Source organism: Pinus tabuliformis, chromosome 7, assembly GCF_031772625.1.
Source record: "Pinus tabuliformis cultivar Carrire ecotype Pingquan chromosome 7, CPIR1, whole genome shotgun sequence".
NCBI lineage: Eukaryota > Viridiplantae > Streptophyta > Pinopsida > Pinales > Pinaceae > Pinus > Pinus tabuliformis.
In genome coordinates, this window is record NC_142293.1 from 1,730,586,818 (window position 1) to 1,730,658,906 (window position 72,089).

Below are 72,089 nucleotides of genomic sequence, written 5' to 3' on the forward strand. Positions count from 1 at the left end.
ATTGTGGGTTCCTATTGGATGTGGAGCAATTTGTGGAGCGAATATTGGGAGAACTAGGAGAAGTCATAACTTCTTCAGTTTTCCACCAAATTGGATGCAAAAAGAGGCTAGATAGCCATTTTTGGACATTTTGGAATGATTGGAGTAGGCTTTAGAAGCATTTGAACATTGTAAACACAAATTTTTACACTTTTGGGCATAATAGAGAGGCCCAAGCCATTGGAAGCTGGACCAAGGAGACGTAGCCCAGGAGGGGTGAAATCCTTTATCATGTGCTTGTTGTAATGTGTTTTTTTTTTATGTTCTGTACATGTTTATGTTGTTTTTTAGTTTCTGGTTATGTTAAATTTCTCATAAAATTAACATAAAAACTCTTCATTTTAATTGCAAAAATTGATGAATCCTTAAGCACAATGAAAGCATTTTGTTAATAATATGAGGAAGATCTTATCACTGCAAACTAATATTCTAAATCAGATCGGTTTGGTATCTGATCACTAGGTTTTATTTGTGAAAGAAGGATTTAATTGTTTGCAATTTTATGTCATGCTTACAAGGTTAAAACTCAAAAGAGGTGAAGCAAACCTAGTTGGAAGCCCTGAAGTTGGGTCAAGGGGAATAAGAGCAAGTTTGCCACAATCACCAACACCAGTTCATCCTCAAGTTGCAGTTGAGACTCCAGAGATCATGTCTCATGAAGGAGAACCTACAAACATGACAGAAGATGAGAAGACTTTCAGAAAGGCTTTCTTTGATATGATAGAGATGGTGAAGGTCCTCTATCAAGAGAGGAATACCAGGATGCAAGGAGAAAGTTCCAAACCTACCAAAGGAGAAGGCTCTTCAGGAGGAGATAATGGAAAAGGAGGTAATGGGAATGGAGACAAACCTCTACCCTCTCCACCATCTTCTTCATCTTCTTCTTCACAAGCATCTTCACCCTCTTCCACTAACACAACCCTTACTCATACTCATCACCATTCTTCACCTTTTTTAAAACTTGATGTTAAATTCGAGTTTCCCATGTATAATGGTGAAGTGAATGTAGAGAATATTGATAATTGGATTCGTCAGTTGGAGGCCTATTGCAGGATTTAAAACCTTCAAGAGGATGACATAAAGATTCAGTTAGCTTCCTTGAGAATGAAGGGTGCAACACTAGTATGGTGGGAATCAAAGACCCAAGAGGAGATTAAAAAACATGGTAAGATCTCAATTTCTTGGAATGATTTCAATGTTGCAATCAAAAGACAATTATACCCTCTAGCTTATATGAAAAAAGTCATCATGAATTGGCAGAATTTAGACAGTTTAAAGGTCAAAATGTGCAAGACTACACCCAAGAATTCAGAAAAAGGTCTTTGATGTTAGGTGTAGATTTGCAATCACAGGGCACACTGCTGAAGTACATAGGGGGTTTACACGGTTACCTTAGGCATACTATCTTAATGTTTAATCCCAGTAATCTAGATGATGTGTGTGTGCAAGCCACTAATCTTGAGGCAAGAGGGAAAAACACCCCAAAAGAAGGTAGTAAAAATCCATTTAAGAGTAAAGAAAAATAAAAGGGTTTCAAGGGAAAGAAAAATGCATCCATTAAAAAGGAAGGAGAGCAGAAAATATGTAAACGTTGTTCTAGAGAGGGTCATGATGAAGCTCATTGTTGGAAACTTCATCTCAAAATGAAACCAAATAAATTCAACAACAAAGGAAAAGAAAAGACAATTGCAATCACTCAAGAAGAGGATTTGGGATTCGAATCGGGTGGTGAAACGAAAATCACAGCCATGGGGTTTCAAGGAAAGGAATCCATTGCCAACACTAGTTCTTCAAACTCACATAATGAAACTCCAAATGAAAAGAGGAGAATAGAATTGTTTCACATAAGGGTGATCTCAAAACATAACAAGATTAATACACTAATTGATAGAGACTCTCAAACCAATATTATCTCAAAAAACGTTGTCAAGAGTTTAAATCTTGAAACTGTTCCACATCATAAATAATAACCACTTGGGTGGGTATGTGACAATGTGCAATTGCAGGTTACGAGAAAGTGTAAGCTAAGATTCGCCATCAATGCAAATTTCAGAGATGAAGTGGAGCTTGATGTTGTATCGTTAGATAACTGTGGCATCATTTTGGGCAGTCCATACCTTTATGATAGAAAAGTTATTTTCCATTAACATGAAAACAAATATCACATATTCAAAAATGGAGTAGAATAAATTGTGAGAACTCACAGCAAAAAAACAAATCTTTCGCTTGTTAATGCAGGGCAAATGAAAAGACTGGGGAATTTGAGCAAGAATTTTGTGCTTCTAATGATCAAACCCAAGGATGATGTTGATAATGAAGCTTTTAAAGGTTGTGATTCGAATTTGAAATCTGAATTGGTTGACGTAGTTAACCAATATGACGAGATGTTTCATGAACCAAAGGGATTACCTCCCAAGAGAGGAATCCAATATGAGATACAGTTGTAGCAAAAGTGTCTTCTTCCTAACATTGGCATGTACAGGATGTCAATGATGGAAAGCACAAAAATTAAGACGCAAATCCAAGGATTGTTGAATAAAAGGATCATTCATCCTACTCCTTTACCGTGTGGTGCACCTCTTGTTTTGGCGCTCGAGAAGAATGGTAAGCATTTCCTTGAATGGGATTCAAGAAGTGGTTTTCATCAAAGTAGAGTTGTTGAAGGAGATATCGGGAAGATGGCATTCAAAACCAGGCAAGGTGTGTTTGAATGGCTTGTTATTCTTTTCGGTCTTTTCCATGCTCCTACTACTTTTACGTATATGAAAAAATATGTGTTGAAGCCATACCTAGAGAGGATAGTCTATTTGGATGACATTTTCATTTTCAAAAAATATCATTATGAACATGTCATGTGTGAGAAAAAAATATTTGATGTCGTATGTCAAGAAACTTTTTTTATGAAGATGTCAAAGTATATGTTAGATAAAACTTCTTTGATGTAATTGAGCCGTGAAATTGGTTCTTCCAAGCGTGTTCAAGTTCCTAAGGGATTTTTGGTAGTCTGCGTGGGACATGGAGAAGATGACCTGAAGCTAGACCTCTCTAAGATTGAAGCCATAATAGTCTGTGGTGGTATTGACTCCATTCCTGCAGAAAAAGGTGAAAGAATCATACATCCCTATGAAGCCGCAGATGCCTTTTATCTGCTTGCAATTTATGTAGGTAGGCTTAAGATAGTGATTTGGATAAGAGGTTTTTTGGGAGCAGCCGAATGTTGGAGGAGAAATTTTGTTAATTTTTCTTCTATTGTAGTTCATTTGCATTCATTGACAGCTGTGCAAAAGGTCTTCCAGTGGGGAGGAAAAAAACAAGAGCCATTTGATACTTTAAAACAAAATATCAGTACAGCTCCAGTACTTGATTTCCCAGACTTGAGACAATCATTTAAGTTCCAGGTTGTTGTATGTGACTATGCCATGGGCGCAGTCTTTTTGCAATGTGGTAAGCCCATTTCTTTTCATTTAGAAATTTTCGATGATAAAGTGTTTAAGTTGCAGCGACAAAGGCACTTCCATTGGATGGGTTTTCTTCTACTATTCCACTCGGTCAAAAGGTATAAGCGACAAGTTTTTTGATGTACTTTCTAGGCCTATATTTTGTATAACTACTTTCCTCAAGCATCATTTTGTTTTACATGAAAGCTATGATCAGAAAAATACATACTTTCAAGATGTATATTCAAGCTTGAGTCAAAGGAATCAAGTGGAGGAATTTATTTACCATTTGCATCATAATGTATTGTATCATCTTGGTAAGAAGGATGTTTCTACTGATAGTAACATGGAAAAGGCCAAAGAGTTCATTGAACGAATCCAAATGGTACATCAAACAGTGCAAGAACAACTTGAAAAGGTTAAAGGCAAGTACACAGAAAGGCACGACAAGAATCGTGGAGATCACAAGTTCCAATTCAGTGATCAATGGATCGAGATTGGAAAGGTGAGGGAACTATACCCTCACTTGCTGGACAATTGAAAGTGATCCTTTTGGGATCCAAAAGACTTCCAATGGGGATGAGTGATCAGGTGCTCAAAATTAGGCTCAAAAACCAAAGTGTCAGAATCTTGATAAACTTAGCTTCAGATCAAATAGCTCTTCATTTTGATTCTAACGGCGCGAACAAAACTCAAATTCAAGCTCATATACAAAAGTTAGAACAAGTCAAATTCCAGGTTTAACTTGGACACATGGCAGGATTGGATGATGTGGCAAGGTCCTTCAACGAATTAGGAGGCGCCAAGTGGCAAGCTGCCATTGTTCCCTACATATCGCAAATCAGATGTCACAGGAAGATTGTGTTAAAAATTTGCCCCACAGCAGTCAGGGTTGTTATGCGATAAATCACAATCACACTTCGCAAAAGACACGCGGAAAGGTGTTAAAGGATTGACCCGGAGTTGTGATGCGATGGATCAGCCCAGAGTTGCGATGCGATGGATCGGCCCACACTTTGTAGAAAGTGGAGTCCTGCATTATATTACCCGTCGGTTCTCCACCAATTGTGAAATGCGATAGGTTCCCGGATGCGATGCGAATATAGGTTCCAATTAATTGTTTCGTTGGGTCCGCCAGATCGCAATCGCATATTGCCCCACTGTGATCACAAACCATAAGACCATTGGTTTCCTCGCCAATTATGATTTGCAATAAGACAGTTGGTGCTGACGGATTATGGCCCACTGCACAGCAAAATTCTCGCTCGGTTAGCGGATTTTTGGAGAAAAATTGTGGGTTCCTATTGGATGTGGGGCAATTTGTGGAGCAAATGTTGGAAGAACTAGGAGAAGTCATAACTTCTTCAGTTTTCCACCAAATTGGATGCAAAAAGAGGCTAGATAGCCATTTTTTGAAATTGTGGACTGATTAGAGCAGGTTTCAGAAGCATTTGATCATTGTAAACACATATTTTTACACTTTTGAGCATAATAGAGAGGCCCAAGCCATTGGAAAGTTAGACCAAGGAGACGTAGCCCAGGACGGGTGAACTCCTTTATAATGTGCTTATTGTAATGTGTTTTTGTTAATGTTCTGTACATGTTTATACTATTGTTCATTTTCTGGTTTACGTTAAATTTCTCATAAAATTAACATAAAAACTCTTCATTTTACTTGCAAAAATTGATGAATCCTTAAGCACAATGAAAGCATTTTGTTAATGATCTAAGGAAGATCTTAGCACTGAAAACTAATATTCTAAATCAAATCATTGTCCTTTAGAGAAATATAGTTTGAACTACCCTCAAGGGCATATTCAAGTCTCAACCCGTAGAACAACATCCTGCTAGCTCTGAAGTATGATACTACAAATTTGATTTCACCTATAAAAGACAAACTTGTAATCTCCTCTTCTTGAGTGATTTCTGCTCTGATACCATGTAGAAATTCCTTGTAAATTCAATCTGCTAATTGTAATTTACTAAAACAATAGACTTGAATCTACTCTACTCATCAACGGAAACAATTAAACGATTGTGAAATCATGAAGCATACAAGAGAAAGAATTCAATCAAAACATTACAAAATGATTTCCTAGGGAAAGCCACATCTAAAAACCACCATTATTTGTATATTTCATTAGTCAGAAAGTATGAGAAGATTGTAATTCTTTGCTCAAGCCTCAACAACCTCTACACTATCTCTATCTGTCTCACTACTTCTTAGCCAAGCCCAAGCCAATACTAAACCAATTTTCTGCTTACCCACGTCCCTATTTCCTTGCGTTGTTTCCTTGGGAATTAGCCCCCTATTACTTCGGGAAATTCCTCAATTGGAATTTCGCAATCCTAATAGGCCTTCCTCTGATTTCTTGCACCACGTGTACAATTCAGTTGATTATACAACTAATAGTACATTATCCCTGAACTCCAATCTCAACTAGGTAACTCTAAGAGCTGACATGCATGAGTTATTTATGAGTGAATCATCAATTTTCTAGTTGATCACTATAGGTAGCACCACACTACACTGTAGGAAACACCACACTACTAAACCTCCCACTAGTTCCTCCAACAATTGGAACTAGTTTAACTGACTTTAACTCAGTTAAACTGAATTAATTAATTACAACTCAAAATAAACTCATCCAGGGATCCCATGATGTAGGAGACACTCTACATGACTCAAGTTAGACCCTCAACTTGAATTAATTGAGCCAACTAAGTCAAATTAACTTATTTAAATAATACAAATTGTCATGAGATGTGGAATTACAATTTTATTCCTAATTTTATTCAAGGACAAAATCAAATCAGGATCTTTCTTGATGTTATTTTCAACATTTCTTGTTGCAATTTTCAACACATTTCATTTGAGAAAATGTGACTATTTCAATAGGAGTAGATGGTTTTGTGTGCATAATAGACAAGGGTTTAGATTTTTAATAAAAGTACTTGTTGGTGGTTGGTGTCATGGTTTGAAGCCAATGAATACACATTGCGACGATATACCTCTAAACAAGTAAGTAGAGTAATAGATTGTTTCGCTTCTGAGCTCATTTTCATACTGAAATCCAATACTACTTCCTTTCTTGTGAGTGAAGATGAAGGTGAGTCCAACCCTAATTTCACTTGTGGAACAAGGTATGACACATTAATGTTTCCCCTATGTGCTTTGTACTTTTGGGATCATTTGAAATTAATTGATGCTTTTGGTATTACTAGGTAAATGCTTATCATTTTAGACCCCTGTTATCCTTGTTTTTTAAAGCTAAAAACCAACGATTTTTTAGAAATTGGGTTTTTGGAGTTGATCGATCCCCAAGATTTGTTTGTTTAGTATCACATTATGCAATCAAAATTATTTTGTAGTTTGAAAATGAGTTTTTCCAAATCTTTTTGTAAAGCCTAATTTGAGCAGTTAGATCCTACATGTTGGAGCTTTCTAGTCATATGCTAACTGATTAGTTTTATTTGTATGAGGAGGCAATGGTACAATGGAAATTTTCATAAATGTATAGGTGTAATAGCTAAGATCTGTATCTTAATCCAATTTTTTCCTAAAAATAGCAAATATTGTTATGAAGCAATCAATAGCGTTTACTTCGGATATTATGGTCACATTATTGTATAGGTAGATCATTATATTTTCTAAATCCATTCAAAGCTTATATTTATACAAAGTAAAATGAATAATAACTTGTATTTGGATTTGTTGCAGAATTTATCATAGAAATTTTTTATTGGTTAGCATTAAATGTTTAACATTACATTTATGGACATTTCAATTTACGTGGGTGCTTCAAAATTTCACTTTATATCTAGCTTGGTTTTCAAATTTGACATTGGATTTCATTTTATGTTTCCAAGCTTTCAAATTCCACATTTGATTTCATTTTATACTAGTGAGAGTCCAAATTCCACATTCAATTCCCAATGTTCAATTTAAATTCATATTCACATTCTATTGCATAGGTCCAACTTGGACAACCAGGTTGCATTTTATTTCGATTTCACAATGAATTAACTAAGAATGACATTAGGAAGACACATAGGAGGCTTGGATAGTGAACAGGTGGGCTTCCACTCAGTGTGAGGTTTGGAGTTTTTCTACTTTCTTATGAAAGCTCATAAGGTGGATTTGATTTTGTTCAATTTTGATTAAGCACATAGTGGAATCTTTGAAGTGAATAAGGTATGTGAAGTTCGCAAACTTGTGACCTGTGATGTAAATTCTTGAATTGTAACAAATTCTTGGCGATCTGTAAGTTTTTGGACTTAAACTAATTCTTGGTGATCTATAAATTCTTGAACTCCAACAAAATCGAGTATATAAAAGATGTACGCAAGCTTAAATTCATTTTCTATGTGTTGTTTGTTTCAATGCAAGTTAATAGCTTAATGATAATAGTAACACTTAAATTCCATCTCAATGTGTTGTCGATTTCATTTAAAGTTAATATATTAATGATATTAGTAATTATTGTGGGTAATATTGAAAAAATCGTGAATATTTATTTATTTGTATAGATTAATGATTTACAAATACATTAATAATGAGATATATTAACCAGTACACCCATTAAACTAATGAGGCACATTAGCTAATAAACTTGTACATTCATCTTAATAGGATACATTAATAATAGATAGATTAAAATTATGGTCATAAATTTATTGATAGTTTGTGTTGATAGTCTCCCATTAGAGTCAATACTTGTGTCAAATGCACCTGAAAACCCAATAAAGTTAATAGCTACCAAGTAAAGTTAATAACTTGTGTTATGTATAGCTTAATTTAGTGGTATGTAGTTCGTGTTATTGGTACTTATATACTTTGCATTATATATTAATGCTTTACAAAACCCAGTATTGCAAAATTCATCATAGTAGTTGCATTTATTATTTGGTTCTTGTACACAATTTTAGAGTCCAGTTCATTACTTGAGCTATGAAACAATTTCAACGGACTAATTTTTTTCCTTGAAAATATAGATTTAACATAAATTGACCAATGCAAAAATTATGCAAGTCGTTGTGCTTGAGTAATCAATTAATTTATGCACTTCACTTCTCAATTCTTTAGTTTCTACTAAAGCAAGAATATAGCATTCGATTTGTATATTGACTATTATTAATTTGGCATTGACCAATGTATATTATATTTGTTTATGCAGTTTTCTCAAAACATAATTTCAGTGTTTAGTGGCAAAGATTAGGCTACCTTGCAACACTTATTTGATTAAATACTTGTAAATGAGATATCTATTATATCATAATCACTTATAATTTATACTTAACTTCAAAATAAATTTATGTGAACTTATTAGCATACATATTAAAATATTAATAAATAAATAAACCAATTAAAAAAAACATTAACACTCTCGATCGGGGTGTGAGCTGTCGGACAGAGCCATTAAGGCAGTCATTATGATAAGGACACAAAGGAATGTTTCCACCACCCCTCACATGCTTGAAGCGAAGGGTGTGGTGGCCTTCAGCATGCTTAAGACAACAGGAATGCAGGAAGGTGACAAAAACATTTGGGCAAGTTTACCAATTGCGGTGAAGGATAGAAGGACGAGGTTTGAAAGAGCAGAGGTACCAAAGGCGAGAGTGGAGCAGAGGCTTCGGAAGGGACGGGGGCTCCATCGGCTCCAAACATTGGCTATCGGGTATGTAAATTGGCTTTTCCTCCACTACACCATGATTCCCTATGTCTAGTTTGATAATTGGGGTATGTATGGGGGAATGGGTTTGTGGGCGAAAGTAATTCAGGCTGGGAGAGATGCATGGTGTCAGGCGTCTACTGGAATAATCCTAGCTCCATGGGTTCCTCCTTGGTGTCAATCCGTTATGGGATTTACCTCTCTCGCATGGGGCTTATCGGGCTTGGTGGGGAGGGTGACAGTCCGGGGGAATACCTCTGTCTTGTCTACATGGAAATCCTGGGGGTCGAGGGCTGGATGTTGTCATTGTCTATGTCTTGGTGAAAGTTTGTTTCTTGGTCTGCTCCGTGGGTGCTGAGGATAATTGGCAGGACTGGCTCCTGAGGGTCAACGCCAATTACCTGAGGAAAGCTAGTAGTGGGGAGGTTGTCATGGGTAGGGGTATTCTGAAGTCAGGGAATCAACATGAATTGAGTGCTGGTCGTGCCAACCTTGGCTGGTGGAGGGGAAGTCGGAGGTAAGCAGAGTTTGGGTTGGGTGCCTCTTGGAGCCCAGGGGTGATATTTTGCACTATAGTGTTGGTTAGGGCAAGGCTAAAATGGTGATGAGTCAGGGGGATGGGGGAATGGTCATACAAAGGTGGGTAAGGGAGGTGCGGGACTTGGAACCCATTGGCTTGGCTACCATGCTACAAGATCTGTAGTTGGCCAGCTGTTGACACCTCGCTCCCAAGGCTAAGGCCGAAGCGTTTTCAAAGAAAGGGGCATGCTAAGGCGTCTGCTGGGGCAAAGCTACCAGGGTGCGGGTCATGGTCATGCTGGGTGGGGGATCCTGCATTTCGGGGGTTATACAAATGAACCAAGGGTGGTGAATTTTGTGAAAAGGCAGAGCCTTTGGGTGTTGGAAATTCAAAACATAATGTTATGGCAATCCTAGTTTCTTGTCCCCATATCAGGTCCACAGAACGGTAATCATTCTCGGACGTGAAGAGCACAGAGGCTAGCTTCAGGCCATCCTCAGGATTTGGCCGACAGGTACTGTGACAGGGCAACACTGGGCAGAATGGCGAAAGGTAAGGGCCAAGGAAAGAGGCCATGGGTGATCGAGGTCGAGGCTAAACCAAGCACCTCGGGTAAACATCGAGGTAGAAAACCTGTGGCCAAACTGATAAGTGAAGTGTTTGTTGCATACAAGGAGGAGATTAAGCGGTTGATAGCAGAATGGGAGGAAGACATAAATCGACAAGCAAGCATGGATGAAGCTGAGCTGGAGGACTAGAAGCTCCTGGTTCTGGATCCGGGCAACACTAGAGGAAGAGGGACTCAATTTAAACAGACCCTGCATCTTTATTGGCTGATGAAATGCCTCCTTGGCAAGGCCATGGAGCAAATCTGGATGACTACTATCTAGGATTTCCCATATTACAGACAAGAGTTTCAGAAGCTGCAATTTCAATTGCAGAAACAAGATGGTTGCCTTAGCCTCATGGAGAGACACTTCCCTTGCATGTTCACGCAGACAAAGCTACCAGGCTCCAGTGCTAAAGACTCGACCCCAGTCGCATCGGCCTCCGCCGAGAAGGATGGATAGAATGCTGACTTTCAGTTATTTTTTATTAGTTTTCATGCAAATAGCTTTTAATTTCCAGTTTATAGTTATACATATATATAGGCAAATAGAATATGGATGTGGACATGACAATCAAACTTATCTAGCTTGGATAGATAGACTCAATATTTTTTGTTACTGGATGACTTATCATGCGGTTAGGTGGTCAACAAACTTGGTTTCCCGTCGGGCAAGTTGAGACCACCTAACCTGGTTCTATGTGGTTGTAACTTGCTTGTTTTATAATGAAAAAAAAAAGATCTACCAAACTTAACAAAAAAAAATCATTAATAATTTAATTAATTGTAAAAAATTATACATCACTTCTTTTTAATTTTTATTATTATATTTTTTATTATATATTAATACTTTATTTTAGATATTAAATTATAAATTTATGGAATTCAAATTAAAATCATAATTATTATTCTAACAAAAAAATAATTATAACACTATCTCATTGAAAATCGCTAAATCGCAATCTAACTTGATGCAACACCTCATAGTGTAAAGCTTAGTATGTACGTCAAGTTATTCCCATAAACACAAACACCCAAAGTGTCAACGCATTAGAAAGGGACAATGTCACTAACATTAGCTAAATAAGCAATGAAAGTTTCAAAAGAGTATGACCACATGTCCCATTTAAAAATCACATGATATAACTTACCATATTTAATTAATGTTTATTACATTTTTATAATGGTAGTTTGATGTCATGAATTTAGTAAAAATATTTTCTTTATTATAATGATTAAAAATAGCATGAATATCAAGTTATTATACAAACATAACATTACCTAATTTCAACACTTCACAAAGGGATAATGTCACGAAGATTAGTTAAATTTTTAGTGAAAGATCCAACCCAAAAAGATATGACCAAAGGTTTATTTATATAACTTTTTCTTTTTAATAATAAAATGAGTAAAATTTGCGCCTAGACGCAGCAAATACAAAGGAAATCTAGTACAATATTTCTTCTTGCAAATGATTCTTCTAGAGGAGACTATTAAAAGTATAAAAAAGGCTAAACTGAAATTTGACTACAATAAAATGCTAATATACATAGACATTACAAAATTGGTCAAGTAACAAAACGCATTTACAATAAGAGGTAAACAATGATAAGGGGAGAGAGTTTTAGCCGGAGGCCTGTTGAGGTCAATCTGCACTTTGTCAATGGGGCAACTCAATGCTATGTTTAAGGAGTTTTGATTTTTGGTAGGCTTGCATCAACTTCAGGTCTTCTAGTTGCTTACGCAATGCATCAATTTCGTCGTCATAGTGGGCAATTTTGTCTTTGAGAGATTAGATCTCCTCCATGAGGGAGATGGAGGTGGTCATCTTCTAGTCTATTTTCTAGTTGATATCTAAATATTATAGTTGTATGGATTCAATTTAATGGGAGCACCTATTATAGCCAGAGGTACCCCTAGGGGACTCAAGTTTACCACTCCAGGTTGACATGATTAAGTAGTAGAAGGGAAGAATCTAGATGTTGGAGAGAATTGAGCACAGGTGGATCAAAGGACATTCAAGCGAGACGATGATAGGACCAGGCTATGTGTCAACAACACAACGGGTGAAGCAATGCGACCACTCCCAGCCTGGAGGAATAGAGAATATACAGTTGAATGCAAGGCTAGGGGTGCACAAGCCATCAGAGAACCAATCACTGTGAAGAGCTAAGAGGAAATAAGAATCCTTACGCTTTTGAGAGAGGTACCTAAGAAAAAAAGGGCTCAACAGAGAAGGACAAACAAACATAGAAGAGCACTCTCGAGCATGAGCAAAGCCACATATTAGGCTACCACAAACCAACTAATAAATATCAAAGACTCCCAAGATTACAAGGTCGTTCAATTTGTGGTGGTCCACACAGATTGAACTCTCCCCGCTTCCAATAAAGTGTGAAGTCAAACTAATGTGCATGTGCATTCGCTCCCGAACCTGAGCAACACTGCCAATTAAACTTCCTTGAACAAAGCACAGAGGAATCAAAACTTCATGGATATGCAAAGAGACATTTCATTCTCGACAGACGGTTGTGCTACCCAATTCACATCTTCTCTCATAGTGAAAATTTTCCCCTCTGCTGATTAAGTCAGAGACAAAAATTCTCTTCAAAATTGCACCAATAAAAAACAATAGCTTCAAGGAGGCCAAACAAACTCAAATGCACAAGCGTTTTGTTCTTTTCCACAAAAATAACCCCACCTTAATTCCGGGGTCAGATATCTCACACACTACATAGATTTTATCACCATTAAATTTCATACTTACCCACCACTCTATGTCCATCAATGATCTGGGTGTGAAGTCATATCGAACTTGGATTTGGTGTTCAGACTCAAGGCTCGCAACAGGTAATGGGATTTGGAAGGATTCCCATGCATGGTCATCCTCCTCTTCGAAAGCCACGACACCATACCTCATTTGCCACCTCTCATAACCCTGTCGAGCGGTGTTGCGATCGAGACTCATGGGGGGGGATTAATCATAAGAGAACTTTGTAGAGACATTAAGACAAAATGGGGAGGGAGAAGACTCATGGAATTTTTTTCCATCTTGTAGAGCCATTTATTTCAGTTTGGCCCAATTTTAGGAGGCAAGCTAAATTAGCTTGTCTATCAACTTCCACATTTTGAGATCTGAGGATATGGAAAAATGACTTAAGTGAGAAATATTTCAAGGCACCAATGATTTGTTGAAAAAGAAGATTGAGGTGGTTTTCTTTCAGAAGAGAACCTTTGTATAGGTGTTGGATCATGAGGAGAGAGTTCCCCATAATGGTGATCTTAGAGATTTCCTTCTCTTTGGCCAAATCAAGTCCAAGTAAAAGATCATACATTCCGACTTAGTTATTGGTTCTTCATCCAAACCGCTGAAAGAAATTAATGATTAGATTTCCATCAAAATTATAAATAACTCGTCCCCCTTACAACCTCATGTAACTTAAATATAATAAATTAATTAATATTTTTTACATTTTATAATAATAATTCTATATATATATATATATAAATAATTTATTAATTAGTTAATAACATTATTAATATCCTTAATAAGATCCATCCAATGTTTCCAGATGCCAAATGGAAGGTGCTCACCTTGTGTGGATGGCCCATTGCAAAGGAGTTGAGAGGCCTATTTTCATGCATTTGAGTATCTAACTTCAGAGGCTCTCACTAAATTAATTATTGCCCACCTACTTACAAATGTACCACCACAACAAAATCCTTGCAACAAATGAATGGATGAGTGCCTTACACATAACAAAGCTAACCATATTAATGCCAACGACTAAATTGGACAAATGTTGCTGTGGTACAATTATAATAAGATTCCTCATCATTTTCCCAGTGCCACAACATAAGCCTTGATAACATATCATTTGATTTTCTACACTTTGTCAAAACACAATTTGATTTTCCACACTTTGTCAACTAAGCTCTTATTGGGTTCATTATAACTCAACTTGCCCCTTTTATGGGTACTTGAATTTTGTTCGGTAAAGATGGATGTGTAGGTGAGTATTGAAATTGAATAACAATATCTAGAATTATTTTTAGGTTTACTATGTGTTATTTTATAGTAATTATATAAAACTAACTTTTAATATTTCAATACATCTTATATAAACTTTATAGTGATTGTGACCTGCCTATTAATATATTGTTTGATTACGTGTAAGGTTGATATTCTTGCCTTCCCATGTGTTTTCCGGTATATGTAGATATCCAAATAATATAAATAATAAAATGCACTTCTTGTTTCTTGCATGTTTTATGTGGTCTTAATATGGGATACATTCATAAAACATGTTAGCTATGTGTATATAAAATATGTGTTTTATTGGGACTATAAAATTCCTTTATCTCTACGTTATTTATTTAAGAGGAAAAAACACTATCTTATTGTACTTGCATTGGCATTTAGTGGTAAGTTTGCATTCCTTTACCCTACCTACTTACTTAGAGGTTTTTTTTGAGTTGCCTCCTTATTACTGGTTTTGTGGTCAACTCTGAGTTGTACATATCTTTGTTGAAATTAAAAAAAATTATAGTTGTACATACTTTTTTTTAAATTTAAAAAAAATTCAAAAAATTCAATTTTACTAGATTAATATATTTATAAGTAGAGCTTCGGCATAAAACAGATATAGAAAGACCTTTGTCGACGCGTTTCGAACCAACCAGTGTGGTTCATCGTCAGGACAAGTTGAAGAAACAGATCCAGCTTGGCATGTTAAATAGTCTTAGCAGAGCCTCCAACGGCTATACTTAGGGACAGTCAAAAAGTCAATTTAATAATATAAAGGAAGTTAGTTATCATAAGTGACCATACCTTAAAATATATATAAAAAATTATATACATGAAATAATTTTAGATGGTGTTTACATTATTATTTAGTTAAAAAGGTATAATATAATATTTAAAAAATTGTAATTTAAATAGGAATTAGTTAAATTGAAGACCTAACTTTTTTATATAAATATAGAAATATATATAAGGTAATTTCAAGATGATATTTAGTTAGAAGAATTAAATAATGGAAAAAATAAATAAATAAAATTAAAATAAATAACAAAAATTAAAAAAAATAATATATCTATCGACGACGATGATGATGGTGGTGGTGGTGGTGGTGGTGGTGGTTAACGTCCGCTGAGACCAAATAATGGTCTATCAGACCTAAAGAAACAAATTATCTATTTTGATTTAAGATTTTATTCCTATGCTCAAAAAGCTTGGAGAGAAGCCTCCCGAGCTCACTATAATTTTGACATTGTAAAAGGCTAGGAAGGTCAGTATTGTAACAAAGATTGTGAAACTGAGATCTAATGTGGTTATACGCGGGGCAGATCCTTTCCGTCCATGGCGTTTTAGGAACTGCCCAACGACCTGTTTCACTATGGAGCTCATGAGAATTCGTTCTAATATATATATATATATATATATATATATATATATATATATATATATATATATATATATTAGTTGCGATTATAAATACTACTATCTATCAGGAACAAATAAAAAGAAAGAGCGACCCAAAATAAAAAGAAGGAGAAGGACCGGAAAAAGTCCAGAGCGAAAAAGATGAAAGGGGGAGAAGAAAAGAAAGATTAAGATGAAAAGACAGGGAATTAAGACAAAAAATTAATATAATTTATTATAAAATTTAAATATAAATTATATATATACAATTTTTTCAGAAAATTATTTTCACTCAATTAAAATAAATTTTCAATAACCTTAATTTCAAATATATCTTTTATTATTATTAAATTTTATTTTAAATTTTAAAATATCGAAAAATAATTTTATCAAAATATTAATCTTTTCAAAATTACAAAACTCATGTTTCATTCTTAACTACCATAGTGTTCATCTTTGTAAAAAAAATGGTTAACCACTTTTGTACTTTCCAAAAAAGTCAGTGATTAGATGGATTAACCTTTTCAACCATATAAAACTCATGATTCATTCTTAACTACAATAGTGTTCATCTTTGTAAAAAAAATGGTTAACCACTTTTGTACGAGTTAGTAATGAGATGGATGTGATCCTTCTGCTCAATAAATTTTATTGTTTTGTATATAATTTAATTTAATATTTAAAGCATACACAATAAATCTATTTTATTATTATAATATTTTTAATGTATCAATTTTATAATTTTAATATTATATATAATTTATTTTTATCATATTTATTATAAAATTTATTTTTTAAAATAATTAAATTTAAATTTAAAATTTAGTTTTAATTAATTTAAAAAAAATATATAAAAAGATTTTTTTAATAAAGATAGTTTGAAACAACTCATGATATGATTAATCCGAAAATTTTGATTAAAATAAAAATATATTTTAAAAAATTTAATATATTATTTATGAAAATTAAAAATTTAATATATTATTTGTAAAAATTAAAATTGTGTAGTGAAGATAATAATTATTTTTTTCAATTATTTACACTCAAAATAATTGTAAAAATAAATTTACATAATTCGAGATTTGCTGGAATTTTAAGTTTGAGTTGTGTAATCCACATATTCCTAATGTTCCAATGATTTTTTAGGGTGTTGAATCAATTCTTGCATTCAAAAATGCATTTAAACAATAAAAAATCGCAGTTTTGCAAAAAATTGTTCAACTAAAAAACAAAAACGTCTCATGGTTAGACTCCGAAAAAATAAAATAAATTAATAAAGTGAAATATTATCACGGGAGGGGCTATTTATCGCTCCAATGAAGAAAGAGAGATCAAATATGCTTGGGGTCTAGGACATTCTTCTAACAATCATGCCAAATTTCTAGCATTATCGCAGGGGCTTGGATTGAAAATTTCAAAAAACATCTCGCAGATAATGGTTTTTGGAGACTCAATGCTAGTTATGCAACATGAGTGCAAGATCAAAGATATCTAGGTGCAAAATTGTTCTCCTATTTTACATAAAAAAAAGTCTGCAAATCCGAAAGTTTGAGGTCATCATCTTCTTCCATATCAAGAGGCATCTTAATGCAATGACATACTCCCTTGCTAACAAAGGAGTCAATCTAGACCAAGGATTAATGTTGCAAGATGATAATAACATCATCGATCAACCTATTCCATGAATTCACCATTTATAAATTTGTTAATTTGTGTCCTGATTGCACTAGGTATCATTAAAGGAGAAAACACTGGATTGGAACTTTGATTTCCTCTTGCAAGTACCTAGGCAATCTTGGCACCCATCCATTCTCTTGCCCTATGGATTTGGTGGCTCCATTCCATTGTTGAGTGTTGGGTCCAGGCGTACAAATGGACAAGTCACAAGTTATCGAATGAAACAAAGGACATGTGGAAGGTTTGTTCTTATGGTATTAAGCTTGGTTGGAGGAAAGGGTTTTGCATTTCTAATTTCGGAGTTCATATAACACGCTTGAGGATCCCAGGTTTAATGAGGCAGGATATTAGTTGCAGAGGTATTAATTCTCTAATTGTGCTTTGGGGAAGGAGAATGTGTAAGGTAGAGGAATGTTTCAATTCGATGATGAGAGGTTTCGAGCTAGTTGACGCAAGCCTACAAGTATATAAAGGTTGGTGGTTGTCTCTAGATTTAATGGAAAATGGAGTTTGTTTGCTCCAAATTTTAGCAACAAGGGTAGATCTCAGAGTAACAGACATAATAGATCACTTGGACACTGCAGAGAAGGAGGATTTTAATCAACAACCGAGCTATTTGTCAACCTCAATGGAGTATATATTAACTCTATTATCAAGGCATGGGGAGATGGTTAAGGTTGACTCCCAAGCCCAATTTGTCCTCTTGCACCATAAAATTGGCATATTGCATACTAAGGTTGAGAGGCTTCAAGTGGCTTATGATACCCTGAGTTTAAAGATGGGCAGAGTGATTTCCTGCTTGAAGGAAGGATTAGTGGGGTGGAAAAGGAATTGGATGTTGAGGTTCATGATCTACAAGCATAATCCTAGTTTGTTCGGTGGTGGCAACTCTTGAAGACACATTGGGCTCAGTTTCTCTTCCCTCACAACCTCGAATTGTTGGTTCTGAAGTTGGTGTCTCTGCTAGGTTGAACACTGAAGGATAGCTTTCTCTAGTTTTAATTCATGTTTTGTAAGTTTGTTTTTGTATTAGGAGTTTTTTGGAGGCAATATAAGCTATGTCAGATTAGTGCAGTAGTATGTAGACAGAGGGCCAAACGTGTTATTCTTTTTTGGTATTGTATGTGCACAATGAATGATGTTTCTGAAGCAAATAGAAAAGGTTATGGCCTTCAAACTAACTGAATTAATAGAAAAATCTCCTACATGTTTTGTTTAAATAAATAAATAAAGTGAAATATTATCAAATAAGTTTATTACTACATGGTTTGGAAAAAAAAAATTATAATTAATTATTTTTTATTTTATAAAAATTGTAGTTATTATTATTATTATTATTTCTAGTTGTGTATGTAAGCTAGGAAGATGGATTATATTAAATCATTTCAAAAAGAAAATAACATAGTAACGTTTTCCATGAGCATTGGTTGCCACTTGGGAAACCATACCAATAACATTGCAAAATTGATATAGTCCATTGAAAAGGTATGAGTTTAAAGTAAAAACATATATAAAATTCTCTTCCTAATTCACTTAAACCTAAGTTGTCCGTTATAGAAGCATTCTATCTCTACCATAATTCAATGACTTGCAAATCATAATTACTAAATATGGTGAAAAAACCATTACTCAATAGTAGAATCCACTTGAATTATTACCATTGGACTGTTGTCTTCTTTTAAGTCAAAGAACTCTGAGTCAACCAATTTCTTGCCCACCTTTGTCACTTGGTATCTAGTTTCTTTACTTGCTTCTAGGTCTCATCTAGACAATGAAGAATTTCATGTTGCTACTATGATCTTTCCACTAGAACTTTCCCCATTATTGTCTTTATCTAACAATAGTTATCCATTGTTTGCATGTAGCTAGTATCCATGGCCTTGGTGGTGTTTGTATCTAGAATTTAGTTACCCACTTGCTCTAGATCATATTCATTGGAGATGAATCTTTGTTCAATTCTAGGTTCTCTCTCTGCATTTCCTATTTCATTTTAAACAAATATAAGAGTGTTGCTATGATAGATTCTAGTAGAATTTTCTGCTGCATTTTGAGCTATGGAGTTGGAGGCTCTCGAACTATTGTGTCTATCTCTTCTATGTCGAGCTCCTCTACCTCTCGGCATGGTGGAAGTCAAAAAGAGGAACAACCCCAAGAAAGAAGAGGAGCAAAAGAGTCCAACAGACCAAGAAGAGGCTAAGTGAATGCCAATAAAGTTGAACAACTTCACTTCATGGAGACATTCATTGCCTGAAGCAAAGGCTTGAAGAGAAAGAGTCATCTGAGAGGTTGAAAGAAGATTGGAGAAGGCACCAAGGGGACCAAGGGGAGAAGGTTGGAAAAGAACATAGTCTCAAGGCCTAATTGGGGCCAACATAGGAAACACATACATGCTTCTAAAAGTGCAGAGGATAGACACAATGAGGAGTTAGAGACTCAACTCCGCGACAAAAAGAGATTATAGACCCCCAAACAACAAATCGACTTGCCACAAAACACGACAAATCCCAAGACAGAAACAAAATACCAAGAGCCCAAGGGAGGAAGAAATGGAAGGTGATAAGGGAGCATAGGAAATCATGAGCCAAAGTAGAAACAAGGTTGATAGAATAAACTAAGAGAGACAATGATCAACTTAAAGGATGAGACTAAAGCAGGGTAAAACAAACCAAAGAACATGAAAGGGCTAATGAGTAGATTTTTTGATGTCAAGATAGGGTGTAAGAGAAAACTAGTGAACCCAAAGAAATAAAAAGGATTGCATGATCAACTTTCTAAAACCAAACTAAGCCATAATCTGAAAGGAAACATCAAAACAAGGAGTGAGGATAGAGTGAAGCACATGCCTTCTATCATGGACACATCCAGAAGGGGGAGGACATCCTCATCGTTATCTTGGGAGGCGAAACTATAGTTCACTTTAATCTTCTCGATACCGCCTTTCCAAATGAGAAGACCATTCTCTATCATTAAACCATGGTATTTCTGGTACATTCTTGTGCACTAACCTCTCTTAGAGCTCAACATGATTGGATAATGCTTATTAGTGTTTTGATGAATACACATGAATGCCATACAAATCTCGATGGTGTCATATACCTTATGCATTCTATGTTCCTCATGCATTCTATGTTCACACCAAGTGAAGGTGATATTCCTCCTTAAGAGTTCAATCATCTACTAACCTTAAACAAAATTAATTCTTAGCATTAACACCTTTCCTGGGTCTAATATTTCATTTTAGCTTATAATGAAAATCACATTTTAAAGATGTTTAAATTGGAAATATAAAACAATTGAAGAGACTAATATAAAATCATTTTACTTGATTTTTAAAAATAACATAAAAATTAAATAGAAATTAAAGCCTATTAAAATAACATTAAAAAATTAAAGCATATTTAGGGCCTGAAGTATGTCTTAAAATTGTTTTTGCTTGGTTAAGAGCTCGTCTTTTTTGCCTCTTATTGGTTAAGAGCTCGTTTTACTTGAATAACAGGTATGAGTCAGCCTACATTTGAAATTAGTAGCTAGAAATGACTATCCTCACTACTGGTTTGACAATTAAATTATAATAAATTTTCCCACCCATAAAAAACTATTAAAAATAAATTAAAAAAATAAGTAAATACAATTAAAACATATTGTATGAAGGTAAATTTTGAAATACATGCAAAAGCCTCATGTTGCTGAAGTCAAAAGAGCACATGGTACATTTAAAATTTCGAATGTATACATGTCATTCATTACAGCAAATCATGGATTCTTGAGGTAGTTGTGGTGCGGTGGGTCAGAGGAAAGTTGCATTGGTCGAAAATTTAGGCCCGAGTCATCCCTGAACGACAAATTAGCTGAGAGCAGCCGATCTGCCATAACGATTTAAGGCCGTAGCAAAGTCAATTTCTCAGTGAACCATGAATGAAAAGTGAGCTCATGATAATTTACATGAGTTAAGCATATAACCTCATGGAGTTGGTGTGCAGGTCAACATTTTTCATTTTCTTTTATGATATAAATAGGGTGAGAGGGGAAGGGCAGACTCAACTTCCAAGCGATCCATCTGCATATTCATCTTGAATTGGCCATTTTTGTCTGCTCAAATTCATAAATGGAGATCAATAGAAACAGAGATCAGTAGGCCAAACGTAGACTCTGATCATGGCAGAAGGTGAGGAGTGCAATGGGGGATATGGGTCTCTCCTGGATTGGTTGGACATTGGTGATGAGAGCTCATCAATGGATCCATTCATTAATGGGGACAGCTGCCCTATTGCAGACCAAGAGCATGAGGATTTCTGGGAAGCTGCGCTGCCTACCATGGACATCCATTCTGAAACCCAGTTCGTTATGGAACCATCTTTCAGCAGCAATGATTCGGTTGCCCCAGCTGCTCAAAAGGGCGATGCAGAGAGCTTTTGGGTAGAACCTCCCGTGGTATGTTTCTGTATGGATATGACTGTTGATTTTTTGTTCAATTCTGTTTTTGTGACAGTGTATGCAATGTGTATACCCCCATTGAAAAATTGTTTTGTTTGCAGGTTTTGGGTGTATCAGATTGAAATATTTCAATGTTATGTTTCTGTTACTCTATTCTGTGTGTATGTCTATTTTTTGAAAATCTAAGTTAGATGTGCAGCAGCTATGCCATTGAATTTCATATGCTTGTAGTTCCGGGGAGCACTAGGCAATATATTCCAAGTGAATCTATTAGTCCCATGAATGCTAGAAGTGTTGTTAGGATAATATGAAGCAACCCACGAAGCTGTAACACAAAGACTGGACTCCAAAATTAGAGGCTAACATGACAGGTGAGAAGGGTAACTATTTTGCCAAAATGGCCAGGGGAAGATGCATCAGGTCTTTTCCCTTTGAAATTCGGGAGGTGCAAATTGTCCGGGACTTGTACCTGCCCTTATCCCTCTGTAAGTCATGAGGGGTGTGTATCTGTTTTTTTCCTTTGAAATTCATAAGGGAAGCCCATTTTGCTGAAATTCCCTGGGACTTGCACCCATCATTGTTCCTCTGTAAGTCATGAGGGGTGTGTATCTGTTTTTTTCCTTTGAAATTCATAAGGGAAGTCCATTTTTGCTGAAATTGCCTGGGACTTGCACCCATTCTTGTCCCTCTGAATTTGTACCCACCTGGGAATTGTACCCTGGCTCTTTGCTTTGAGGTTCACGTCATATGTGTGGGGCAGAATTTCTCACCACTGAACGAGTGCTTCTTTGGCAGATTTTGGATAGTTTGGTTTAAATGTCTTAAAATCTATGAGATCTGATTTTGGATCCCAGGATTAAGTAACCTGTTCAGTGTTTGGAGCCCTCCATTATGTATATCACTGAACTAATGCCTCTTTGGTTTGGTTTAGATGTGCTAAAATCTATGAGATTTGTTTTGGAGCCCAATATTACATAACCTGCTCAGTGGAGGCCTCCATTATGTATATGCAAATCTCCAGTTTTAATAATGATATTTTACTTACTACTATAATCAGAATCCAGATATCTACATATATTAGGAGGCTCCCAGACTTTCTGAACTGCTTTTGTCATTCCTTCGAGGTTCGAATTCGAGTCTTTAATGCCACTACGTCCACCACGTGCTGTCTCAACTACTAGACCACAGTCCATTGAACATCCTCTTTTTCCTGTAATCCTGCATTCGGAACTTTAAGAAAGAAGGGAGGGGATACCCCAATTCATGAATTTTTTTCACTGAAAATTCAAGTTTTAACAGTCAAGAGCTTTGTTGGGTCCAACTAAATTCATATGAAGTTAATGCCATTTCAGCGGGGAAATCTTTACTCACATCCATCTTCATGCAAATTCTAGCACAGGGGACAATCACCTTTCCTGAAAGAGGACCATTGGATAAGACACCAACTCTCTGAACTGTTTAGGAAATTTCTTTTACTATTTTTCATATGAGAGGCTCATGCTATGGAATAGGCTCTGAAGCAGACAATTATAACATTTTAGTTGGGAGATCTTTACTCACATCCATCTCCATGCAAATTCTAGCACAGGAGACAATTGCCTTTCCTGGAAGTGGACCATTGGAGAAGACACCAACTCTCTGAAATGCTTATGAAATTTCTTTTACTATTCTTCATATGAGAGGCTCATTCTCTGGAATAGGCTCTGAAGCAGACAATTATAAAATTGGAGAAGATTTACTCTGTTGTTATTTCTGCTATTTATGTTGATCTTCAAATATTGTTCTCTGATTCTGAGCAAATCAAAATAACTTGGAATGAGATATGTTGCTCTTTTCTCTTCTAATTCCCTTCACCTTAGAGCTCTTTGTTATGGATTATACTGTTATAGGTAGACGATGGAGAAGAAGACACTATTGATATTTCTGCTACTGATTTTGTTGTTCATTCCACAACTTTGACCAGATAGATTTCTGATGTGCATTTTCTTATAAAACCAAAAATGATTAATTTGTTTCTTTGTTGAATGCAGAATGATGTGGAGGATTCTACAAGATAACCAAGAAGAGAAAAAGAGCTAGAGTCTCAGGTGAATCTACCAAAGGCAAGATCTGGAATGTCTTTGAAAAAAATGCAGCCTCACCCCACACAGGAGAGAGTTTGGATCATGGCAACCACTGCCTGGCCCCAGAAACTAAGTTAAGTTCTCTGCATGGAGCAGAATCAGACAATCAATTAGATTTGGAGGCCACGCGAAACAACAGCAACACTAATAACAACAACAGTAGCAACAGCAACAACAGCAACAACAAAGGCAGATCAGGTGGATGCCAGAGTAGTCCACCTAATCTTCCCAAGGAATCGAGATGGGTTGAACAACTACTAAACCCTTGTGCAGTAGCTATAGCCAACAATAACATTGTTCGCATTCAACATCTCATATGGGTCCTCCATGATCTTGCATCAATCTCAGGTGATGCAAACCATAGGCTTGCAGCACATGGGCTGAGAGCTTTCACTACCAAGATCATGCATCCTGACGCGTCTCTTCCTTGCTCGGAATTCCTCTCTGCAGATCCAAAGTTGTTTCACAAGGCTCTCATCAAGTTTCATGAGGTAAGTCCATGGTATCAGTTGTTGTACACCATAGCCAATAAATATTTGCTCGAAGCCTTTGAAGACCAGACCAATAAAGCTCTTCATGTAATAGACATTGGTGTTTCTCATGGAATACAATGGCCCACATTCATGGAGGCATTGGCTAGAAGACCAGCTGGGCCTCCTAGTCTCCAAAGGCTAACTATCATAGCAGACACTCTTGGGGCACCCTTTTCAGCTGGCCCTCCTTCCAATGACTTCCCTAACCATTTGAAGAGGTATGCAAAGACTTTGAACCTTGATATGGAAGTCAATGTCATTGCACAACCCCTAGATTCCCTCACCAGGGAAGCCCTAGGGGTCAAAGAAGACGAGGCATTAGCTATCTGTGCACAATTTCGTCTTCATCAACTCTTAGGGGAGGGCTTGGACAAAAATGAAGGCAAAGACAATCAGTTAACATCAGTTCCCCCTCGTGACAAGTTCATCAAATTCATAAAGGACCTAAATCCCCAAGTGTTTTTCTTGAGTGATAATGATATAGACCATTCATCTCCTGATTTCATAGAAAGATTTAAGAACTCTGTAGATCATCTATGGAGATTCTTGGATTCAACAAGCGTATGTTTCAAGGGGAGAGAGTGCGAGGAGAGGCGTATGGTTGAAGGCGAGGCTGCCATGGGGTTAGTTAATAATGTAGCATATAATGGTGCTTCTCGTGTGGAGAGAAACGAGAACCATTTGAACTGGACCAATAGAGTTAGGGAGGAGGGATTTGTATGTGAAATCCCGAGTGACAAAATAATTGACTGTGCAAGAGCCATGCTTCGTAAACACGATTCAAATTGGGAGATGCGTTTGGAGGATGGGTGTATTTCTCTGTGTTGGAAGAGTCATCCTGTCACCTTTTGCTCTTTGTGGAAGCCATGTTTTAACGAGCCTACATGAGCAGACTCCTTGTTTCACTCCTATTCTGCAAATGCTATGCATCTTTTTCATCATTAGCTTCTATATTCTTGTTTCATATGTATCATACATCGAAATGTACATAATCTTTGGTCCCTTCAAATCCAATGCTTATATTTAACTGATAACAGAAAGGTTACAAATAATAAAGTAAAATGAAAATTGCATCCATTTATCATTTGATGTTCAACTAGAATCACTGTGTTGTAGTTTCACAAAGAATCTTAACACCATTGCCGATCGTTTTACTGTCACTTTATATATACAAGTTGTAGTTTTCTTGTTATAGGTTTTGGAGTTTTTTCAGCATATTTTCTTGTAGAATTTATTCAGAATCCAGTAGAAATTTATGGAATCACAAGTTTGAGTTGTGAACTATCCATAATGAGAGTACTCGGGTTTTTCAGGATGCTAAATCCATATATGCAGTCAAAAACTCATTTTAAACAGCAAAAGATCACAATTTGACAAAAAATGGTTTATCATGGTGCTAAATCCATATATGCAGTCAAAAACCCATATTAAACAACAAAAGATTATAGTTTGACAAAAAATTGTTTTGCCAGATTCTAGCCAAAAACTCCAAAATCTCCAAAATTTATAATAGTTAGACAATTAGCCAAACCTTTATTCTGAAGAATATGCTTAATTAGTTAATCCGATCTCATCATGGTTGAAGTTATTAGGTTAAACTGAGATTTTATCTGGACCCTAAGCTGTAACCACACTCTTCAGGGTTTCATTAGCCTTGTCCACATTGTCAATCTCACCATGGTTAAAGTTATTAAGTTAAACTGGGCTTTTATCTGGACCCTACGCTGTAACCACCCTCTTCAGGGTTTCATTAGCCTTGTCAGCATTGTCAATCTCACCATGATTAAAGTTAGTAAGTTAAACTGGGATTTTATCCAGACCCTAAGCTATAACAACACTCTTAACACTCTTCAAGGTTTCATTAGCCTAGACACTTTTTATTGAATATTTGCAGATTATGTTGGGAATCACCATTGTCATTATTAGACCAAAATCTGTAGGTGTTAGTTAACGATCGCGTTGCTAGAGATAAGGATATAAGGATCCAATCGCATTGCTAGAGATAAGGATCCAATCGCATCGCTAGAGATAAGGATCCATGATAGGCGGTTAGTCCATGTCACAAAACACACGGGGAGCATTGGTTTATCCAATGTCCAACAATCTCCCCCCAACACGAGCCAGGTGTGTATTGAACTCGTGACCTACGCTTTGATACCACTTGTTGGGAATCACGATTGCCATTAGACCAAAACCCGCAGGTGTTAGTCAATGATCGCATCGCCAGAGATAAGGATCCACAATTAGTCCATGTCACAAAACACACGGGAAACGTTGGTTTATCCAATGTCCAACAGATTAATCTTTCTTTTAATCCAAATCTTTATCTCATAGTTATAAATGAAAGATGTTGGCATATCTTCTTTCTCCTTCTTCTCCTGAGCTCTTTTATATCAACCCATGAAATTTTAAATATTACCTTTCTTGTATCTCTAAATTCATGTTTACCTTTTCACGATAACATGACAAATATCAACCACATTATAGTTCATATTAATATTTTTAAACATCAACGATGATCCATTTTCCACTATCTTCACTGAAATCTCAGAGCTGTCCTGTTCTAAATTAATGTGCACCTAAAACAGAGAACTGTTGTTCAGTTGCCTTACATCTCTTATTATTAATGTCCTTTGGGGAGTTGGCTGGACCAATCCAAACTACAGACTCACTGGTTTTCTCTCGGAATTAAGAAGGGAGAAATGAAGCTGAGGTACCTCACTTCACTTATTAATGTTCTTGGTAAGATGGCTGGACTAAGCCATATTCGAATGTACAGGCTCACTGGTTTCTCGGACTTTAAAACAGAGAAATGACTTTTAGCTGCCTCATTCACTTACTATGGTAGTAGGTGGGCATGAATGTAGGACAGATTGCTCTATTTGAATTTTGAATTTTCAAATCTTATTATAACAGGTTAAATATGTTTTTGGGAAATAAACTTTGGTGGATGGCCGATCAAACAATATTTCCAACCACTCAAATTACTAAATCAAGACATTAAAAATTAATGAGTCATATTGAGTTTGGTGTGGGATTAAGCCATTTACTTCTTTTCTACATAATTAAAAGGGTACCTTTGACATAATTGAGTCTAAGAAAGGGCATTTGAAAAAAACTGGGAAAAAATCACAGTTTTAATAAAATGAATCTTTATGAAAAAATATCTTCGTCTCTGGGGGCATTCGTCCACGTTACCAGGTTGGTTATACTTTTTATCATGATGTACACAGTGCACCCAATTTCTGGGCATAAAAGTAAGCCCTTCTGAGATGGGTATCAAAACCGGGTTTTGCTCCCACGTACTGTAAAGAAGACTGATCTGAATGCGCCAGAAATGGCAGATATGTGACGCTGACTTATAACAGTCCCTATACATGAAGCATTGCTTTCATTAAGCTGGTGGCGGTCACTGACAATAATGGATGGTTTCTAGAATCATTTACCTAATTTGTTTGAAGATCTTTTATTTATGGTCTGGTTTTCTCTAAACTCTGTTTGAATAGGTACATTTAATTCTGGTAAGCTTAGAATTCGGCCAAATAAGTTTTAGTCAAATTGTAAATTTTTATTATTTAAAGTGTGATTTTGAATGTATAAATGGATTTAGTTTTTTTAACAAATTCAGAAACACTTTAAATTCTCTTTGTATAGATGTCTTTAATATTTGTAAGCTTAGAATTAAGCCTGATAATTTTTAGTGAAATTGTAAATTTTTTCTTATTTAAACTGTGATTTTGAATGTATAAATAAATTTAATAGCTTAACCAATCCAAAAACATTTAAATTATAAGACTTCACAACTCAAACTCAGCAAAAATTTTAAAAAATATATATAAAAAAATCTCAAATATATCAGCTCTCGTCAGTATGGTACACTAAAATTTATTTGCAATTTCTCGCATATGGATCTCTGACACTGGTATTGACTCCTGTACTGCCATGATTTTTTAGTTACAGCACTAATTCCATCGGCAGACGTACGGCCATTTTTTGCGCAAACAGGGATCGCCATGATTGTGATTGATTTTGGTGCCATGTTTAATAATTGCAATCGCTCTCACTGGCCATCACTGTTATTAAATAGGATATTCACGCGGCAAACTTCATTTATTTATGGTCAGCTTTTTTTTGAGAAAATAAGGAGCCAGATATATGTTGTATTATTATTTTATATTTTAAATAATTTAATTTTTTTTAATAATAGTATTAGATAAAGTTTAATTATTTTATATTTTAAATAATTAAATATTATAATTTTTTAATAATGGTATTCGATAAAGTTGTATATTTAACTAAGAATATTTTATTGAATTAAAAGAAAACTGGAGTAGCATGATTCGGATTATCCACAGTATCATGTTAATTCTGTCGACGTTTCAAACTCCAAGGGGGTATCATGTTAATTCTGTCGACGTTTCAAACTCCAAAGGGGATCGATTATCAGGACTAATTTTTAGAATATGATTGATAGTTCCTTGAGAGAAGAATCTTGCCACCAGAGTATAAATAAACCTAAATCTTGATAAATTTTATATTGAAGCCGACTCTTGAATATTATAATAATTTTGATTTAATTAGTTCAATTTTGATTATTATTTTAATTGTTTTACTTAATTGATTTTAATATGTAGATTATTAATCCTATTTATTTCCTTTGATTATAGGTTAGGATTAATAATCTACATATTAAAATCAATTAAGTAAAACCATTAAAATAATAATCAAAATTGAAATAATAAAACCAAAATTATTATAATATTCAAGAGTCCGCTTCAATATAAAATTTATCAGGATTTAGGTTTATTTATACTTTGGTCGCAAGATTCTTCTCTCAAGGAACTATCAATCATATTCAAAAAATTAGTCCTGGTGATGGACCCCCTCTAGGGTAATGAACATGATACTGTTGATAATCCGGATCATGCTATTTAAACTTAGTTTTGACAAATATTATTTATTTATGATGCGTTTGGGAGGAAATAAGAAATAAGATATATGTTGTTTAATTATTTTATATTTTAAATAAGTAAATATTATAATTTTTTTAATAATAGTATTAGATAAAGTTTTGAGTATATCTTAACGGAAAATATTTTATTGAGTTAAAAGAAAATTGTTTATTAGGTTTTTTTAGATGTTGCTTTTTTAATGTAATTTTGGCCAACATCATTTATTTATGATCAATGTTGGAGGAAATAAGGAGTAAGATATATGTTGTTTAATTATTTTATATTTTAAATAATTAAATATTCTGGTATCATTGTTACTGAATATGATATTCACCTGGCATATTTCATTTATTTATGCTAAGTTTTGGAGGAAATAAGAAGATTTTAATTATTTTATATTTTAAATAATTAAATAATATAATTTTTTAAGAATGGTATTGACAAAGTTTTGAGTATATTTTAGCAGAAAATATTTTATTGAGTTAAAAGAAAATTGTTTATCATTGTTTTTTAGATGTTTTTTTACCGTAGTTTTGACCAACAACATCATTTATTTATGATCAGTTTTGAAGAAAATTAGGAGTAAGATATATGTTGTTTAATTATTTTATATTTAAAATAATTAAATATTTTGGTATCATTGTTATTGAATATGATATTCAAGTGGCAAACTTCATTTATTTATGTTCAGTTTTGGAAGAAATGAGGAGCAAGATTTGTTTAATTAATAAAATAATTAAATATTATAATTTTTTAATAATTGTATAACATCATTTATCATTTATTTATGATTAGTTTTGGAGGAAATAAAGAGTAAGATATATGTTGTTTAATTATTCTATATTTTATTTAATTAAATATTATAATTTTTTTTAATAATGGTATTGGATAAAATTTTGAGTATATTTTAGCAGAGAATATTTTATTGAGTTAAAAGAGAATTGTTTATTGTGTTTTTTTAGATGTTGCTTTTCCAACTTAGTTTTGACAAACATCATTTATTTATAGTCAATTTTGGAGGAAATAAAGAGTAAGATATATGTTGTTTAATTATTTTATATTTTAAATAATTAAATATTATAATTTTTTAATAATGGTATTAGATAAAGCTTTGAGTATATTGTAGCATATAATATTTTATTGATTTAAAAGAGAATTGTTTATTGTGTTTTTTACATGTTGTTTTTTCGTAGTTTAATTAATGTTTTTGTTATTTTACTTATATAATATCAGGTAGAGATTTTATAAAATATAAGTTTGAGTTTTATAATCTACATAATGTTCTCATTTTTAGATAATGAAAATTCACAATCTCTTGTAAATTTTTATTTTTATTGATTTCAAAAAAAAAGTTGAATAATTAACTTGCAATATCAATTTTTTTACACTTAATTTTAAATATTTTATTATATAATTCAGAGTTTTAATTATAAAATGGTAATACTAAAATTATTTTAATGAGAATAGAAATTTGTTAATCTATGTGAAATATTTGATTTCCCATTTTTTTTCTTTTCACAAGAAAAAAACTAACATATTTTTATTAATAAAAAGTAGTTATATATGCATTGATACTGCTTATGATCATCCCACTTGTATCCCCAATTAAAAAAACTCTCAGAAAAGTTCTATTTTAACATAAGTCTACTTAATTGTCCCTCTTTCTATCAAAACTATCTTTCTAATGCATATTGTTATCTTCATCATTACATCCTTTCTATTGCAACTTATGTATCAACTTTTTCTTACAAAAAATACAAATTCAAGATCTATGTACACCAAAAAACAAGACAATTGGCCATCAAAAATTCAGTGGGATATGTCTATGTATCTATAGTATTTTGATACGCCCTAAATTTTGTAGAATTATATTGTCAGCATCTTTCCCTAGACAAAAAATCTGCTACTAGATTTTGCTCCCTCTAGATATGGGTGAAAGTTAATCTCTGAAAAGTTGTCATATCTCCAGACTATTGTAAATATTTTATTTACCTCAGTTAAAAAAAGGACACAAACAAAAGGATGATGATTATTACCTGTTGCATAAATTATTTTTTATTTTTTATTTTTTATTTTTATTTTTATATTTTATTTATTTTTTTATATTTTATTTATTTTTATTTTTAATTTTAATTTATTTTTATTTTTATTTTATTTTTTATTTTTTATTTTTTTTTATATTTTTTTATTTTTTTAGCAAATGAAATGAGAAATGTGTTGGAAATAATACTGAGAGGGGGGGTGAATCAGTATTATCTAATTCTTTTAATAAATCTTCCTTATTTGTTCTTTGAATTAGTTTTGCATGTCAGTACCATAAAATAATGAGCATGAACAAAGAAAACAGATAGTCACACCAAAGAACACAAGATGTAAGGTGGAAACCCAATGTGGGTGAAAACCACCTGCTGCAATATGTCTCTATCTTCTTTCAAATTAGAAACTCCTTTTACAATGGTTTTGTACTGGTGCAGTCTTTTACCAGTACGCAGGCTGCAACCTGCAGAGAGCTACAACTCTCTCTCGTTTTCCAGTCTCTCCTGGAAGGGAGCTACAACCCCCTACTTCTTTTCTTACAAGGACCACTTTTCATAAATTTTCAAACTGGATCCATAAGCATCAAATGAGCATCAAGTATAAGAGAATCACCCAATCAACTGTAGTAACCAGATCAACAATAATAGGACCAAACCCAGAACACAACAATGATAAACAAAGATTTTAAGAGAAGTAAGCACCCTGCTCAACTGCTCGCCTGCTTACGTAAGCACCCTGCTCAACTGCTGGCCTGCTTACAGTACTCACCCTGCTCAACTGCTTGCCTGCTTACAGTACGCACCCTGCTCAACTGCTAGCCTGCTTATGTACGCATCCTGCTCAACTGCTAGCTTGCGTACCTCGCTCTGAGTCCATTGAACTGCCTGCGGACCTCCGCACCTGCAATCTTTCTGTGCCTACGTACCGGCGCACCTGAAACCCTTCTGTGCCTGCGTACCGGCGCACCTGAAACCCTTCTGTGCCTGCGTACCGGCGCACTTGAAACGCTTCTGTGCCTGCGTACCGGCGCACCTGAAACCCTTCTGTGCCTGTGTACCGGCGCACCTGAAACGCTTCGTTCCTGCGTATGTACGCACTTTTCTCTTACTGTACCTGCGTACCTTCGGGCATAGATGATTTCAAGACTTCAGAAATAACCCAGACAGTCAGATCTACAGATCTGAACATGCGCCGAAGAGATCTCGGTCCATCAGTAGATTCGCCTTCTTTAGATCTAGACCAGATCTAGCCCTCATAAGATATTCAACCAAAGACATGCTTAAGCCAAATGATCTCCTTTGCTTTATATAGGAAAGCTCTTCCTTAAAACATGGATCAATACCACGAGCCGACACCATAATAACACAATACCGTCGGCTAAATACCAAGAGTAAAACATAAGAAAACCCCACATGTGAATTTCTTTGCCTTGAAATGTGTGCACTGGGGGTACGCACCTTCTGAACGGGATAACTGCGGGTATGTACGCACTTTATGTAACACTGACCTGCGTGTACGCACCTTATGCAAGGTGTACCTGCGTACCCCTTATTTTCTTCAATATTTGATAGCTGATCATCAATCTCTGCTGCTGACTTGAAGTACTGTGATCTATCACCTGAATGGGTTGCCATCAAGGACAACACTTTAGCCATAATGCCAACAATCTCCCCCTTTGGACTTGATGGCAACCTCAAAGCTTCAGCTTCATTCTCCCCCTTTGACATCAAGGGCAAAGGGTTATGCTCCCCCTAAGAACATGCTCCCCCTGAATATGAACCAGATCTGCAACGAAGAACCATAATCCACCATGAAAGAGATAGAGACATATTGCAGCTACTTCCAAGATCTCCTTCTGCACATCCTCCATAATGCCAACAATGCATTATATGCTCCCCCTGAACCTGTACCATCAATCAGAAGAGGTTCATCAATAAGATGATGCATCAACAACCCCTAGCTTTTGCCTGAGGTATTCAAAAGTGTCCCTGGGCAATGGTTTGGTGAGAATATCAGCAACTTGTTCCTTAGAAGGAACATACTCCAACTTGACCTTCTGTTCAAGCACTTGTTCCCGGAGAAAATGGTACTTGATTGGTATGTGCTTGGTTTTTGAATGCATAACAGGATTCTTTGAGATGCTGATTGCACTTGTGTTATCACATAAGATGGGGATTGGTGGTGTACAAGTGATTTGAAAATCCTGCAAAGTCTGCATCATCCAAAGGAGTTTGGTGCAACAAGATGCAGCAGCAACATATTCCGCTTCAGCTGTAGACAAGGCAATCAAACTCTGTTTCTTGCTGAACCAAGATACCAGTCTGGAACCCATAAAGAACGCACCACCACTTGTGCTTTTCCTGTCATCCACGCTTCCGGCCCAATCTGCATCTGTATAAGCATGAAGTGTAAGATCTGTATCTCTAGGATACCATAAGCCATAATTTTGAGTCCCTTGAAGATATTTGAAAATTCTCTTCACTGCCTGAAGATGAGTCTCCTTCGGATTTGCCTGAAATCTTCCAACTATTCCAACTGCATGCATGATGTCTGGGCGGGTACCTGTCAAATAAAGTAAACTTCCAATCATAGATCTGTAGGTTGGTTGATGTACTGCTGCAGATTCATCATTTGCACTGAGGCTACATCCTGTGACCATGGGTGTACATACTGGTTTTGCATCTTCCATACCATATTTCTTCAAAATCTGTTTGAGATACTTGGTTTGAGATAAAAAGATTCCTCCTTCTTTTTGTTGGATTTGCAAACCAAGGAAATATGTCAGTTCTCCTAGCAAGGACATTTCAAATTCTTTCTGCATGACCAAGGCAAAGTTTTGACTCATAGCTTCTTCATTGCTCCCAAAAATAATGTCATCTACATACACAACAAGTATTAGCAATTTGTCATTTTCAACTTTTATATAAAGATTGCTATCTGCCGATCCTTTTGAAAAGCCTTGTTGATGAAGATATTTGTCCAAACGGTAGTACCAAGCCCTTGGAGCTTGTTTGAGACCATAGAGAGCCTTTTTCAATCTGCATACAAGATTTGGATCATTTCCAAGAATGAACCCATCTGGTTGTTCAATGTACACTTCTTCTTCCAAGTCTCCATTCAGAAAGGCTGATTTCACGTCCATTTGAAATACTTTGAAGTTTTGAAAACTTGAGAGAGCAAGGAACATTCGGATGGCCTCAAGTCTTGCAACAGGAGCAAAGGTTTCTTCAAAGTCTATTCCTTCTTGCTGCGCATACCCTTTACAAACAAGTCTGGCTTTGTTTCTAATTACTTCTCCATTTTCATTCAATTTGTTTTTGAAGACCCATTTTGTCCCGATAACATTCTTATCTTTTGGTCTAGGAACCAGCTCCCAAGTGTTGTTCTTTTCGATCTGCTCAAGTTCTTCATCCATTGCTTTCACCCAACATTCATCTTTGCATGCCTCTTTCACATTTTGTGGTTCAGTAGAGGAGAGTAATGCCAAATAGCTTGAAGCTTCTGCAACTGTTCTTCTTGTTTGTACACCTGCTTTTTTCTGCCCCATAATCTGAGATTCTGGATGATTCTTCTGAACATATCTGGATGGAGTCTTTTCTTCTATTCTTGTTTGCTCCTCTGGTTCTTCTTGAGGTTCTTCTTCTTCATCATTCTGTCGTTGGGGGTAGCCTTCATCTTCTTCTTCATGATGTACTTGCCTAGGAATGTATCCCTTCTCATCAACCACTACATCAATGCTGTCAACAATTCTGCCAAGTCTTTTATTGTAGCATTTGTATGCTTTGCTATGTGGAGAGTAACCAAGAAGAATGCCTTCATCTGCTCTAGGTTCAAGTTTGCCAAGCTGCTCATCAGTATTCTTGATATAGCATTTGCTCCCAAAGATTTTGAAGTGCTTTACCGAAGGAGTCCTACCACTCCAGAGCTCATGAGGAGTTTGAGTGCTGTTCACCCGGACATTTGTTTTGTTAAGAATAATAACCGCAGCATGTGCAGCTTCACCCCAGAAAGTTGCGGGAGTTCCTGACTCATCAAGCATAGCACGAGCCATTTGTTGGACTGTTCTGTTCATTCTTTCCACAACTCCATTTTGCTGAGGGGTTCTTGCTGTAGAGAATTCTCTTCTTATCCCATGTTCTTCACAGAAATCGAAAAATTCATTTGAAGTAAATTCCCCACCTCTGTCGGATCTGAGGCACTTAATTTTGTGACCTGATTCATTTTCAACCAAGGCTTTGAAGGATTTGAATTTTTCGAATGCTTCATCTTTGTGCTTCATAAGTCCTAACCAGACAAACCTGGAGAAATCGTCAATGAATAATATCAAGTATTCTTCTCCTGAGGTGTTCTTTTCCTGAAAGGACCGCATGTATCTGTATGTACTAGCTCAAGAGGCATGCTAGCTGATCCTTCTTTCTCTGGAAAGTTAGTTCTGGTTTGTTTTCCAAACTGACATGATTTGCATATGGTGTTGTCAGGAATTTTGATATCTGGAAGATCGCGAACTGCCTGATATTTGCATGCTTTCCTTATTTGTGAAAAGCTTAGATGTCCCAACCTCCGATGCCATAACCAGTGCTCATCATCCTTGCTCAGATAGCATTGTTGTTGTCCTTCTTCAAATATGTACAGATTATTTGGAGTTCTTTTACCTTTGATCACTGTTTTACCTGTATCAAGATCACGAACAAGACATCCATTTGATCTGAATATAACCTCGGTTCTTTGATCACACATCTGGCTGACACTTAGAAGATTATGCTTCAATCCATCAACATACAAAACATTTCCAGCCTTGACCTTTTCTTTTAACTGAGCAATGCCTTTTCCTTTTATAGTTGCAGGAGTATCATTTCCAAAAGAGACTTTCTTTCCTTTTTCTAGAGCAGAAAATGACTCAAGTTTTTCTTTATCACCTGTCATATGCTTCGAACATCCACTGTCAATGTACCATAGATTTTCCTGTCCCTCTGCATAAAATGCTATCCCACATCTTTCTGTTTGTGGTTCCTTTATTCTCCATGTTTTGGTGCTTGAGGCTTGTTCCTTTTTCTGCTGAAACCTGCTCCTGCATTTAGAGTCTTCATGACCAAAGTTATTGCAAATAGAACATTCAACTTCATTTTCAAGAACCGAAAAGTTGTTATAGGTCCTTTTTGTAATCCCGGTCATACTTCTTTGTTTTTGAGCTTCCCTAGTCATGATTGTTTTATATGCAACACATTGAGCTGCTTTGTGACCAAAGTTATGGCAAGAAAAGCATTGTCCATTGAAGAAACTTCTGCGGTTATCGAATCTACCAGCCAATTGATTGTAATTTCTATTGTCATCTATTCTTGAACCAAATTGAGAAGATTTTACCTGTGGCTGGTTGTAGCTTTTGTTCACCCTTAAGATGGATTGCCCCTGATAGTTTCTGTTTGTAATTCGTCCCTGCTTTACCTGATGATCTTCATTGTGCTTTTGCTCATTTCTTCTTGCTGCATCAAGATAACTTTTTGAGGTGGATGCTTGAGAAGTTTCTCCATTATAGCCCAGACTTGTCTTGTTTAGTGGAGACCGCTGCACATTGATAATCTCATCCAAAGTTTCAGATCCTTTGAAAAACTTGAGATTAATAGCTTTTGTTTTTTCAATCTCTTTTCTAAGACCAACAATTTCACCTTCTAATTTTTCAAGATGTTTTTCCTTTTCATCAATTTGAAATTGTAGAGTATCAATGATCATGTTCTTTTCTTCTATACATCTCTTGAGTCTAGTAATTTCATCATAAAGGTTATCCACATCTATAGCATCCATATAATCATCATCTTCAAATGCCATTAACAACTTATATTCATTACCTTGTTCATCTTCATCACTGTTTGATAGACCATCACTATCTTCATGAGTGTAGTAGTTTTTCTTATTTGCATTCTGTTTCTTGTTCCATCTAGCAGGTTCCTTTCCTTTATCCTTATAAGGACATTTTGTAGCATAATGACCTACTCTTCCACAAGCAAAGCATTTAAAAGGTAACTTACCTTTGAACCTTCCAGAACCCCTTTGAAGATTTCTGACAAAATTTGATTCTTCTTCCTCTTCTTCTGGGACGTGGCTTGCTTCATAATAATCTCCTTTGCCTGATGCCTTGAAAGCAGCTTCTCTTCTGTCTGATGGACCTCCCTTTCTCATTTCATAAGCAGTTAGAATTCCATGTAGCTGAGACATAGTAAGAATTCGTAGATTTTCCTTTTCTTCTATTGCAGATACTTTAGATTCAAACTTGGGGGACAATGATCTTAGAACCTTTTCAACCACAATAGCCTCTTTTATTTCTTCACCCAAATTTTTCATACAATTAACAACCTCATCTACCCGAAGAAAATAGTTAGCCACACTTTCATCATTATACATTTTGAGAGTCTCATACTGAATTCTGAGAGTTTGAAGTTTAGCACGCTTTACCTGTTCATCTCCTTCATAGCTCGTGACAATTTTGTCCCATATCTCTTTTGCGGATTTATAGTGCATTACCTTCATGAATTCTGATTGAGATATACATCCTAATAGAGTACTGACTGCTTTCGCATTTGTTTCATACTTCTTTTTCTCGGCTGCATCTGTAGGAGTAGCTGAAGGAAAAGCGTAGCCTGTCTCTACGATGTCCCAAACTTCTGTACCAAGAGATTGAAGATAGGCAGTAACTCTTACCTTCCAATAATTGAAGTTTGTCCCATCAAAAACTGGTGGCCTGATTGATGCTTCTCTCTCGTAGTTGCTCATGATGAACGATCTACCTTCAAGCGATCAAGCTTCTCTGAAGGACCTGCTCTGATACCAATTGTTGGAAATAATACTGAGAGGGGGGGTGAATCAGTATTATCTAATTCTTTTAATAAATCTTCCTTATTTGTTCTTTGAATTAGTTTTGCATGTCAGTACCATAAAATAATGAGCATGAACAAAGAAAACAGATAGTCACACCAAAGAACACAAGATGTAAGGTGGAAACCCAATGTGGGTGAAAACCACCTGCTGCAATATGTCTCTATCTTCTTTCAAATTAGAAACTCCTTTTACAATGGTTTTGTACTGGTGCAGTCCTTTACCAGTACGCAGGCTGCAACCTGCAGAGAGCTACAACTCTCTCTCGTTTTCCAGTCTCTCCTGGAAGGGAGCTACAACCCCCTACTTCTTTTCTTACAAGGACCACTTTTCATAAATTTTCAAACTGGATCCATAAGCATCAAATGATCATCAAGTATAAGAGAATCACCCAATCAACTGTAGTAACCAGATCAACAATAATAGGACCAAACCCAGAACACAACAATGATAAACAAAGATTTTAAGAGAAGTAAGCACCCTGCTCAACTGCTCGCCTGCTTACGTAAGCACCCTGCTCAACTGCTGGCCTGCTTACAGTGCTCACCCTGCTCAACTGCTTGCCTGCTTACAGTACGCACCCTGCTCAACTGCTAGCCTGCTTATGTACGCATCCTGCTCAACTGCTAGCCTGCGTACCTCGCTCTGAGTCCATTGAACTGCCTGCGGACCTCCGCACCTGCAATCCTTCTGTGTCTGCGTACCGGCGCACCTGAAACCCTTCTGTGCCTGCGTACCGGTGCACCTGAAACCCTTCTGTGCCTACGTACCGGCGCACCTGAAACCCTTCTGTGCCTGCGTACCGGTGCACCTGAAACCCTTCTGTGCCTGCGTACCGGCGCACCTGAAACCCTTCTGTGCCTGCGTACCGGCGCACCTGAAATGCTTCGTTCCTGCGTATGTACGCACTTTTCTCTTACTGTACCTGCGTACCTTCGGGCATAGATGATTTCAAGACTTCAGAAATAACCCAGACAGTCAGATCTACAGATCTGAACATGCGCCGAAGATATCTCGGTCCATCAGTAGATTCGCCTTCTTTAGATCTAGACCAGATCTAGCCCTCATAAGATATTCAACCAAAGACATGCTTAAGCCAAATGATCTCCTTTGCTTTATATAGGAAAGCTCTTCCTTAAAACATGGATCAATACCACGAGCCGACACCATAATAACACAATACCGTCGGCTAAATACCAAGAGTAAAACATAAGAAAACCCCACATGTGAATTTCTTTGCCTTGAAATGTGTGCACTGGGGGTACGCACCTTCTGAACGGGATAACTGCGGGTATGTACGCACTTTATGTAACACTGACCTGCGTGTATGCACCTTATGCAAGGTGTACCTGCGTACCCCTTATTTTCTTCAATATTTGATAGCTGATCATCAATCTCTGCTGCTGACTTGAAGTACTGTGATCTATCACCTGAATGGGTTGCCATCAAGGACAACACTTTAGCCATAATGCCAAAAAAATGATTTCCAAGTAATAGGGATATCATGTAACTTCTGAGGAGAGAAGTTAATATATTTAAAAAAAAAAAACAGTTGCAAAACCCTAACCGCCCTTCTCCCTAACCGTGGAATGGTTTCCAGGAAAAGGAGGGGGAAGAGGGAAAAAATCACTGTGCTGTAGAGGATAGGCAGTGGGAAAAGGGGAAGGGCTTACCATGTCTGGTGATGATCAGATGGTAAGGGAGCAGAGCACATGCAACTAGCAAAGACTGTAGTCTTTGAGCAAGCTAGGGGGGAGATTGGTCTCGAAAGACAATCTCATGGTCGGGTGGATGACTAGCTGCAGAGAGCAGAGGTGACCTTATCTCGAAACAGAAAAAGGAAGTACCCTTACTGGAAGCGACACAGGTATGAGGCACTGACTTGAAACTAGAAAATGTTCAATTTTTGTAGGTCGCAGTTCTTTTTAGAATTTATGTAAGAGTACTCGAATAAAAAGAAAAATGGTGAGGTCGGGTAGTTCTGTTGATAATTTATTTTCGGGGTAGTAATAACAGTAAATCTGCCAAGAAGCAGGTTGAACCCAGTTAGGGAACTTTTCAGGTAATCGACTCTGCTAGACAATTTATCCTCGAGCTGGAAACTAAAATTGGTATGGTGATTTCGGGTGTAACAACATTTGGTAAAGGTTGCCAGAATGAAATTATCGAGAGGTACCATACCAACTGTAACAACCAGTTTTCGTGCACCAGAGAACGAAAGTAAACGAAACCCATAGAAAGACATAGAAAATTAGGCTAACGGCTCTAGGAATTATTAATAAACAAATTGAGGAACACTGTGCAATGTAAGGATAAACCCGAGTAAATGAAGTGTACATCTACTGGTTAAAATCCAGAGATATACTTTAGTCGGTTGCAACGTTGAGACTAAGTCTTTTTCCTTGATATAAATTATAAATGGATAAAGCCTTCATTTGCCTTACAACGATCATGCAATAACCCTAAAATTTCACCAAACAAATGCAGAGATCAATGCAAGGTTTAAGGTGCCGCAAGAAGGGTTCCCTTGTAATAAGGTAGGGTCAGGCACAATGTGGGCGTGGCAGGAGGCCCATTCCACGAGTATTTCTCTAAATGTGAAAGTACCCAAAAGGAAAAAAAAACTCGGTATCAAGCATGATGGATAATAGGTTGAGTAGGGTCGCTACCCTTCAGTATTTAACACTTCTACAAATAAACAAAGACAAGAACTTAGCAGCATGCAAAAAGTTCATGGGAAAGAGATTTATGACTGTGGTTGGGAGTAGGGTTCAGACCCTCTTAAACGGGATAATGCACGCATAAGGAACAATCCAACCCAAAGCTGAGTACTTAAACATCATAAGACTGTGCGTTCATTCACATAATGAACCAAAGTGCCTGACATCATTAAACACTAGCTAGACCATGAATTATATAAAGAAGCCACACCTCCGGTGCAGACAATTTGCGGTGTGGTAAATTCCCTTAAACAAGTATATAAACAAGAGTCCACTCTGACTACAAATCTATAGCTCTTCATAATAATTACAGTCCAGCAGATATAATGATTAACATGCCATAAGCAAAATTTGCACAGTATGCATTAAAGTTTTATACAATTACAATGTCCGAGCCGTGAAAACTGTAGTCGGACGCCCAACTCTAGAAATTAAATTACATGTCTTTACAATGGAAATATGGAGCCTTGAGGGGATGCAAACACCCTCCCCACTCCATTATTTACCAAAATATGAAAGAAAACTGGAAGGGCAATCCTCCCTTGGACACAAAGAGAACCTTCGAGACAAACAGACAAGGCCACGACCAGGAGACTTTTCCATACCTGGAACCCTGGATGTGCTGATGGAGGGTTTTCCCTTAGTCAAGTCTAGGCCACCGTCTGAGGGACAGGCACCCAGCCTGCATGAGAGAAAACCATGCAAAACAAGGTAGATAACTGTGGAAGGAATGCGAGCTGCGGTAGGAATTCAAAGAATATTGTCCTTGTTTATGTTAAAACTTACCCACTAAAGGAAAATTCCAACCAACGTATGTGAACTCTCGTCTTGGTGCTGAGAAAGCCTCCAATATCATCCAACTTGCAGTTTGTATGAATCCTGGGCAAAGCAAGAAAACTTTCAATAAATCAAAGGGCGTGAACCAAATGGAAGCAGAACAAAATGGGACTCTGTATCAATAGAATTACCTGAAGGGTTTGGTGGCAAATCCGCTGGCAATCGAGTAAGGTCCATGGGTTTGGCTTCCTGGCGCTGAATGCATGGGCAGAACCAGAGCAGGCCGAGGTAAGCTGCCAAATCAAATGAGCCCGTCAACCAAAGCAATCGATGGATTAGGATGAAAGCCCGCGAAAGGTTTCCATCGTTGGATGGCCAGGGATGATCTCCACCATGGATGAAGTAAGGTATGCCACACATGTCGAGAGATTGGACAGCCCGCCGGCCTCGTACAGAATGGAACTGGGCAGAAAATTAATTACACGCGGAAGTAGGTAAGGATGCCATGTGATGGCAAGGAGAGAAGGAGAAAGTTATCTCCTGGCTGGATGCCGCGTGGTCTACATGCGTGCTATCCAACAGAGGTGTTAATAAACAGATAAAGATTTATACATCAGCGTGTAAATTAAAATCATGCCGCATGTTAAAGTGGAATTAAATGGTGCCATTAGGTGATAACCATAGTTTGTTCCGGACTATAACCCCAAAGGGTATCTACAGATACGTTAATACCTTGAATTAACTTATAATTTTTTTTTTTTTTAGCATTGGAGTTATGACAAGTGGTGTCAGAGCCAAGTTACAAAAACTGTGGCCTTTGGGAAATGAAAACTGATAACAGATTGTGTACATACAACTTATTTCATCTCTATTGAGTAATTAAAGAAATAGATAATGTGTTGACCTTTCCACTGTTACTTGTCTTGTGGTAAGCACAGGAAAATAGAGGACTGACAATATGAGGAGAACAGACAGTGCGTCACACAGGTTTGTGGCGGGTCAGGGACCTGCAACGGGTCCTGGAAGTAGTCCCGAATTATGGGTACAGCTGGGAGAGGAGGCGCGCAATACCAATCTGGCAATTTTGGAGACAGTACAAGAGCTGAAAAATGAAATGGCCCGATTACGGGAAGATAATGCAAGGTTAACTATGGAACAGGAGAGGATTATAAAAAGCCTATCCGACAGACAGAATCAGCAGCCACCGAATCCCAGTGCTGAGCAACAAAGAATGTCAGAAGAACAGAATCACCACACAGAACCCGAAGAGTCGGAAGGAAGGGAGGAGGAACGCTCTGATAATGCTTCCGAATAGCAGACATCCAAAAGGCAACGGATAGAGTTGCAAGGGGAGTTCTGTAAAATCAAACCACCACACTTTGACGGAGAATAGGAGGAAGCAACTGAGGCCTGGTTGATTAATATGAACAAATACTTCTAGCTATATGAATACGATCACAACCTCAAGGTATGGTTGGCCATTTTCCAGTTACAGGGAAAGGCCATGTTATGCTCTTAACCTGTAAAATGATACCCAAATACAGAATATGCGAAGAAAAGATACCCAGAACACAGAATAGCAATGATTTTATTATTCAGAGAGTAATGTTCACTTGCCTCTTCGAGGGGGCAACCTCCAATAGAGCAGAGCTCGACTACAAAAATAAGACACGATGCTCCTCGCAGGGAGTCTCTATCCCTTATATATGACTCATACATGCAATACCACGGGCCAATACCGTGGGTTTTATTAATACCATCTATCTAATACTACGGCCTATTTGCAACTAACTGTGGTTCCGTCATTAATTGCGGATTAACCACTTACAATTATTAATATGGGCTTTATTGACTCTTGACTATGACGTGATCCCATTACATAAATAAGGGGGTTAGGGTGGGACCCTAACATGCTCTCCCCCTTAAGACGAGCCTTGTCCTCAAGGCTGAAGCTGCGGAAACTGTTGAAGAATAGTGGCTGGTTCCCAAGTTGCATCTTCCGAAGAGGTGTCTTTCCATTTGACAAGGACTTCCTTAATCATGCGGCCGCGCAGTTGCTTGTCTCGTGTGTCTAGGACCTGTTCGGGTTGAAGCCAGATGGACCCTTGTTCGTCCAATTCAGGTAGACTGGTCTGAATTCTGCAATTGTTCCCAATCACTTTCTTGAGGCATGAGACATGGAAAACTGGATGGATTTTTGAAGTAGGTGGCAAGGCCAACTTGTAGGCCACTTCTCCAATGCGCTGAAGTACTTGATATGGTCCGAAGAATTTGGGAGAGATTTTCTGACACCCCTTGTCTTTGAGTGATGTTTGCTTATATGGTTGGAGCCGTAAAAAGACCTGATCCCCTTCTTGAAATTGGCGTTCTGAGCGATGCTGGTCTACCTGTTGCTTCATGCGGTTCTGAGCTTGATGAAGATTCTCTCGAAGATGGGCGAGCATGGTTGCGCGGTGTTGTAGGAGTTGATCCACTGCTTGTAATTTTGAGCATCCCTTGAGATACGAAGTAAGTGAAGGCGGGAGTTGACCATATACTGCTTCATAGGGAGTCATTTTGGCGGTGGCATGATAGTTGGTGTTATACCACCATTCAGCCAGAGGTAGCCACTGTACCCAAAGGTGTTGCTTTTCTGAAGTGAAACACCTAAGGTAGGTTTCTAGACATTTGTTGACGGCTTCGGTTTGACCATCTGTTTGCGGATGATAGGAAGTACTGAGTTTTAGTTGAGTGCCTTGTATTCTGAAGAGTTCCTGCCAAAAATTACTGGTGAAGATCGGGTCGCGGTCGGACACAATAGAAGTGGGCATGCCATGCAATTTGAAGATCTGATCCATGAAATATTGAGCAACCAAAGTTGGTGTAAATGGGTGGGGTAGGGCGCAGAAATGAGCATACTTCGACAGTCGGTCCACAACCACCATGATGACTGACTTGTTCCCTGACTTTGGAAGACCTGTAATGAAATCCATAGAAACCTCCGTCCAAATTGATGCCGGAATGGGCAATGGTTGTAATGTGCCTGGTGTGTTGACGGTTTCCCCTTTGTGGCGTTGACAGACATAGCATTCTGCGACGAAAGTAAGGATGTCCTTTTTCATGCCTGTCCAAAAAAATGATCTTCTGGTGCGAGCATACGTCTTCTGAAAGCCCGAATGTCCTGCAATGGGAGATGAGTGCAATTCTGCCAAAATGCGACTTTTGAGGGTGGATGTTGGTGATATTACGACTCTGTCCTTGTAGCGAAGAATATCATCCTGCCACGAGTATCCCTTGGTGGAATTTGGATCTACCTGCAATTGAGAAATGAGTTGGGAGAGCCCGGGGTGTGAAAACCATTCCCTGCGAGCCTCTTCAATCCATTCTGGAATGGGGAGGGAAATTGCTAGCAGAGTACTTTCCTCCTCAAATTGGCGAGATAATGCATCTGCTACACTATTGTCTTTCCCTTTCTTGTAAATGATCTCATAATCATATCCCAGCATTTTGGCTAGCCATTTATTTTGTTGTGGGGAGGATAGACGTTGCTCCAAAAAATATTTAAGACTGTGATGATCTGTGCGGATTTGCAAACGTCGCCCCAATAAGTAAGGTCGCCAGGTCTCGACTGCATGTAAGATGGCCATCATTTCCTTCTCGTAGGTAGATTGGCCCAGATTCCTCCCACTGAGTTGTTGGCTTGTGAAGGCCAACGGTCGCCCTTCCTGCATTAAGACCGCCCCAATACCTGTACCCGAAGCATCACATTCAATGACAAAAGATTTGGTGAAGTCAGGGAGTGCTAAGACTGGAGTGGAACACATGGCATTTTTTAGAGCTGTAAAGGCTTGTTGTGCTTCCTCATTCCAGAAGAATAAATTTTTCTTTAAGAGTTGGGTGAGGGGCTTCGCTATGCGACCATAGTTGCGGACAAATTTACGATAATAGCCTGTGAGACCCAAAAATCCTCTCAAGCTCTTCAAGGTCTTAGGTTGAGGCCATTCCTGCATTGCCTGGATCTTTTTGGGGTCCACCTTGACACCTTCACGCCCCACAATGTGGCCCAAATACTCTACTTCTGCCATGCCAAACGAACACTTGGACATCTTGACAAATAATTTATGCTTGCGGAGCAGTTGCAAGAGTAGATCTACATGCTGAAGATGTGCGGCCCAAGTGAAACTATAGATGAGGATGTCATCGAAGAAGACAAGGACAAATTTCCTGAGATATGGTTTGAGAATGTGGTTCATAAGGCTCTGAAAAGTAGAGGGGGCATTACAAAGACCAAATGGCATGACCAGGAATTCATAATGGCCTTCATGAGTTCTGAAAGCCGTCTTGGGGATGTCGACTTCCTTCATGCGAATTTGGTGGTAGCCTGAGCGAAGATCCAACTTAGTGAAGAATTGAGCCCCATTGAGTTCATCCAGAAAATCATCAACCACCGGGATGGGAATTTATCTTTGACTGTCAACTTATTGAGGGCACTGAAGTCGGGACACATCCGCCACTCCCCATCTTTCTTGAGCACCATGACCACTGGGGATGAATAAGGACTAATGCTGGGACGAATGACACCTGCTTCCAAAAGTTCCTTGATGATTTTTTCTATTTCATTCTTTTGGGTGAACGGATATCTGTATGGGCGCACATTTGGGGGTTGGGCCCCTGGAACCAAGGTGATGCTATGATCATGTTCCCCTCGCGAGGGTGGAAGCTCATGAGGCTTGTCAAAGACCGGCAGATGGTTATTTAAAATCTGTTGCATCTCAGGATGAATTGGCAGAGGCTTTGTTTCGACTGCCTGGATGGCATTAAATTGAGCTACAACTCCATGATTGCCCTTTTTTAACAATTTTTCCATCCTATGCGAGCTGATGATAGAGGGGGCTCCCGCCTGGAGTCCACGGAGGGTATGTGTGTAGTTTTTCTGCTTAAAACTCATATATAATTCCTGGAAATCCATTGTGATTGGCCCAAGAGTGCGGAGCCATTCAGCGCCGAGGACAATGTCACAACCCCCCATGTGTATGGCAAACATGTGGGTTTTCAACTGATAATCCCCCATTTGAAGTTTGACATTTTCACAGCGGCCTTCACATTTCATTGTGCCTCCATCCGCAATTTGAACTTGGAAGTTAGAAACTACGCGTACAAAACAATGCACTGCTTCTGCGACTTTTTGATGGATGAAATTATGTGTACTTCCACTATCAATCAAAACTACTACTGGGCGATGTTTAATAAAACCTCTGATTTTGAGAGTTTGAGGGGAAGAAATCCCTGCCAACGCATGCAGCGAAATAACTGGTTTGTCAGGGACATTGTCCTGTTGGTTGTCTTCTTCTAGCGCCTCATGGTCCTCAAGTGGTGGATCTTCCTCTGTTGAGCTGTAGTCAGTGGCATCTATTTGAAAAAATTTGGGCTCCTTGCATTTATGACCTGGGGAGTATTTTTCATCACAGTAGTAACATAGTCCTTGCTTTCTTCTTTCGGCCATTTCCGCAGGTGACACCTTTTGGACCTTAAGTGTTTGAGTCGTGTTGTGAGCCTGTGGGGGGCGACCTTTAGCGGAGAAATTTGGGTGACTGTATTGGGCTGCTAATGCACGTTCCACGTTACGAGCTACCTTGCAAGCCTCCGTCCATGTGGGAGGGTGGTGCAGTAGGACTTGAGCTTTGATGGCTTCTTTAAGACCGCTGATAAAACATTCCGTGTAGAACGCATCTGAGAGACCCCAAGTGCGGAAGGCTAAGGCTTCAAAAGCTGTAATATATTCATCCACTGTACCAGTCTGTCGGAGCTTAGTAAGACGACCCAAAAAAGAGTCCTCCTGTTCAAAGCGGCCTTGAAGAGCTTTTGTAAATTGGGTCCAAGTCCTAAAAGGTCCATTGCAACGTTGATTCCATTCCCACCATTGCCACCTTTCATTGTCCAAGTACATGCTCCCCAACATAAGCTGAGTCGCATCATCTAAGATACGATTTAGTTTGAAATACTGGTCCATTTGTGCTATCCATGCCGACGGGTGAGAACCGTCAAATTTATGCATATCCAACTTGGGAGGTCGCTGACTGGGTGGTTGGTGGGTGTGCCAGACGTGAGGAGAGTGGCTAGACTCACCCTCATTGTATCCATTGCCATTATACGCCTCCTCGTGGGCTTGCTCCTTGTCCTTCGGGATGAGTTGCGCGACCTGGCTACTTAGTCCGTTAAGCTGAAGGGTGAGGGAGTGCATGGATTCTTCAAGTTTGTCGATCCTTTCATTGGCCATCGCTTGAGCTCTAGTTTCTACCATACACCAACCTGATGAAAATTTGGGACCGCCTAAAAACTTTCACTAATAATTGAATGGTACCACCGTGCTCAGCTCGCCGTCTTGATTCTGATGGGCTAGATCACCAATACGCGTCCTGATTTATTTATTTGTTTATTTTTATTTATTTATTTATTTATTTATTTTTGAAAACTCCTAACGGAGTTTTACTCCTTCCTTATCAATACTGCAGTGGCCAAATCCTCAAAATGTCAATGCGGCCAAAAGTCCTGCGAGAATTATACCCCGGTATAGGAACCCTTCACAACGACTCCGATCTGGTGGATCTGAGAGATCTGAATGGCGGATCTGATGGCGGAACAGACTGCTTCTGCGGATCTGATGGATCTAATAGATCGGAATGGCTGATCTGCGAACTCGAGACTGCGGGACTGATGTCTGCTGCTGCTGCACCCTTTTGCACAAGCGGGTCTGGAAGAGATGCTGTGTGATCCCCTGATAGAAAAAGGGAACTATGGTCTTGAGGAGTGTCAGGTGCTACAGATCGCAATATACATAAGGGTCTGGCAGTAGTACTCGGCCCAATGTTTCAGGGCTCTAACTAAGGAGGATCGACCGTACCCTTAGCCGTACAACCCGACTACCCTATCGTACGGGCGAGTAATCTCCCCGAGTGCTGTTCTCGGTGTACTGTAGCCGCAAGACGGCCGACGGTTTATCTATGGCGAGGTTTCAAGGGAGCCTAGGGGGCTTCCAATATACCCAGAGGGTACGTGGAAGACAATCTATGCGCGGTTCTGTCTAATGCGCTACTACTCGAAGGGGTACCCACAAGGGTTACAAGGGAGTCCAACAGACGTGACCACCTCTTGTATTTCCTGCGTGCATGCCTCCCCAAATCCGCAGGTTTATGCGCTCAACGACAGATCCCGTGGTTTAAAGATGCCGGAACACGTCTCTAGCCAAAATTTTTTTTTGCTAAGAAATGGAGATCCCACTGGCCCTGGAAAGTGCTCTGATACCACTTGTTATGCTCTTAACCTGCAAAATGATACCCAAATACAGAATATGTGAAGAAAAGATACCCAGAACACAGAATAACAATGATTTTATTATTCAGAGAGTAATGTTCACTTGCCTCTTCGAGGGGGCAACCTCCAATAGAGCAAAGCTCGACTACAAAAATAAGACACGATGCTCCTCGCAGGGAGTCTCTATCCCTTATATATGACTCATACATGCAATACCACGGGCCAATACCGTGGGTTTTATTAATACCATCTATCTAATACTACGGCCCATTTGCAACTAACTGTGGTTCCGTCATTAATTGCGGATTAACCACTTACAATTATTAATATGGGCTTTATTGACTCTTGACTATGACGTGATCCCATTACATAAATAAGGGGGTTAGGGTGGGACCCTAACAGGCCACCTTGTGGTGGGAAGAGGTTAAGATGGTAAGAGTAAGCGAACATAATATCACTTGGGAGAAATTTCAAAGATACTTTAAGGAAAGGTACCTGACCAAGCGCTTCTATGACGAGAAGGCAAGGGAATTTCATGACCTACGTTTGGGGCAGCAAACTATGGATGAATTTATCACTCATTTTACTTCTTTACTCCGTTGCGTGCCCTATATTCGGGAAGAAAAAGCTAAAGTATAGAGGTTTGTCAGTAGTTTACCCTTGAGTATGTGGGAAAGAATCGAATTTGACAACCCAAAGACGATGGATGAGGCTATACGCAAAGCCTGAATTTGCTACCAACAGAGCAAGCAGAAGGAAGAAATCTTGGGTAAGAGATGGGTCGATAAAAAAAACAACAAGCTGGCTGGAGGTACTAAAGGTAATCACGGTGGTGGTAACAAAGGATTCGTCAAGGGGCAAATCAGCAGAAATTCACAGAAAAATTCGTTCCGATTGAAGCCCCCCATTGAGTCCAGAACCAATGATCAACCCGGGAAAATAGACAACGAAGGGACAACAAGGCCCCCAGTGCAATGTTGGGGCTATGGTGGACCCCATTACGTGAAAAACTGTCCCCAGCGAAAAGGAGCCGAATAGGTTTCCCAGGTCTACGAAGCCTCTACAGTTGGCGATGTAGGATAGAGTCTGCCAAAGATTAATGCCGCTTTGGAAGATCGCTAGGCGGAGTACCAGCCGACCATGGTGGAATTTGAAGGTAAACTCTTAGACCTTGCTGTAACTGTTTTAATTGACCCTGGTGCAACATTAAGTTATATTAGTCCTAGAATTGTGGAGCATTGTAAGTTGCAACCTGTTAAGTTTAAGGACCCTTGGCTAGTTCAGTTGGCAACAGGGGCAAAAAGACGGGTAATGGCTAAGGTCAAAAACTGCCCTTTAAAAATAGCAGGATAGTCAGTTACAATAGATTTAAATGTGCTTCCCCTTGGCTCGTACTATATATTAATTGGTATGGACTGGTTAGAAAAACATTGGTCCATAATTAATTGTAAAACCAAGACTATCAATTATAAGGATGAGCTTGGAATAAAGCAAGAGATGCAGGGAATCAAGCGGCTAGTGCAAATTCAGTCCATAACCGCCTCACAGTTAGCCAAATGCATTAGGAAAGGATGTCAGATTTATGCCGTCCAAGTGGGCTATGCCAATTCGAAAGATAAAACAGCCACAATGGAGAATATTCCTGTGATACAAGAATTTGTCGATGTGTTTCCAGAAGAGATTCCCGGACTGCCACCCAAAAGAGACATAGACTTTACCATCGAATTGGTACTCGGAGCATCCCCAGTCTCCCGAGCACCCTACAGAATGAGTGTACCAGAATTGACGGAACTGAAAATGCAATTACAGGAGCTACTGGAAAAAAAGTACATTCGCCCCAGTGTGTCCCCTTGGGGAGCCCCGGTATTGTTCGTTAAGAAAAAGGACGGAACCCTCCGTATGTGTATGGACTACCATCAATTAAACAAATTGACAATCAAGAACAAGTACCCTCTACCCCGCATTGATGAACTGTTTGACCAGGTGAAAGGAGCAACAATTTTCTCAAAGATTGATTTGTGATCAGGGTATCACCAAATCCGAATTAAAGAGGAAGACATAGCTAAGACAACTTTTAGAACTCGGTATGGCCACTATGAGTTTGTGGTGTTACCCTTCGGGTTGACCAACGCCCCTGCCACCTTTATGTGTCTGATGAACAGTGTATTTCATCAGTATTTGGATAAATTTGTGCTGATCTTTATTGACGATATATTGATTTACTCTCGGACTATGGAGGAGCATCAAGAGCACCTCAGGTTAGTATTGCAAACTCTCCGAGAACACCAATTATACGTTAAATTCAGTAAATGTGAATTCTTTAAAGAGCAGATACAATATTTGGGGCATATTATCACTAAAGAAGGGATTGCAGTGGATCCTGAAAAGATAAGGACCATAATGGAATCGCCGGTACCCAAAGATGTGGCAGACATCCGATCTTTCATGGGGCTAGCAAGCTATTACAGAGGGTTTGTAGAAGGATTTTCAAAAGTAGCCTATCCAATCACATCCTTACAGAAAAAGGGAAGAAATTTCAGGTGGACCCCTAAATGCAAAAAAAGTTTTGAACAACTCAAATACTTACTCACCACGACACCCATTCTAAGCATATCCGATCCTAGTAAATATTATGTGGTGTGCACTGATGCTAGTAAGGAAGGGGTAGGAGGCGTGTTAATGCAGGAAGGAAAAGTGACAACATACGGATCAAGAAAGTTAAAAGAGCATGAACAGAAATATTTTGCTTACGATCTAGAATTGGCAGCTGTGATTCACGCTCTAAAAATGTGGCAACATTACCTTATGGGAAGAAATTTTTTGTTATTGATAGATCACCACAGTCTGACCAATTATTTTAGCCAGCCCACTCTAAATACAAGGCAAGCACGATGGGTGGATTTCCTAAGTGGTTTTGATTTTGAGATCAAGCATTTAAAAGGGAAGGAGAATCAGGTGGCTGACGCTTTGAGTTGGAAATTGCAATGCCTATATGAGATTTCTTGCAGTGAAGGGAAAAGCCCCTTCGGGGAAATGATTAAAAAAGCAGTTGAACAAGATGTTGTTTATCAGCAAATAAAGCAGCAAGTTCAGCAACCAACCAACAAAGAAAAACAACCGGATTATGCTTTGGATGCTGTTGGAATGTTATATTACAAAGGAAGGTTGTACGTGCCCAATCAGAACAATATTAAAAATCTGATATTGGATGAGTATCATAAGAGTCATTACACTGGACACCCAGGTTATCAAAAGATGATCACTGCACTTTAGAAAGAATATTATTGGCTGGGTATGAAGAAAGATGTGGCTGGTTATTTGGCACGGTGTCTAGAATGTTAGCAAATTAAAGCAGAACACCAACATCCTGCAGGTTTACTACAACCATTACCCATTCCGGAATGGAAGTGGGAAACCATTTCTATGGATTTTATAACAAATTTGCCTAAGTCAAAGAAAAATAACGACTTCATCATGGTGGTGGTGGATAAGCTAAGTAAGTCAGCACACTTTATACGGGTGCAATCTACTTACAGAGCTGTGCAGATTGCCCATGTTTTCATGCAAAATATATTTAAGCTGCATGGGTTACCAAAGACAATAATTTCAAACCGTGATGTGAAATTTACATCAGTCTTTTGGAAAACATTGTTTGAAGAATTGGGGACTCAGCTGAATTTTAGCACGGCTTATCACCCTCAAACTGATGGGCAAACCGAACGGGTGAACTAGGTGGTGGAAGATATGTTAAGAGGATATGTAATGCAGCAACCAACCAAGTGGGAGGACTATCTAAACTTGGTTGAGTTCGCATATAATAATGGCTACTACACATCATTGTTAATGAGCCCTTTTGAAGTATTATATGGGCGGAAGTGCCGCACCCCCTCGAGCTGGAGTGGATCGGAAGACAGATTGATGTTAGGTCCTAAAATGCTTAAGGAAATGGAGGAACTGGTTAAAAAGGTACGTTCTAATCTAAAGGCAACTCAGGATAGGCAAAAGAACTTTGTTAACCGGAGAAGGAGGTTTAAGGAGTATCAAGTCGGGGATCATGTGTATGTGAGGATTCGAGCAAAAAGGAGCACATTACAGTGGAGCGGGTGCGCTAAGTTGGCACCTCGATACTGTGGACCATTCAAAATCTTAGCAAGAATTGGGCCGGTGGCTTACCAGCTCGCTCTGCCAAGTCACATATGAGTCCACAATGTCTTTCATGTCTTCGTGTTAAAAAAATATGTTTATGATCCTAAACATGTGATTAAATGGCAGGATATTCAGGTGAGAATTATCTCCGATAGATCAGTCTAAATGTTTTCTTTTAAAGGAAAACTGACTTAGGATGTTGCATGTTGCAGGTAGAACCGGAAGGAGAAATCCAGGTCAAACCGCTGAGCATCCTCGACCGGAGAGAAGTAACGTTGCGGAAGCGGGATATTACCCAAGTTAAAGTGCAGTGGCAACACTTTGGGCCTGATGAGGCCACTTGGGAGGATGAAGAACTTATGAAACAGGCCTACCCAGGGCTGTTTATAATCCAAGGACATCGGGATGATGTCTAATTTCAGGAGGGGGGAGATGTCATATCCCTAGACTACTGTAAATATTTTATTTACCTCAGTTAAAAAAAGGACACAAACAAAAGGATGATAATTATTACCTGTTGCATAAATTAATTTATTTTTTATTTTTATTTTTTTATTAATTTTTAATTTTTAATTTTAATTTTAATTTTTAAATTTTTATTTATTTTTATTTATTTATTTATTTATTTATTTTTTTTTTATTTTTTTTTCAGTAAATGGAAATGAGAAATGATTTCCTAGTAACAGGGATATCATGTAACTTCTGAGGAGAGAAGTTAATATATTTAAAAAAAAAAAACAGTTGCAAAACCCTAACCGCCCTTCCCCCTAACCGTGGAATGGTTTCCAGGAAAAGGAGGGGGAAGAGGGAAAAAAAGACTGTGCTGTAGAGGACAGGCAGTGGGAAAAGGGGAAGGGCTTACCACGTCTGGTGATGATCAGATGGTAAGGGCGCAGAGCGCATGCAACTAGCAAAGACTGTAGTCTTTGAGCAAGCTAGGGGGGAGATTGGTCTCGAAAGACAATCTCATGGTCAAGTGGATGACTAGCTGCAGAGAGTAGAGGTGACCTTATCTCGAAACAGAAAAAGGAAGTACCCTTACTAGAAGCAACACAGGTATGAGGCATTGACTTAAAACTAGAAAATGTTCAATTTCTGTAGGTCGTAGTTCTTTTTAGAATTTATGTAAGAGTACTCAAATAAAAAGAAAAATGGTGAGGTCGGGTAGTTCTGTTGATAATTTGTTTTCGGGGTAGTAATAACAGTAAGTCTGCCAAGAAGCAGGTTGAACCCAGTTAGGGAACTTTTCAGGTAACCGACTCTGCTAGACAATTTATCCTCAGGCTGGAAACTAAAACTGGTATGGTGATTTCAGGTGTAACAACATTTGGTAAAGGTTGCCAGAATGAAATTATCGAGAGGTACCATACCAACTGTAACAACTAGTTTTTGTGCACTAGAGAACGAAAGTAAACGAAACCCATAGAAAGACATAGAAAATTAGGCTAACGGCTCTAGGAATTATTAATAAACAAATTGAGGAACACTGTGCAATGTAAGGACAGACCCGAGTAAATGAAGTGTACAACTACTGGTTAAAATCCAGAGATATACTTTAGTCAGTTGCAACATTGAGACTAAGTATTTTTCCTTAATATAAATTATAAATGGATAAAGCCTTCATTTGCCTTACAACGAGCATGCAATAACTTTGAAATTTCACCAAACGAATGCAGAGATCAATGCAAAGTTTAAGGTGCCGCAAGAAGGGTTCCCTTGTAATAAGGTAGGGTCAGGCACAACGTGGGCGCGGCAGGAGGCCCATTCCACGAGTATTTATCTAAATGTGAAATTACCCAAAAGGAAAAAAAACTCGGTATCGAGCATGATGGATAATAGGTTGAGTAGGGTTGCTACCCTTCAGTATTTAACACTTCCACAAATAAACAAAGACAAGAACCTAGTAGCATGCAAAAGTTAATGGGAAAGAGATTTAGGACTGTGGTTGGGAGCAGGGTTCAGACCCTCTTAAACGGAATAATGCACGCATAAGGAACAATCCAACCCAAAGTCGAGTACATAAAACATCATAAGACTGTACATTCATTCGCATATTGAACCAAAATGCTTGACATCATTAAACGCTAGCAAGACCATGAATTATATAAAAGAAGCCACATCTCCTGTACAGACAATTCGCGGTGTGGTAAATTCCTTTAAACAAGTATATAAACAAGAGACCACTCTGACTATAAAATCTATAGCTCTTCATAATAATTACAGTCCAGCAGATATAAGGATTAACATGCCATAAGCAAAACTTGCACAGTATGCATTAAAGTTTTATACAATTACAATGTCCGAGCCGAGAAAACTGTAGTCGGACGCCCAACTCTAGAAACTAAATTACATATGTCTTTACAATGGAAACCTGGAGCCTTGAGGGGATGCAAACACCCTCCCCACTCCATTATTTACCAAAATATGAAAGAAAACTGGAAGGGCAATCCTCCCTTGGACACAAAGAGAACCTCCGAGACAAACAGACAAGGTCACGACCGAGAGACTTTTCCTTACTTGGAACCCTGAACGTGCTGATGGAGGGTTTTCCCTTAGTCAAGTCTAGGTCACCATCTGAGGGACAGGCGCCCAACCTGCATGAGAGCAAACCATGCAAAACAAGTTAGATAATTGTGGAAGGAATGTGAGTTGTAGTGGGAATTAAAAGAATATTGTCCTCGTTTATGTTAAAACTTACCCACTAAAGGAAAATTCCAACCAACGTATGTGAACTCTCATCTTGGTGCTGAGAAAGCCTCCAATATCATCCAACCTGCAGTTTGTATGAATCCTGGGCAAAGCAAGAAAACTTTCAGTAAATCGAAGGGCACAAACGAAATGGAAGCAGAACAAAACGGGACTATGTATCAGTAGAATTACCTGAAGGGTTTTGTGGCAAATCCACTGGCAATTGAGTGAGGTCCATGGGTTTGGCTTCCTGGAGCTGAATGCATGGGTAGAACCAAAGCAGGTCGAGGTAAGCTGCCAAACCAAATGAGCCTGTGAACCAAAGCAACCGGTGCATTAGGATGAAAGCCCGCGAAAGGTTGCCACCGTTGGATGGCCAAGGATGATCTCCATCGTGGATGAAGTGAGGTATGCCACGCATGTCGAGAGATTGGACAGCCTGCCGGCCTCGTACAGAACGGAACTGGGCAGAAAATTAATTACACGTGGAAGCAAATAAGGATGCCATGTGATGGCAGGGAGAGAAGGAGAAAGTTATCTCTTGGCTAGATGCCGTGTGGTCTACATGCGTGCTATCCAACAGAGGTGTTAATAAACAGATAAAGACTTATACATCAGCATGTAAAGTAAAATCATGCCGCATGTTAAAGTGGAATTAAATGGTGCCAGGTGATAACCATAGTTTGTTTCAGACTATAACCCCAAAGGGTATCTATGGATACGTTAATACCTTGAATTAACTTATAATTTATTTTTTTTTAGCATTGGAGTTATGAGAAAAGTCTTCTCCGATGTCCTAATACATTGCATCCAATTAGAGAGAGAAGGAAGATTGAAATGTGAAAGCCACAAAACCCAGTCAATGATCCTTTTTTAATCACCATGCACATCTATCTCATCAATACCAAGCCATTTGGGGCAAATGAGGACTCCCCATAGAGCTATAAGCTCAACACGACTGTTAATATCAACATCACTAGTCCACCAGAAATGGTAAAACATACCAAGCCTCAAGACAATATAAACTCTGCAACCACAAATCCTTTGTGTAGATGCCTTGTTAAAGAACCGACTGAGAATCAAAGCCCAACCTCCTTAAATTGGATGTATCTCTTAGCTAGGATCTTCTTTCTAGGGCTTATCTCCTCAAAAGAAGAAACAATCTTCAATCATGTTCCTCTCACATTTGTCTCAATCTATTCAAAAATCATTGCATTTGGGATTCTCTATATTCCCCAAAGAATATAAAAGGGCATAGCACTATATTCCTTGTATTCCTCAAACTAGTGAGTGAGACATTTCTCAATTGAACTTGTATCTCAAACTGCATCAAGATTGAGCCTACACATAACCCCATACCAAACCGAAATAGTGAAATGGTACGTGAGAAATAGATGTCTCACATCCTCATTGTTTAACACATCCACCATAGAGAACTTGTAAACATAATTACATAAGTGGAATTTTAACTCTGGATTTGTTGATTTGCCGAGTGGATCAAATCGATATTATTATTATTATTTTAATTTTTTAATTTAATTTTATAAAGTATAAATTGTACTTTAAAATATTTGATTTCTTTGAATATTTAGTAAATAAGGAGTTAAGATGGTTTTAAGCTAATCTAATAGTAGATAGTTACATAAAAATTATAAAAGATCATCATTATGTATATTTATATATTTGAGATGAATCTAATAATTTGAAATTTACAAAGTATGATTTCTAACTCAAGTTTTTAAAATGTTCATCTTCTTTTTATTCACAGTAGCAAAAGAACCACATTCATCCAAATAGACTTTAGCTTATCACTAAGAATTTATTTAGTAACCTCATAATATTTTGAAATTGGTTTTTAACGTGTTATTGTTCAGTGCATCCATTTACTTAGATAAATGGGTTGAATCTATTTTCTTGGTTCTTTTGTAGTGAATTATTTTCCATGGTAAAAATATCAAAATGAATATACCCTATAGTTTTGGACTATTGCATTGGTGAAATCAATGCAACTATGGGTTATTCTAGAGTTGAAATCATTTTTCACCATATCATTGATGAAATAAATGCACCTTATTGTTTTGCATGATCTCATATATGAAATCAACGCACTTGATTGTTTTATCTTATGCCATGGATGAATTCAACACAACTACTCAATTGCTTTAAATCAATTTTCACTGTATCATAACTAAAATGAAGGTGCAATAGACACTAAAATTAATGTATAGACATTGAAATGGATTTATTTTCTTGTACATTATTCAATTCCTCATTATGAAAGTGTCAAGTATGTTAGGAATGGTTGCCATTGATGTCAAGTTTAGTCATTGATGTGAAGTGATGTAAAGTTTAGGGGGAGCTTGTCGTGTTTTCATGCATGATACTTATGATGTTATTTATGTCTTAGTTGTTTCTATTAACAGTGTGCTAAGCTTATGATTAGACTTGGTTGTTCGTTGAGTAGTCTATCTTTGAAGGGATTTTGTTTGTAGATAACTTGTTCAAAAGAACATGAAAAGTGCTTGGTTGGATAGCCCTCTCAAAGAGCTTTCTAGTGGTATATGGCACTTAGACTAACTCTCTAGGAATGAAAAGAAAACTTGAGTTTGAGGTGATGGCCCTCAAGAAAGACCTGGACATGGAAACACGTCAAGGCATGGAAGGTTATTAGATCCTTGATCTCCCAAAGCCAAATCAAAGGTGGACCCCAGTATGACGTGGTTCTATGAGGTGAGGACACATGGTAGGATGATGACATGACACCCTAGGTCATGACATGTGGTAGGATGATGACATGACACCTTATGGTCATTTCATATGGCCAACGGATTTGGCCTTTTGGCTTGCTAAGTGGCCCTTTTCTAGTGACACATAAAAATGATGTGGCAGTGACATGGCATGACAAGTGGCAGCCAATGGCATGGTAGTAACATGGACACGATAGGGCCCATTGTCTATAAGCCATCGATGCATAGAAACTACAACATATAGCGAGACCGATTAACCTCATTTGGTTCCACGATTGCATGACAGTGAACCTCCCAAGACAAAAATCGAACCCCTCCACCCCCATTAAAGTTTGGATAGTCGGAGGGGCCCCTATGTGACTTCTCTGTCGTTAGCTTTGATCGAATCATTGGGCACACTTTAGAAATTGGTGGATATTTAACATTGGGTGAATTTTACATGTCAATAGGCTAAGCGCCCTAAGCTTAAGCCATTGGTTATGGTCCTCGATCATATGAATCAAGGGGCTCAGAAATTAAGTGCTGAGATCAAAATTTGGTGTTTTAGATGCCAAAATTCAATTAAAGGTTGTGCCAAAATTAGTTACAGGTTGAAAATAAAGGATGTTTGAAAAGGACATATCGTAGAGATATTTGTGTCTATAAAAGGAAATAAGATGATGTGAGATGTAGTAGTTCCCATGCAAATCAAAGAGTTTAGCTGTTGTTGACATCCAGAAGCACAGACAACTCGAATTGAATGAGAAGAAAATGGGGAACTAAGTAGCAAACAAAAGTGAAGCATAAATGAGACAAAGCTGAAGATGAATGTTATGCAAAGGTTGCGTGTGCAAATTAGTTAAGATCTAGAGCTATTGTGAGTTTTAGTATTGCAAATATGAAGTGATGATAATTAATTTGTAGAAAATAAAGTTAATCAATAATATATTAGAAAGGGAGAAGCAGTGTTTGTGTGTGGCTTTAATTGAATCATAGAATCAGAGAAAGAAAGGTTGTTGTAGAGAAAGAAGAAGCAAATACGAGAATTAACGTTTTTGTGAGTGTAATATTTTGATAAAAGAGCCTCAAATATGAGTTTGAAAATTGATGAAAAATGGATTTGATAGGCAGAGCAAGTTGGTGCTTGCAAAGATCAGGGGATTGAAGTCTCCTTCATGTTGGTGCATGTAAATATCAAGGGGTTGGTGCTTACAAACAATGGGGGTTAGTGCTTCTGACAAGTGGGTGCTTGCAAAGAAAAGGGGGTTGGAGCCTCCAATAGGTTGATGCCTACATAATTTGATGTAGTTGGAAGTTAGTGGTTGCATTTACATCATAATGAAAAGAAGAATTGTGGTTTTCACATGTATGGGTTTCCATGTAAATATCTCGTGTCCAAGCTTTATGTGATTGATTCTCTGATTTATTGTTGAATGTGTTCAATTGGATAAATAATTATTAAAAATTATAAGATACTAATTCTCCTTCCTTCCCTCTAAGTATTTTCTTGGTTTCCAACAATTAGTATTAGAGTAGGTTCCTTCAACTATAGTCTAACAACTGAAAGATTGATCTAAGACATGGTCAAATAGGATGGAAATTTCACCAACAAAGAACCTATATTCACTAGAATGAATTATGCATTTTGGAAGGTAAGAATGAGAACTTACATAATGTCTCTGTTGGAATTTCTAAGTCTAACTGTTAGAAATCCTTCCTGTACTTTCTAATTTATTTCTTCCTACTTGTTCTATTAATTAACAAGTTATTTACCATGTAAATACTGAAAATAAATACAAGTACAGTCTCAACACATACAGATCATCAACTGAAGGAAAAACAAGCACACAAGTGACACCGTTATTTTTGGACTAATGTCCCCGGAAAAACCCAATGCGGGAAAATCGGTGTAGCTATCTGAGGGTTTTATTATTAAGCAGTTTCAGAATACAATCTAGGTGCCAGAAATGGCTCACCCAACAGAGAATGCCCTCGGCAGTAGTACCTCTCAGTCGGAGATAGATATCAGTGCCAATCTGCGCCATGAAATATCCCAGCGTCAAACTCTAGGGTCTACGTCAACCTCTCTGGCCTAGCGTTTGCCTAGTGTCAACCTCTCTCGCCCAACGTCAGCCTCTCTGGGCTCTACATCAGCCTTTGGAGCCTCTGCGTCTCCCACGCTGGCCCTCCTCAGGTTCTGCACAGCTCCTGGATGCCTCTGCGTGGCCTCTAGCTGCTTCTATGTGGCCTCTAGCTGGCTCTGCGTCAACCCTCTACTAGCTTCTGCGCTGATGCTCTAGTACTATCTCTATCTCTCTGCTACTGCATTCACTGCCCCTCAGCTGCAACTCGGATCACTCCTTCAATTTCCTCAGTAAGCCCTGCCCCAGAAAATCAAATTCTTGATCAAAGTTGCAACTGAGGGGCAGTGAATGCAGTAGCGGAGAGGCAAAGATAGTATCGGAGCATCAACGCAGAAGCCAGGAGAGGGTTGATGCAGAGCCGACTAGTGGCCAGGCAAAAGTAGCCAGAGGCCATGTAGAGGTAGCCAGGAGTTGCGTAGAACCTGAGGAGGGCCAGCGTGGGAGACACATAGGCTCCAGAGGCTGATGCTGGGCTAGAGAGGCTGACATTGGGCAGACGTTGGGCTAGAGAGGCTGACACATACCCTAGAGGTTGATGCTGGGAGATTTCGTGGGGCAGATTGGGGTTGATATCTGTCTCCGACTGAGAGGTACTACTGCTGAAGGAATTCTCTGTTGGGTGAGCAATTTCTAGCACCCAGATTATATTCTGAAACTGCTTAGTAATAAAACCCTCAGATAGCTGCATTGGGTTTTTCCGAGGACATTAGTCCAAAAATAACGATGTCACTTGTGTGCTTGTTTTTCCTTTAGTTGATGATCTGTATGTGTTGAGATTGGACTTGTATTTATTTTCGATATTTCATGGTAAATAACTTGCTAATTAATAGAACAAGTAGGAAGAAACAAATTAGAAAGTACATGAAGGATTTCTAACAGTTAGACTTAGAAATTCCAACATGGTATCAGAGGGCGGTTACAGATGACAGGATAACTGAGGGCATCAGCCGAGCAAAGTAGCAGCAACAAAAACAGTTGTCCTGAGTAACAGAAGCTGTTCCTAGCGGAAAAGCAGCGTTGCTTTCATTACACTGGTGGCAGTCACTGACAATAATGGATGGTTTCTAGAACCATTTACCTAATTTGTTTGAAGATCCTGGTTTTCTCTAAACTCTCTTTGCATATGTGCATTTAATTCTTGTAAGCTTGGAATTAGGCCGAATAAGTTCTTTGCATATGTGCATTTAATTCTTGTAAGCTTGGAATTAGGCCGAATAAGTTTTAGCGAAATTGTAAATTTTTATTATTTAAAGTGTGATTTTGAATGTATAAATGGATTTAGTCTTTTAACAAATCCAGAAACACTTTAAATTCTCTTCGTATAGATGTCCTTAATTCTTGTAAGCTTAAAATTAAGCGAAATAATTTTTAGTAAAATTGTAAATTTTTTCTTATTTAAACAGTGATTTTGAATATATAAATAGATTTAATCCCTTAACAAATCCAAAAACACTTAAATTATATCAAGTTTACAACACTTAAATTATATCGAATTCACAACTCAAACTTAAATAGAAAAAATTTAAAAAAATATATATCCAAAAAAATCTCAATAATATCAGCTCTCGTGAGTATGGTATTCACAAAAATTTATTTGCGGTTTCTCGCATATGGATCTCTGACACTGGTATTGACTCCTGTACTGCCATGATTTTTTAGCTACAGCACTAAGAATTTGGAATTGGCATCGGTAGACATACGGCATTTTTTGCGTAAACAGGGATCGCCATGATTGTGATTGATTTTGGTGCCATGTTTAATAATTGCAATCGCTCTCACGTGGCAAACTTCATTTATTTATGGTCAGCTTTTGGAGGAAATAAGGAGCAAGTGGCCATCATTGTTATTAAATAGGATATTCACCTGGCAAACTTCATTTATTTATGGTAAGTTTATTTCATTTATTTATGGTAAGTTTTTGGGGGAAATAAGGAGAAGTGGCCATCATTGTTATTAAATAGGATATTCAAGTGGCCAACTTCATTTATTTATGGTCAGTTTTTGGAGGAAATAAGGAGCCAGATAAATGTGGTATAATTATTTTATATTTTAAATAATTTAATATTATTTTTTTAATAATAGAATGAGATAAAGTTTAATTATTTTATATTTTAAATAATTAAATATTATAATTTTTTTAATAATGGTATTAGATAAAATGGTATATTTTAACAAAAAAATATTTTATTGAATTAAAAGAAAATTGTTTATTATATTTTTTAGATGTTTTTTTAAACTTAGTTTTGATAAATATTTTTTATTTATGATCGGTTTGGGAGGAAATAAGGAGTAAGATATATGTTTATGAGAGATTTTTCGGCGAAAATCACATGAGATACTATTTGTCGACGCGTTTGGAAGCAACCAGTGTGGTTCATTGTCAGGACAAGTTGAAGAAATAGATCCAGGCTAGCATGTTAAATAGTCTGAGCAGAGCCTCCAACGGCTAACTTGACCAACAACTAATTTCGACTTTTGGACCAGGATCATAATTTTTTTTTATAATTTAAATGAAATTAGTTATATTAGGTGACCAATCCCTTAATATATATATAATAATTTTAATTGGTGTTAATGGTTAGTTAAAAGGTATTATTTAATAATTAAAAATTATAACTTATTTAGTATTCAAATGAAAATTAGTTATATAAAGGACCTTTCTTATAATATATGTATAAATTATATATATATATATGTATATATAGATATATGTTGTTTAATTATTTTATATTTTAAATAAGTAAATTATATATATTTTTAATAATATTATTAGATAAAGTTTTGAGTATATTTTACCGGAAAATATTTTATTGAGTTAAAAGAAAATTGTTTATTGTGTTTTTTTAGATGTTGCTTTTTTAAAGTAGTTTTGGCCAACATCATTTATTTATGATCAGTTTTGGAGGAAATAAGGAGTAAGTTATATGTTGTTTAATTATTTTATATTTTAAATAATTAAATATTCTGGTATCATTGTTATTAATATGATATTCACATGGTAAATTTCATTTATTTATGGTAAGTTTTGGAAGAAATAAGGAGTAAGATTTTAATTATTTAATATTTTAAATAATTAAATATTATAATTTTTTAAGAATGGTATTAGACAAAGTTTTGAGTATATTTTAGCGGAAAATATTTTATTGAGTTAAAAGAAAATTGTTTATTGTTGTTTTTTAGATGTTGCTTTTTTAACGTAGTTTTGACCAACATCATTTATTTATGATCAGTTTTGGAGGGAATAAGGATTAAGATATATGTTGTTTAATTATTTTATATTTTAAATAATTATATATTATGGTATTATTGTTATTGAATATGATATTCATGTCGAAAATTTCATTTATCTATGGTCAGTTTTGGAGGAAATAAGGAGCAAGATATATGTTGTTTAATTATTTTATATTTTAAATAATTAAATATTATATTTTTTTTAATAATGGTAATAAACAAAGTTTTGAGTATATTTTAGCAAAGAATATTTTATTGAGTTAAAAGAAAATTGTTTATTGTGTTTTTTAGATGTTTTTTTTCAGGGAGTTTTAGCAAACATCATTTATCATTTATTTATGATCAGTTTTGGAGGAAATAAAGAGTAAGATATATGTTGTTTAATTATTTTATATTTTAAATAATTAAATATTATAATTTTTTTAATAATGGTATAACATTATTTATCATTTATTTATGATTAGTTTTGGAGGAAATAAAGAGTAAGATATATGTTGTTTAATTATTTTATATTTTAAATAATTAAATATTATAGTTTTTTAATAATGGTATAAGATAACGTTTTGAGTATATTTTAGCAGAGAATATTTTATTGAGTTAAAAGAGAATTGTTTATTGTGTTTTTTTAGATGTTGCTTTTTCAACTTAGCCTTGACGAACATCATTTATTTATGGTTAATTTTGGAGGAAATAAATAGTAAGATATATGTTGTTTAATTATTTTATGTTTTAAATAATTAAATATTATAATTTTTTAATAATGGTATTAGATAAAGCTTTGAGTATATTTTAGTAGAGAACATTTTATTGAGTTAAAAAAGAATTGTTTATTGTGTTTTTTAGATGTTGCTTTCTAATTAATGTTTTCGTTATTTTACCAATTTAAAATTAGGCAGAGATTTTCTGAAATATAAGTTTGAGTTTTATAATCTACATAATGTTCTCATTTTAAATAATGAAAATTCACAATCTTGTGAAAAATTCTATTTTTATTGATTTCAATAAAAAAAAATGTTGACTAATTAACTTGCATTATAAAAAATTTTACACATAATTTTAACTAATCTATTATATAATTCAGAGTTTTAATTATAAAATCGTAATACTAAAATTATTTTAATGAGAATAGAAATTTGTTAATCTATGTGAAATATTTGATTTCCCCTTTTTTTCTTTTTAGAAGGAAAAAATAGCATATTTGTATTAATAAAAAATAGTTATATAGGCATTGATAGTGTCTATAATCATCCCAATTGTATCCTCAATTACAAAATCTCTTAGAAAAGTTCTATTTTAATATAAGTCTACTTAATTGTCCCTCTTTCTATCAAAACTATCTTTCTAATACATATTGTTATCTTCATCATTACATCCTTCCTATTGCAACTTATGTATGAACTTTTTCTTACCAACAATACAATTCAAGATCTATGTACCAGCAAAAAACAAGACAATTGGCCATCAAAAATTCAGTGTGATATCTCTATGTATTTATAGTATTTTGATATTCCCTGAATTTTGTAGAATTATATTGTCAAAAGCACAGAAATTGATCTTGCCTGATGATCTAGAGCATCTTTCTCTAGACAAATAATCCACGACTGGGTTTTGCTCCCTCTAGATATGGGTGAAAGTTAATCCCTAAAAAGTCTTCTCCGGTATTCTAATACATTGCATCCAATTAGAGAGAGAAGATAGATTGGAACCTAGTCAATGATCCTTTTTGAATCACCATACACATCTATCTCATCAATACCAAGCCATTTGGTGCAAATGAGGACTCCCCAAAGAGCTATAAGCTCAACACGACTATTAATATCAACATCACTAGTCCACCAGAAATGGTAAAACATACCAAGCCTCAAGACAATATAAACTCTGCAACCACAAATCCTTTGTGTAGATGTCTTGTTAAAGAACCCGACTGAGAATCGAAGCTAAACATCCTTAAACTGGACGTATCTCTTAGCTAGGATCTTCTTTCTAGGGCCTATCTCCTCAAAAGAAGAAACAATCTTCAATCATGTTCCTCTCACATTTGTCTCAATCTGTTAAAAAATCATTACATTTTGGTTTCTCTATATTCCCCAAAAAAATATAAAAGGGCAGAACACTATATTCCTTGTATTCCTCAAACTAGTGAGTGAGACATTTCTCAATCAAACTTGTATCTCAAACTGCATCAAGATTGAGCATACACATAAACCTATACCAAACCCAAATAGTGAAAGGGTATGTAAGAAATAGATGTGCTTCAAGATTGAGCATACACATAACCCCGTACTAAACCGAAATAGTGAAAGGGTATGTGAGAAATTGATGTCCCACGTCCTCATTGTTTGACATACATAGAACACATCCATCATAGAGAACTTGTAAACATAAATACAAAGTGGAATTTTAATTCTAGATTTGTTGATATGATCAAATCGATATTATTTTTTATTTTTATTTTATTTTAAATTTTTATTTTATAAAGTATAAATTGTACTTTAAAATATTTGATTGCTTTTAACAATGTAAATTTTGAAACGAGAACTGATATCGTTTTGTAAAGATAGCAAAAAAGTGACTCCATTTTGAAAATGGGTGATGCACAACACATATTTTTTTTTAGAGCATAGTTTTTGGCCTTTTTTATTTTTTATTTATTTATTTATTTATTTTGTTTTATGTACATTACGTTTTAGAATGTTAGTGCTTTGCACGCTGATTTAAAAAAGTGGTGATTCTGCATGAGAAAGACCTATTTTTTTACTTTAAATTTTCTAATGTATGAAATGCAAATAATTATTTTCTAAATTTAACAAATTTTGACATTTTAAATTTTTTAATGTATTAAGTGTGGATATTTTTTTTAAATGTTACATTTTTTTTACACTTTATAATTTTTTATGTCAATTTTTTTTTGATATAAAAAAAGAAAATATAAAAATATATATAAAAAGAGACAAAAAAACATAAAAATGTAAAAAAAAAGATATCTAGTAAGCCATAAAAAAATTTGGAAAAAAAAACAAAAAAAAATTTAAAAAGTTATAAAATTAAGTAACTAAAAAACAAAAAACTACAAAAAAATAAATTAAAAAAAGGCCAATAAAAATCTAAAAAACTATTAAAATCAAAATTAAAACATAAAAAAAACAAAAAAAAAACAAAAAAAAAAACCAAAATATACTCAAATTAAAAAAAACCCACAAAACAATTAAAATTAAAAAAAAATATATATTTTAAAATTAAAAAAATAAAAAACCTAAAAACATTTTAAATTTTAAAAACTATATATTTTGAATATTAAAAAAAAACCATTTAAAAATTACAAAGACATATATTTTTGATTTTTAAAAAATAAAAAACATTTAAAACTTTAAAAAACATATATTTACGATCAAAACTTTAAAAAACATATATGCACGCAACTCCGCTACCCAAGGTCGTGCCCCCACGGGCGGCCGGGTGGTGGCTATCTGATTCTCAAAATCAGATAGCCACTGCTCGACCGCCCTTGGGGGTGGCTATTCGATTCTCAGAATCAGATAGCCACCACAGTGCTGCCTGTGGGGTTGGCTATCCGATTCTCGGAATCGGATAGCCACTGCTCGACCACCTATGGGGGCACGACCCTAAGCTGCGGAGCTGCACACAGCTCTGTCACTTAGGGCCGCGCCCCCACGGGTGGTGACCGATAAAATTGTTTTTTTAATAAAAAATAAATTTTGTTAAATATGTTAATTGTATTTAAAACCAGAAAATTAAATGTTTTTTTTTGGTATATATTTGCAAAATATTTAAAATATATATATATATATATATATATTTAGCATTTTTTAATTTTTATTTTTTTAAATCTAAATTTTAAATCATGTCAAATCCAAATTTAAAATTTAAAATTTTTTAATATAAAATTTGAATTTTTTTTTTTTTTAAATATATATATATATATATATATATATATATATATATTTCAATTTTTATTTTTATTTTTTAAAATTAAAAATATGTATATTTTTTAAAATTTTAATTGTTGTTGTTGTTAGCATATTTTTTTAGGGTTTTAAAAATGTTTTTAATCTTAATTTTAGTAGTTTTTAATTTTTTTTTGTTAATTTTTTAAATATATAATATATATTTTATCTAGTTTGTTTTTATTTTTTTTTTAGTTTTTGTCAATGCTTTTTAAAAATTTCCTATTTTTACTTAATTTTATAGTTTTTCTAATTTTTGTTTTTCTTTCAAATTTTTTTATGGTTTATTCATATTAAAAAAAAATAATTTTTTTGAAAATATGTTTTTCTTATTATTTATTTCTTTATATTTTTTGAATTTTTGAATTCTTATTTTTTATAGATTATTTTTGTTTTTTTTTTTTTTTTAACATTTTTATAATTGTTTTTTTTTTAATATATATTTTTATTTACGTTTTGATATTTTTATTTTTTATTTTTTCATTGTTTTAATTTTTAATTTTATGTTTTCATTATTCTTTTGAAATTTTAAGGGTGTTTTTTGCACATAAATATTCGGTTTTACTGGCATTTTTTTTAAAATGTTGAAAATTGACCTTAAAAAAAAGAGCCATCGTTCTAGTATCAACACTTTTCATTTTCAGGGTGTTTTTTGCACAATTTTTGCAAAAACATGTTCAAAATTGACTCTTGACCCTTAAAAAAAAGCCACTGTTCCAGTATCAACACTTTTCATTTTCAGGGTGTTTTTTGCACAATTTTTGCACAAAAAATTCGTTTTCACTGCCATTTTTAAAACATGTTCAAAATCGACTCTAAAAAAATCATCGTTCCGGTGTACACACTTTTCGTTTTTAGCACTGTTTTTCATGTTTTTTTGGAGGTTTTTTGGCCAGAGTTCCCGTTTCAAAATTTACATTGTTTTTTAATATTTAGGAAATGAGGAGTTAAGATGGTTTTAAGCTAATCTAATAGTAGATAGTTACATAAAAATTATAAAAGATCATCATTATGTATATTTATATATTTGAGATGAATCTAATAATTTGAAATTTACAAAGTATGATTTCTAACTCAAGTTTTTAAAATGTTAATCTTCTTTTTATTCACAGTAGCAAAGGAATCACATTCATTCAAATAGACTTTAGCTTATCACTAAGAATTTCTTTAGTAACCTCATAATATTTTGAAATTGGTTTTCAATGTGTTATTGTTCAATCCATCCATTTACTTAGATAAATAGGTTGAATCTATTTTCTTGGTTCTTCCGTAGTGAATCATTTTCCATGGTAAAAATATCAAAATCAATATACCCTATAGTTTTGGACTATTGCATTGGTGAAATCAATGCAATTTTGCGTTACTCTAGAGTTGAAATCATTTTTCACCATATCATTGATTAAATAAATGCACCTTATTGTTTTTCATGATCTCATATATGAAATCAACGCACTTGATTGTTTTATCTTATGCCATGGATGAATTCAACACAGCTACTCAATTGCTCTAAATTAATTTTCACTAAATCATAACTAAAATGAAGGTGCAATAAACACTAAAACCAATGCATAGACATTGAAATGGATTTATTTTCTCGTACATGATTCAATTCCTCATTATGAAAGTGTCGAGTATGTTAGCAATTGTTGTCATTGATGTGAAGTGATGTCAAGTTCAGGTGGATCTTGTTGCGTTTTCATGCATGATAGTTATGATGTTATTGATGTCTTGGTTGTTTCTATTAATAGTGTGTTACGCTTATGATCAGACTTGGTTGTTCGCTGAGTAGTCTATCTTTGAAGGGATTTTGTTTATAGATAACTTGTTCAAAAGAACATGAAAATTTCTTGGTTGGATAGCCCTCTCAAAGAGCTTTCTAGTGGTATATGGCACTTAGACTAACTCTCTAGGAATGAAAAGAAAACTTGAGTTTGAGGTGATGGCCCTCAAGAAAGACCTGATCATGGTAACAAGTCAAGGCATGAGAAGGTTATCAGATCCTTGATTTCCCAAAGCCAAATCAAAGGTGGACCCCAGTATGATGTGGTTCTATGAGGTGAGGACACATTGTAGGTTGATGACATGGCACCCTATGGTCATGACACCTTGTGGTCATGGCATGTGGCAGGTGGATTTGGCATTTTTGGCTTGCCAAGTGGCCCTTTTCGAGTGACACATAGAAATGATGTGGCGATAACATGGCATGAAAAGTGGTAGCCAATGGAATGACAGTAACATGGACATGATAGAGCCCATTGTCCATAAGCCATCGATGCATAGCAACAACAACATATAGTGGGCCTAATTAACCTCATTTGGTGTCATGATTACATGATAGTAAACCTCCCAAGACAAAATTCAGACTCCCCATTAAATTTTGGATAGTCAGACGGGCCCCTATATGACTTCTCTGTCGTCGGCTTTGATCGAATCATTGGGCACACTTTAGAAATTGATGGATATTTAACACTGGGTGAATTTTACATGTAAGTAGGCTAAGTTCCTTAAGCTTAAGCCATTGGTTCTGGTCCTTGGTCATATGAATCAAGGGGCTCAGAACTTGAGTGCTGAGTTCAAAATTTGGTGTTTCAGATGCCAAAATTCAATTAAAGGTTGTGCCAAAATTAGTTACAAGTAGAAAATAAAGGATGTCTGAAAAGGACATATCATAGAGATATTTGTGTCTATAAAAGGAAATAAGATGATGTGAGATGTAGTAGTTCCCATGCAAATCAAAGAGTTATAGCTGTTGTTGACATCTTGAAGCACAGACAACTCGAATTGAATGAGAAGAAAATGGGGAACTAAGTAGCAAACAAAAGTGAAGCATAAGTGAGACAAAGTTGAATATGAATTTTATGCAAAGGTTGAGTGTGCAAATTAGTTAAGATCTGGAGCTGTTGTGAGTTTTAGTATTGCAAATATCAAGTGATGATAATTAATTTGTAGAAAAGATATCTAACCAAGAATATATTAGAAAGGGAGAAGCAATGATTGTGTGTGGATTTAATTGAATCACAGAATCAAAGAAAGATAGGTTGTTGCGGAGCAAGGAGAAGAAGATATGAGAATTAACATTTTTGTGAGTGTAATATTTTGATAAAAGAGTCTCAAATATGAGTTTGAAAATTGAAGAAAAATGGATTTCATAGGCAGATCAAGTTGGTGCTTGCAAAGATCAAGGGATTGAGGTCTCCTTCATGTTGGTTCCTGTAAAGATCAGAGAGTTGGTGCTTGCAAACAATGGGGGTTAGTGCTTCCGACAAGTGGGTGCTTGCAAAGAAAAGGGGGTTGGAGCCTCCTATAGGCTGATGCCTACATAATTTGATATAATTGGAAGTTGGTGCTTGCGTTTACATCACAATGAAAAGAAGAATTGTGGTTTTCTCTTGTATGGGTTTCCATGTAAATATCCCATGTCCAAGATTTATGTGATTGATTCTCTGTTGTATTGTTGAATGTGTTTAATTAGATAAACAATTGTAAAAATTATAAGATATTAATTCTCCCTCCTTCCCTCTGAGTATTTTCTTGGTTTCCAAAAATTAATATTAGAGCAGGTTCCTTCAACTGTAGTCTAGCAACTGAAAGATCGATCTAAGACATGGCCAAATAGGATGGAAATTTCACCAACAAAGCACCTATATTCACTAGAACGAATTATGAATTTTGGAAGGTAAGAATGAAAACTTACATAATGTCTCTTGGTGAAAATGTCTTGGATGTAATGCCTATGAAAACACAGATGTAGTGGTTGATAATGATGATAACCTCAATTTCTCTTACAATGCTAAAGAAATCAATGCAATCCTAGGTGGTTTTCCTGAATATTAGTTGGTTAAAGTCATGAATTGCAACACAACCAAAGAAATATGGGATAAGTTGATGAGTTGCTATGAAGGTGATAGCAAGGTAAAGAAGGCAAAACTTCAAGTTTATAAAATGCAATTTGAATCATTGAAGATGAGGGCATTGCCAAAATTTTCCTTCATGTCACAAATGAAATAGTCAACACCATAAGAGGTCTTGATGAACTTGTGGATTACTCCTTTTTAGTTAAAAAGGTGCTGAGATATCTT

The 72,089-nt window shown here is 36.4% G+C and overlaps 1 protein-coding gene and 1 pseudogene across 2 annotated transcripts; both read left to right on the forward strand.

Annotated features, from left to right (window-relative positions):
• Positions 1 to 21,523: 21,523 nt before the first annotated feature.
• On the forward strand, positions 21,524 to 25,418 carry LOC149255255 (protein NODULATION SIGNALING PATHWAY 1-like; annotated as a pseudogene). The gene is made up of 2 exons (XR_016267214.1): positions 21,524 to 21,808; positions 23,842 to 25,418. The product of XR_016267214.1 is annotated as a protein NODULATION SIGNALING PATHWAY 1-like (transcript).
• Positions 25,419 to 50,607: 25,189 nt separating this feature from the next.
• LOC149255256 (uncharacterized) lies at positions 50,608 to 52,383 on the forward strand. The gene is made up of 3 exons (XM_089454993.1): positions 50,608 to 51,093; positions 51,442 to 51,581; positions 52,119 to 52,383. The coding sequence occupies exons 1-3, from the start codon at positions 50,608 to 50,610 to the stop codon at positions 52,381 to 52,383; spliced, it is 891 nt and encodes a 296-aa protein (XP_089311119.1).
• Positions 52,384 to 72,089: the final 19,706 nt, after the last annotated feature.

Coding starts and splice junctions, on each gene's coding strand:
- LOC149255256 (XM_089454993.1), top strand. CDS start 50,608: ATGCAGGGAATCAAGCGGCTAGTGCAAATTCAGTCCATAACCGCCTCA. Junction 51,094..51,441: donor TTGATGAACTGTTTGACCAG/GTGAAAGGAGCA, acceptor TTTAAAGAGCAG/ATACAATATTTGGGGCATAT. Junction 51,582..52,118: donor CTAGCAAGCTATTACAGAGG/GTTTGTAGAAGG, acceptor GATTTCTTGCAG/TGAAGGGAAAAGCCCCTTCG.